Source organism: Ruditapes philippinarum, unplaced genomic scaffold, assembly GCF_026571515.1.
Source record: "Ruditapes philippinarum isolate M1 unplaced genomic scaffold, ASM2657151v2 ctg5948_1_1_1_1, whole genome shotgun sequence".
NCBI classification, from domain to species: domain Eukaryota; kingdom Metazoa; phylum Mollusca; class Bivalvia; order Venerida; family Veneridae; genus Ruditapes; species Ruditapes philippinarum.
In genome coordinates this window covers 1-66247 of record NW_026857656.1, presented here as the reverse complement: position 1 = coordinate 66247, position 66247 = coordinate 1, and the positions used below count along the sequence as shown (strand labels likewise).

The following is a 66247-nucleotide window of genomic DNA, read 5'->3' as shown; positions in this document are numbered from 1 at the left end:
TAACAATACAAAACTTTAAGTTTTAAATCCCAAATACAATGTTGTTTAATTACATTGAACAAAGTTTGTCTTTGTATTATATCGATCGTTTTATAAATAGCCGATGTATTTATGATATCAGATGTCAACGAAACTTCACCCAGTCAGATACAGGAACAATAAAATTTATTTAACTGAAACGTAAAACGGTTATCGTTTGAATTTAAGAGTTTCGGAAATTAATTTTCAATGTTTTTATTGAATAATATCATGTGGTTGCAGAATGGTGGAGCAGAAACTGAAAATATCGACATATCATTTAACATTCTTATGCCCCCTAAGGGAGGCATATTAAAATGGCACCGTCTATCTGTCCGTCCCCCCCCTTCTTCGTCGTGTCCGGGACTGCATTTTTGTCATTTTTTAGGGTTTTTAAAATAACTAGGCCCAAATTTTACATAAAGACATTTTTTCGGCCCGGGAAACCACGTCCCCTACCTAAAACCCACAACCCATTTTGAATTTTCAAAATTATCAAAATTTTAAAATTAAATTTGGGTACACACTGTGTGTCCGGATTGTAATTTTGGTTCCATGCTTTCCCGGGGATTTTAGAATAAATTGGAAATAAATGTTACAACACCAAGACAAATGTGTCCGCCAAAAAATTCACGTCCCTTTACCTCAATGGCCCCGGGGTCACACGGGCCTTTTTTGAATTTCACTTTTTTCCCCCAATTTTAGAGTTTATGGGTTTTACACACTTTTTCGTGTCCGGACTGTAACTTTTTTCATGCATCAGGTTTTTAAAATTTAAAACTGGGCTAAATAAATTCTACCTTTCCCAAGGGACGAATGTGGGCAAACTTAGACCCATGTCCCAAACCTTTAAGGTCAAGGCCCCCACTTATATTTTTGGGGGTTATTTCTTTTTCATTCGAGAAGGTTTAAGATCCCAAAATTTAAATGTCCGGACTGTTATTTTGTCATCCCATGGAAGGTTTTAAAAAAATTTTTTGGCAAAAATGTCTACCACATCAAGACGTTTGTGCCCGGGCAAATGTTTATTTCGAAAAATGTTCCCCACTTAAAAAAAAATTTTTTAGCCTTTAACTTTGCCCAATTGGGGAAACTTTGGCATTTGAGGGATTTTGAAAAAACCCTTAAAGCAAAAAAATTTTCTATTCTCTAACAACTTTCTTCACGCCCCGGGAAACCACGCCCCTTTCTTAAAAGGGAAAAAGGGGAACAATTATTTTTAATTGGGGTTCACGCTAAACTTTTAATTAAAATTAAAAAAGGGAAACAATATTAAGCAATTAGTTACTTTCATTATTCTTTTCTTTTCATAATACCTGCATGCTTAAGAAACCTTTTCGCGGGACATTTGTCACTTGGGTGGCAGCTTTTGTTTCTCATTTGTAAATTTATTCAAGGAATGTTAGCGAGTTTATATCATCAATTTATGATCTGAACTTGACTAAGTTATCCATTATATTCAGAACCTATAACGTTTGATTATATTGATAAAATGCAAATGTCTCTAAAACCATTTAAAGTGATACCAATTTTATTTTTACTTTTTTTTGTATTTCTTATTACAATGCTAAACTGTTTTTGGGGACAGTTTACTGAGATCCGAAAGTTTTGCTTTCTCATGGTATTAAAATTTTAAATTTTGCCTGACGTTTTGTGTTTTCAAAAATCTATACATATTTGAAAATGGCCTTCTCTATTTTCATGTGAATCACATTCTCTAACTCAATGTTTAGAATTACAGAAAATTCCTAACAATTGATATAAATACAAGTCGTAGTAGCATTAAAAATTTAAAATAGAATGCTCAGTAATGATTTTCAAAGCTATATGTTTGCGCTAAAACGGGTCTTATTGCTATGTTATAGTCTTAAAAAGGTTTTGTAGTTTTCTGTTAACACCGAATATTTTTGTTGTTGACGTCTGATGTCGAAAAGATCAGCTTTCTATGTACTTAATGAGCAAGTTACCGTTCGTGTCATGAAAATGGGTACCCTTCGATACATTAAAGGGACGCAAATGTTATATTTTGTAAATTATATATACATTGCAGTTATTTCCCTTGTAGGAAATAACAACGATCACTTACCGCATATATTCTTGTTAAAAATAAGAAAAACAAAGTTCATATTTATATGGTAACAAATAGAAAATTAGAAATATGAAGTTATATTACCAATAACTTCAATGCTATTTCTACGGTGGCACAGAGGTGACATGTGTGTATGTGTTTTATTTGTCTCGTGCCAACGACATAGTGTATCGTGCCCCTGACTTAATTATATTGTGCGAACGACTAAGTAACTCGTTGCCACGACATAGTATCTCGTGCCCAAGATTTAATTATCTCATGCGCACGACTTTGTAACTCGTGGCCACGATAAGCAAAAACACACTGTGCCACAGTATATTTACGTTATCGGATTGAAATATGTATTGTAAAATACCAGTATGTCAGATGAAGGGCGTTTAAGCCTTTCGTTACAGTTGACATAAGTAATGAGAAAATAGTTTTTATAAGTTAACGAATTGTCAAAAAGTTTCATTTTTATTGCAAAAGGCATGACTTTCAAGCGCGTATAACATGAGTTAATTTATGTTATTTTACTTATTCTAGTCCTGTCTATGATTTTCAGAAATGCAGCTGCGACGAGAACTAAATTGTTTTTTTATATCTATACCATAAACTCAATTTCAATCTCATTATCTTGGTATATTTGCGGGTTATGGTATTTTCTTAATAACTTATTAATAAGTTGATAATGCATGTTATTTCTGAGACCACAAAGGTATCTTTTGCCAAAGTGTAAATCAGGGAGAAATAATTATGTAATTTCGATATTTTGACGTACGAAAATGAAAAGCAAGACTACCGCTGAGATCTCTCTATATTTTTAAATGTACAACATTCTATACCGTCAAAAATAATCTACATCGTGGTAATTATGAGAAATGGTAGATTCCTTATCTTCTGAATGTTTTTTGTGTCTCATGCACAACTCACTTACACAGCATAAAATAAAATATATATTATAATTATTATAAATAAAATTACCTTTTTTGTTGGAGTTGCAACTTCACTTACATTATACGTAGATTCTTCTTAAAAAAAAATCTAATTTATAGTTTACATGTAAATTACAGTTTCGTTACATTTTATTATCAGCATCCACTATATTATAATTCTTTAAATGTCGGAAAATCGTACAAAAAGTAGCGGTGAACGTATAAACCTTGATATTTCACAACTGTTGATGAAAACAGAAAGGATCATTTTGACTGCAGTGGCCGCTAGCTAGCGTCCACTGTTTGACTTTAGATTTTATCCCTCATTTGTCTATAAAATGTCGAGGAACAGAAAGAAATCCGCGACATTTTTTGTAAGTGTTTTAGAAATTCTACAAAAGACGAGGGGGAAAGTTATAGGTCGGTTGCGACATTTAGCGACCATTATGTGACATTTAGCGGCAAATGCGACATTTAGCGGCAAGAACGACATATAATGTCGTTGATGTATCGACAAAATCGAACTAAATTGAATTAGTATAAATATAGGTACATAATTATCAGTTAATGCATAAAACCTCTGAAAACCGGAATCCTCTGAAAACCGGACTTTTGATCAAGTCCGGACAGGGTCCGGTTTTCAGAGTTTTTACTGTACATTCATTAAATCACTGTAATTGCAACAAAGAGGAGCTGTAAGCGTTAAAAATATTAAATTATGCCCCAAAGCACGCTATTTCCTTAAAGTCATAGTTTCAATTTCGAACATGACAACTGCGGTCCATGTATAAACTTTAAAGTACTTATAAGGACTCGGCCCGGTGAATTTTCGTACTATTAGTTCTATAGTAAATCAGTCAAATTTGAGGTTTAATTCTGGATTCCAATGTTCTTGATGAATTATATACTGTCTTCAACTTTAAACATTAACACTATCTAAGTCAAATGATGCCCAAAATATAATAGGTTAGCCATCTACTTTTTTCAGAAATCTTCATTCTGTTGTAACACTGTTTAAATTCACCACTTTAAAAACTCCTGACAGCTGGTGGGTAGTACATCTTTAATCCTTCCACCAACAAATGAGTTCCTGGAGAATACACAAAAAACAACTTTTAAAGTCATCATATAACACACAAAAACTACACACATGCAATAAATACACTTTAATTATGAACAATCTAACTAGAGATTACTTAAATTGGGCCATTTCATAATTTTAAAGAACTACTTTCTAGACTACAATGGGCTGGGTCTAATTCCGTACCGGGTTGAGACCATAATAAGATAAGCTTATTCAAACACTCTTGAATCCGTTCGTTGAATAAACCAGTACTAAATATTTAGGAATAAGATGAAATGCAAAGACGTATTCGAAATAAAGTTCTATAATTCTTGAATATTTGCTTGATGGAAGTTAAATCCCAGTTGCTTATTTGTTTATCTTGAGCACAATAGAGTTTGAAACGAAACAAAACTGAGTTGCCATTCTGTTTTTTTTTTAACAAACATTCTAAAAGCGTAGAATATCAGTTTTCGTATTTTAATTTAAAAAATTCAAAGTAGTCAAGAGATTTAAATCTACACTGTATAACCTGAGTTGAAAAAAACCTGATCATTTGACGACAGACATAAAACTATACATTTGATTTTCTTACATAGATCAAGCGGTTCACTTAAAATGGTAAAAAATAATATTTAAAATATAGATTCTGATACAAAAATAAAGTTTTTAAATTAAATTGAAAACTCGATTTTTATCTGGACTATTTGAATAATAGGGAGAGCTATTGTACTTACCCCAGCGTCGGCGTCCGCATCGACTTTGGCGTCACACTTTGGCTAAGTTTTTGAGTGCACGTTGGCATCTCCAAAACTACTGAATAGAATGGGTAGAAACCTCGTCCTGAATTGGTCTCCTTTAAAGAAGGAATATTTTTCAAATAAAACTTTTGATGTTATGAGACATCACACCTTCACACTTGTAAACTAAGACAATAGGCCCATCATAAAGGCACCAGCTGCCTGTCTGTTACATACAAAACTCATGATAAGTGAGCATATGCCCAAACATTTTTTCTAGAGGATGTTTTCAAATACAATGAGATTATATGGAACAGTATGCTACATTTGTAATGTATTATCATTTTAATATCTTAAATAATATAGAAACTATAATAATTCATCGTTTTATATCTGTTGCCATGTTCATACGTTCATTTTTCTCATGAAGAATTTAAAGACTCATTCAAACCGAGTCTACAAATTTCATGCAGTTTTGGTGTGACTGATGCTTCGATCCGAGGGATCACACTTTATCCAGATTTTTATACTTCACAACAGCAGACAGGTGTCGAGTTCTGTGTGGCAGCTGTAGAATGTTGCCCCGTACTTCACTTCAGTGGTATATTTTTCTAGTTCTTCGGAATATTGATCCGGAATATTTTAAGTACCGATCAAGCCGGTGATATGGGGCGAAAGGGATGTTGCACTTTATCATTATCCCTTATGTACAGACTCAATCAAACTGAGCCTGCATTTTTCTTTTAATTTTGTGATGAAATCTGGATAAAGTGTGATCCCCCGAAAGCATTAATGCTTCCGAGGGATCACTTTATCCAGATTTTTAAACAACTAAAACAGTACATGTGATAGACCAAACGTTTATCATAAACTATGTATTCCCTGTCGACATTTTAGATTTATTTCGTATCCTTGCACCCCCTTATTTGTAGTATATTATCTCTACTGGTAACGTTTCATGAAATATTAGAAAAAGAAATGGTTAATTTGTTTAAATAGACTGATTTTGATGATAATAAACTTGAATCTTATTTAAACCATATTCCCGTGTCCATTAAGCTTGAACAAACAGTATGAGTATTTTGCCTGGAAAAATTGTCGTGACCTCAGTTAGACTTAATCCCAGGATCCTTGTGATTAGTGGCAGACAACACCTTAAACAATGGTTGATTTCTCTCCTCATTTTGTTAATTCAAAGTTTTCAGAAGTATATTTAGCGTACTAAGTGTCCAAATGTACCACTGATATGATGAAGAATACAATGTCAAACCGACGAAGTAAGATTTGACAATTGTACGAAACAAACAAACAAACAATCAAACAAACAAACAAAAATCGACAAAAAAGAAAACAAAGCAATAAGAAAACAATTCTTAAAACAAGACGCAAAAATACACAAATAAACAAGCTATCACATACTAAATCATATATATAAAAAAAGATTACAACTATTACAACTAGGTTTATAAGAGAAAGATCTCATCGCTGAGAAACGACAAATGGAATTAAAACTTTTTGTGTAGCATAATTATGTAGCACATTATGCCTCAGAAACGAATATTATTTTCATTTTTTAGAAAGGACAAACATGAGTTTCATAACATTTTAAAAATTGTTTTAGAGCGTGTGCTGAATGATGTAAAATTATCTCTCATAAAAGTAACAAAATATAAACAAAGTAGTATTTTGACTTTCAATCACTATAATCGTACTATTTTTTTTTCAAAAAAGATTGATCAGCTAATTTACCAACGAGTAACTTTCTGGAAACTATAACAGGACATTAAAAGTAAAAACTTTCGTGAAATAAAAATAAAAGCATAACTGACGAATATTGGGTTTTTAATAAAACTGAAAGAAAAAAAACAACAACTCTTTAATGTCTGGTAAAGCACATCTCAAATAAAATAAGTAACCATATGCACAAACAACTCTTAAACAACAAAGAACTACACTTCACTACTTAACACTTATAACATCTTTGTTATAGCAGTGTTTATATAATAGAGGAACATTAAAGGGTAATTACTTCTGTGTCTCCAGTGCTGGTAAATATTTGTTTTCTACTCAAACAATATCAATGTTTCAGACTCTTTATTACTCAATAACAGGAGAATCACTGAGGAATACATCCACACATGTTAGTTTAAACCTATTTATTTCAGCTTGATTTTGATGACAGCTTTGAGAGCGTATTTGTGCAACTCTCGAATCTGCTTCCTGGAACGAACCAGTAATGGTATCTTATCAGCAAACGTCGTTTGACAAAAAATATTTTCTGGCTTATGTTAAAACATTCTGTTTGAACAACTTTAAGCATACTGCATGTTTAGTAATAATGTATGAAGAAAATTTAATGTGCCTTAATTTGGTTTACACATTTGTTTCTCTTTCACCTTGTTATGCATGGATATTTTATTGGCCAAATAGTGAGACTCAACGCAATACGCATGTATATAGAGATCACTATTTTTGATAGATATACAATTAAGATGTTATAAGAAAAGACCGTTCAAGAAAGCCACTCAGAACATTATTACATATTTTGAAAAAAATTGAGGGACAATCTTGAATAGCAGATGGTTCTTCAGTACATTTTTCAGAAAGAAGAAAGCCGGCCAATAGTCTTACTATTTAACATCATGTATTATTTTACTTTCTTTGATCTTATACTCGTACCAGTGATTACTGAACTGAAGGTTGTCATGTTTGTTGAAATAGTTGTATTGTTATCGTGTTCTATTACTTTTAAATATCAAGGTCAAGGTCGTCGAATGCTATACTTACTTATCTTAAAGGTGATCAGATTACCTATATCAGAGTATCTTTACTTTCTAAGTTAATTAAGTCCAAAATACAATATACGCTTGCGAAGTAATTATGACAATTGTCTCCCTTTATCTCTTCTTGTTATACGAAACATGGATCTGTTTGTTTACCATCTAGAATTAACATTTTCTTTAAGTTACAACTTGAAAAACTTGTAAGCCAGAAATAACTCGTTTTGTTGTTCAGTGTTTAAGAAATACAGACATATAAATGATAAATTACCTGTCAGTGTAAACTTCTCATTAACTATCGTAATAGAACTGTCAGTAAACAATTAAAAGAGAATGTTGCTTTTGTATGACATAAATTAATTGTTTTTCCAGTCATCATCTTAAAAGTTCAAAACTTTACAAACATGACTGTCATGATTTTGTCAGATATAATATAAAAGAACAGAAGGAAAGTGATAACAATTAAATAAAGTGTCTATCAAACGTTTCCTGTGTATATATCCTGAAAAAAACATTGTTTGTAGTATGTAGATTTTATTTATTGAAAAGATCTTATTTTGGGATTAAGGTTCTACTAACACTGTCACTGACATATAGCTATTTTTCTGCTTAACTGGTGGAGGAAAACCTTTGAAACATGTTAATTGGACAAACTGTAATTCAATCTTTGTGGTCAGATCCCCTAAAAAGACTTATATTCTTGGCTGTCTGCAAAGCAAATTAAGCTAGTTTTGAAAACATATGCATTATTTGATAACTCAAAGTTAAAATAATATTACTTTATTTCGTGAAATTTGGGGCGTCCTCGCCGAATGATTAAAGTAGTTGATTTAAAACAACTTGATCCTCACGGCTATGGGTTTGAATCACGCCAGGTATTTCTCCACCAGTAAAGCTGAAAAGTCACGAAATGATAGTGTTGGCACGACGTAAATCCCAACTAGAATGACATGAAACTTGAATCATCATTCTTTTGGACATACATTAAGTACAGTATATAATACATATTATTGTGAAAATAAAAATATTGTTTCTGTCCTAGAACAAATCTTATCTGTATAATGAAGCTTTTGTTAGAGCATATAACTTGAAAGCAAATGTTTTTATTATCTCAATAATACGAAGTTAATTTGCAATTCATTGCTCTAAGTGCGCGTATATTATTGCAGTACAATTAAGACTTTGTATACCAACGGAATAAAAATAAGAAGCTAAACTCTTCAATAGATAACAGATAATATCAAATGGTTCACAGCTCTCACCTGAACATATAGTCAAGTGAATTATTTCTACAATTCCTACCTTTTGTAACATAGTATTATATTAATCTTGTTCCAGCCGTTTTACAAGGTTTGGACTCTTAAATATTCCATTATTTGGACCTTGTATGTTAAATGTTGCTGTAGATAACTTTATACGTAATCATGGATGATTTGTGCTTTTAAACATACTCTATGTCAATGGCTGAAATTTCTTAAAAAGGTCTTTTGGTTTAAGATTTATTCGCAATTTATTATAAATGACATTGATAATTTCAAACAATCATGATATTTTTGATGTCTTTTAGTTAATTTGGTCAGTTATACTTTATCGCAGAAGGAGACTTTGTGTTGCCCAACATTTTTAAGCGCCTTCACGTATCAAGCAACAAAAAATTAAAACCGTAAGTGTGTAAATAATTATTTATTGGGTAAATAATAAATATGCACAATACTGAAAAAGAAATGCATCATTTAATATATAGAAATATATAAAGTAACGCCGTTATAAATATCAGGTGGACAAATTATGCCTAAAATATCTCGTGCTTTTGCTTCACATTGATTGTTATAATCATGTAACTTATAGAGATATATCAATTAATTAAATTCGAAACATTATTTTTCGTTGTGTTTTTGCACGACTATGTGAACTTAAAATTTGCAAAATGATAAATTCGTATCTTAAGGATCGATTTTTTTTATTAAACCACGATTAACCGACTTCTTTTTCAAGAACACTTACGACACTGCATGCATTTAATGTAAAATTAAGATAAAGCGACGAAATGTTATATTTCTAACAATAATGTAATAAAATTCTTAGAAACACTATAAAACTGCGGAAATTATAAACAATAACTGACTACAGGTAGACTCTTAATGGACTGTTCTTTCTGTAACGAAACAAAATTGGAAATTATTTAAAAAAACACAAACAAATCATCACGTTTAGCATTTATCTTATGATTTGGCATGTGTTCTTATAAAAGTGTTGAAATTTCAAAGATATTTTATATTTTCAAATTTATTACTTTTTCTTATCACAATCAACAAACTGCGTATCAGAGCACACTTACGGTTTTAAACTTTTTGTTGTTTGATATCTGAAAGTATTTAGATTAAACATTGGAAAGTTATTTTAAGCAAAATGTGAGGAAAACAATTTACTATGAATATCGATATGTGCATTGTTTCGTTTACTTACTTTTTGTCTCAATGTTATATTTGTTCCCAAAATATTCAATAATCTGATATTATAAATTACCTTCTGTGTTCAATCTTAGAATTGGAATGTTAAAATATTTGTTCAATCTTTCCAAAATAAAGATAAATGTGAATCATTATTTTAAAGTTGTGTTCTGGATACATCTAGCAATTTATATTATTGTTGGTGATGCGACTAATTTATTTCCATACAAACAAAAGAAATGCAAGGTTGTTATATTGTTTTAAAAAGCGATGCACTTTATGATTAATACTGTTTCCCTGCACACGAACATTCGGTAACATTTCTTGTCAAGAATAGTAAAATTATGTTAAATTATCTTCAGAACAGACTTACCAGCAACCGTTTACTATATTATCATCTATACATTTAAGATATTTAATATCTCGACATTTTGCTTTTTTAATTTTAATTATAAGACAAATGTTTATATCTTCACGTGCAAACATATCACAAAAGTTATATACTGTGATTCTATTTTTTTGTACCAAGATAAATGTGCAAAAGCATATTTTAATGTGATTTATTAGTTATAAGTACGTCATGCAATGATAAAAGAGATAATAACTATGATCTTAGACAAAAGAATAACGCATTTCAGAGAAGAGTTGTTGTTTTTGCCGCAAAGGTTGATACCATTATTAGGTTATCTCTCTGTTACTTTTCTCTTCGTTAAAACAGTGTAATATTACGATACAATCAAACCTCAAAAGCTTCAGTGTGCTAATTGAGGTAGGTAATAATTAAACATTCGTTTCACTTTACACCAACCTGCAATACGTGCATAAAAAAGTAAAGAAGGGTAAAGAATTCTCTTTAGCTGTCAAGTTGAACTGAAAATATTAGCAATATTTTTCAAAAATTGACCAATAATTGATCATAAAAAATGTTTTGGATGATATAACTGCCAAACTCTTTTATTTAAACGATCGCGATACTTTCCGAAGTCTATTTAAAGACTTTTCCATGAGTCATGTGAGTAACTGGTTAACTTGTGAAATATAATATAAAATTGAAAACAGTTTAAGAAATATGTGAATTATTATGACTTTTACCTATTCAATCACCATTACCCTTTGATGAGCTTATTGTGAATATATGGTATTGAATAATCATGCTTGTTTTTGGGGTACTCATTTGAAAAACAAAATGAACCCTTGTATTGAATATATTAGTGTAGTAATATATTTTGCATTATTTTCTTCTCTTACTTTCCTTATTTATTTCAGTTTGTATGGGTATACTTGTATCTTAGATTACTCCTAATGTTGTTCTGTAAGAATTATGACGGTTTATATCGTACAGTACAGGTATGTTGTTTACCATTCGGAACTTACAATACAAATAAATTTATCTTATTATCATTACCACATGTATTTATTAATAGTTTAGGTAAAAGTAACTGATTCGCGAGCAAATACTGATCTACAAAAAGGACAAAATCATTGAAAATATTGCTAGTAAACTGATGCATGATAAATATTTTATTAGTTTTTGTATTCACTTAAGTACTTAATCTTAGCAGTTTTATTTTCAAGATAAAAAAGTGGTTTAAGGGGCAAAATAATTGCTACTTGTGGTTTATCTCTTTTTCAAATTAATGTTTAGATATTTAGAAGATACTGCACAAAACAAGTTACATATTATTACGGATAAGAGGGATAAGCTCTCTATCTTTGGGTCTGGATAGGGCTGTATTGAGAATATATGTCTGAGCTACTTATAAGTGCTTTTTACTTCTTTTATGTTCTTTGTTTCCAAGATTTAATACAAGGTAAATGTTATTGCGCCTCACAGACGATGATCAAATAAAGCTGAGATACTAGTTGATAAACATTATTAAATGTATCTAAATCGATGAATGTATAGCCATACATCGAAATTTGAAATCCACATTTCTTCAAGCATTTCATGAAAGTTTTTGATTATAGTTTGGTTGCCAAGTTGTCTTGTTAAGCTAACTATATCATTTTAATTATATATAACTACATATAAAGTATTATAACATAATAAGAAATACAGTTCAATAACACACATTTCTTTTCTATCGATATTTTTACTAGGTGCCAGTGTGTGGTGCACGTGTAATTCCAATATGCATGACACTTGTGACGTAAATTTTGTGATGCTATACAGCAAGTAATATAGTTAATTTAATAGTCTAACCACGTAATACTACCAGCTGGCTTGTTCGTTAATAGCGCAAATACAACCAAATTTATTGCGTGATAAAGCAATGTATCGTGTATCTGTAACATGCCTTATTCTTTTCCAACCATTTCACATTTGGATTCTATATCATTTATCATAACATCTTTTTATCAAAACTTTCCCGTTTTCATTTGTTACGATTGGTATTAAAAAGCTTATGACACAACAGCATCCAATATCAGTATATAAAAATTGTAGGTAAGAAATAATACATTTTGATATTTCTTTTGTTGTCCTTTATTTTCACAATTATTAATAGTATTGCCCCTTACCGCATTTTGACATCAATCCTTATGATGTTGACCATTTTACGCACTTACATCATTGCTAGCATGCAAGGTGTTGAATTATTTGATTTACCCATGCCATGTTTGATAACCATAAATGTCTTCTTTTTCTTTTGATCGTGATGCTCTAGCTTTGTATTCTTGGAATTTTTGCAATAAGCGATAAGTTTTGTGTCGCTGTCAAAAAAGATGTATGCGAGATACACTGGATTAGTTGAAAAATGCTAAATATTAAAAATACAGTAAAATGTGTAGTATATTTAACAACTTGCTCGGATTAGTTCAGTTGATCACTGTGTCTAATAGTCATTTGTCTCTAACTGCTAAAACGGAAATCAAGTAGTACTCTTAGTGCTAAATTTTGAGTATAATTTTTTTCAGTATCTTTGTGTAAAATATAATACTGTTCACTGTTTAATGTCTTCAATTATCTTTATGTTTTGTAAGAGAAAAATCATTTCCAACTACTTATTTCTTATTGACTGACACAGTAAAGAAAACAGACATAGAAAAAATGCATATTAATTAGAAAGAAATGTTATGTATTGTTAGGTGTAAAGAAACGCCCTGATAAAATTAAAGATACTGACATATAGCACTCCGTGTCAATATCGCCTATAGCAAATATATTGATTTAGCAACATTTTTTGAAATATATTATTTCTAATAGCAAGGCATAAGATGCTTTACCTTAAGGTTAACTTATAGAATGTGTTTTCAGTAAAATTTTATTGATAAAAGTGTATTTGGATCTGCTTAGGAAAAGAAAACCAGTCGGTAACGAAATCATTCCATACATTGCATCTGAAAAGATGATGGAAAATGCTTATATTGACTGAAACTAAAAAGAAAGTATCGCTATGTTTAAATGTTTTAACCTTTTAACGTGCCAATACATTTGGCTGAAGACTTATGTTTTTGTAAAATGATGTATTTTGATTCTCTTCAAATCGGCAAGTTAGACAGAATTAATTTTAATGTTTGATTTCAAATAAAATTAGAAAGGGATTGATTTCAGAGGACGATAATAAGTAGTATGTTTGACCGCCGCTTTCAATGCTGACTTGGGTAAACTATTCCATACTTTCTATGCGTTAAACAAGTCGTTGTGAATGGCGATGGTAGCAGCAGCTAATATTAGTCGAAACCGATCTTGTCTTTGCTGATGAGTCAAAATATATCAAGAAAATCACACTTGAGAAAAACATACTAAGATTTTGAAATAACTAAAAAGATTCAAGACGCAAGTAATAATTTACATGTAATATGTGATTAATGACTGATGTTGCAGTATTTTTACCATATTTCTACTGCATGGCTGCATATTTTGGTAATTAACGTGGCTTCAAAGTCCCGTACGCAATGTGTAAATAACTTCCTTTGTTCAATTTACAATAGTTGACTTTAAATACGTTTTCAAAATTTTCATGAATTTCCATAAAATTTGGAGGTCATTTTACCACATAAACCTTTTTAAATGAGTGTTTATAAATAACATTGGAACAGTAAACAGTTGTTAGATATTTGTTATACTAGTTAATCTTTTTGCAACCTCGTAATAAAAAACTACCTCGTTCCTTCGTTTTTTCTCTTCAGCACGATTTTGTCTCCCTATTTACATCTATCAATCTTGGCTGTAACAGTGGATCTTTACCATGCTCGATTAACATAATGGTGTTGTCTTGCTTTGAATTTAGAACGATTGACAATGCTGAGGCTTTTTATTTAAAAATGCTTGCATGAAACTTATTTTAGCGAAGTGTTTGGCGTATTTGCAGACTGAGCTGGCATTATTTAAACTGGCGTTAAAGCCATTTTATTACCGCTGCTGTATCTCATAAATTGAAACATACATGAATTTTATGAAGCTAACTATTGGGGGAGATCTGTATAAATTACAGGTAATCTATTCCGTTTGGCAGGAAAAATCGCGTTGCGCGCATCTGCTTCGCGGTAGTACTTAAACTTTCAGATTGGCTCCCTCACATGGAAACTCTTAAGATTTTCTTTAACCTCGATGTCATCAAGCTTACGTGAATTATTGTCCAAGTATAGATTGCACTGTTATAGAAAAAAATGAGACAACAGCAAGGAAAAAGTAGTATGTTAAGTTTTGTAAGTATATATATTGCATATTGTAGCATATCCAGAAATAGAATCACTTGCAAAACTGACGCATTCACTTGCTTACAATTGCACGATAAAAGATTTATGGTACAACTGCCACATTGTTTCGAATATTTTGCCACAACTGTCAAAAATAATGTCCTATCAAGTCCTTTTACACATATGGAAATATTTGTTTGATAATATAATAATTATGACAAAAATGTATCTTTTTCTAGCTTGCATGTCTATTTGCCTTTGTTTTGACAACCATGAGGCTCAGTAGTGAGAGGTTGTATCCGAATGCATTGAAAAAGACTTACATATTCTCAAACTTCTTCATGCTTCTGGCAATTAGAGATGCATGTACATGTATAACTATTAATCATATTATATAATAATGAATACAAGAAGTCTTTCTTATGATTAGTTTTGGTAGTGATGATCAAAGGTTTTCAACATTTTATAAGAAAATCATCTGGTAATTTCAAGCACCTTTTAAAATTAGACCACAATGTCAGTACAGCATCTACAAATCTGAAGTAAGCGAAGGTATTAATGCCGTAGAACATATGTTTATAGAACAAGTTATTCCATATCCTAGTTATCAATGTTCTTTATTTTGACAAAATCAAAATGTAGATTAGTTACCGTATGTTTTGCATCATCTGTAAATAAGATATTCAACCAGTTTTACTGACTATATTGTATTTGCCTGCTTAAGATCGAGTTCCAAATGCATTAACTGTTCATTTTTTTTTGCTATTTGTTTTGAATTTGATTTTCATATTATTAATTGATTTATGTTGATTTACAAGGGTACCTGTCTTCTAGTCTTCTTAAATTAAATATTTATAATATTAACGAGATGTACTAAAACGGGTAAGCAAAATAGTAAAGAACATGACATGCAAGTTGTGTTTAGTCCTGAAAGTTGGACATGTCTTTAACGGTGAATGGCTTGCTTAGTGGTTTGTAAGACTCTTTCTCTCGTTTGACTTTCAACCGTCTACTACTTTTGATCAAAACTATTTATATGATACTACACGTTTGTTATGTCGCTTTTCATCGGGTAATTGTAACTTTTATACAAAATATATCCACGGCTGTTGTCATGTTATGCATTTATTTCATTTAACCTCTTAAATTAGTATAACATCCCATTTTTACATGCTGTTATCAATGCGGTGCACTCTTTTCTGGTGATGTTCGTTAAGTATTTATAGATTCTTCTTCATGAAAATTATCCTACAATTGTTCTAACACAATTTGAAATATTAAATTTTAGACAGCTAATAACAATATTTTCATAATTATGCAAAAGTACAATTCGACATGATATAAGAGCGATCGATTTTGCACATAAGTATTAGTATTACGTAATACAATCAATTTCAATGCTTGCTTTTTGCATCATAAATCATTTGTTATTATCGTAATAGAAATACTTACAGAAGGATATTTAAGAGATGGTCGCAAAAATGTGTCTGACAAATCTTGTTGAAAAGCTAGATGTTAAATATATATTTCTACCATACAATTTGTTAATTCTGTATGTGACTAAAGTAACATAGTTTTTTTTACAAATAATACTTGATAAGTGTCCTGATACTATGTTATTGAACATTAAATATTGTATGCATGTCCGGAAAATCATCCTTTTCTTGACCTTTCATAGCATAACTAATAATGTTAATTTTGTTGGAGTACAGTATCCAGTCTATGCTATACAGAAAAAATGCTGAGAAGAAAACCTGATTTCGAAAAATATTGGCATTCACCACAGCTTATATTGTCATATCTTGTTAAGAGAAATCTAAACAAAAATTATGTTAAAAAGACATTTGCAATATTATTACTCAAAAAATACGTTCAATTAAGCGTTTACACAAACACCTTTTGCCGTTGATATACAACTGATTCTTAAACATTTTTGTGAAAATCAAAAACAATGCAATGCATACCTTATATAATTCCAAAATAAATATATCAGAAAAAAATAATGTCAAAACATTTTTTGTATTTAAGCCAAACAGAACCACTGGAAATCCAGTCGGGCACCAATTTCTGATGAAAACTCAACTTAAATATTTAAATTCGCTATTATTGTGCAGTTTATATTAGATCTATGAAAAGTATACTAAATGATGACAGTAAAAATCATGTTATAAACTTATACCTTTTTATTTAAATCAAAGGTAGGTGATTTCAAAAAATAAGTCAGAGTATACTAGTCATTTCGTAGTACACATCTCAGCAGTGATTATAAAGAAACTTCACCGCATAAGATACAAAATAAGTTTTAGCTTTTCATTGTAAAATCACGACACAGCATATCAAAAGGCAAAACTAGTTTTGAAAATATATTTCGTTCTTTTCATGACTAAATTTTGAAAACTTATATGCAATGCAATGGTTCTTTATCTCGTGAATTTTGTGTGATCATTTTTCTGGACATACACTATATATAATATATATTATTTTAAAACAAAAATCTGTTTTCATCTTGATTGAATGATGCAGCTTTTGTCAGAGCACTTGTTTTGAAAACAAATGTTTAAATCCCCATTTCTTTCATCTTTTCCTAATAATCTTAATGTAATTTGCATTTTATCGCTCAAATACGCCTTTCGTAACGTGCGTATTATATTGCAGGACAATAAAGACTTTGTATACCAAGTGCAATAAAGGTAGATGCTTAAAAACTTCAAATGATAACAGATAATATTTAATTGGTCAAAGTTCTAACCTGTACATATAGTCAAGTGGTTAATTTCTACAATTCCTTTCTAAACATCGTAATATAATGTTACAGTCACTTTACGAGCTTTTGGAATTCCAAATATTTCAATCATTGGACCATTTAAAAAAGTTACATTTTGATGTTTGTATCATGGATGATATTTTTAATTTGTGCCTTGAAACATATTTTATCGCACGCAGTGGCAATCATCATGTTAACTGTAAACATTTTTTTTCATTTTGTTGGTTTTGATTTAACGCAGAGAGTGAGGTTTTCCTCAACCAGTAGAGATGGAAAGTCGCCATAAGACATTTACAGTGTTGGTGCACCGTAAAGCCCAAGCCAAACGAAGGCAATCAGTAAAGTAACACATGAATAAAAGTTAAACTTTTGAGTAAAATATATCGCGCTTTTTCTTACCAGTGATTGTTATAATACATCATATAATTTATAGAGATATATCATCATACTAAACTTACACCATTACTACTCTCGGTTTTAGCGCGACCATGCGTGACTTGCAGCTTTTGAAATTTTTTATTCTAATCTTATGAATCAGCATCACGATTAACCGACGTGTTTTCTAAGAATCCTACATTTAAACGTTAACTATAACGTTAAATATAACGTAGAGATAAATGATATAGGCCTTACATAAATGTAATAAAGTTCTTCAGAAAAACTATTAAACTCAAGAAATGAAATCAAATTAAAAATAGATGTCTGTAGACAGTCTCTTTTATCTGCTGTGTTATCTAGATAAAACAAAGAAAACAGAAACAAAATAAAATAAAAGCTTTGATAATAAATTCCAAAAATACAACATTTCACGTATGGAATTAACGTTACTATGTGGCGTCTTATTAGCCCACAACTTAGTTGCAAGCTCAAAGATATCTTTTAAATTTATTACTTTATGCTATCACAATCAATAAAGTACGTAGCCAAGAAAACTTGCTGTTCTAAATTTCTGTTGTTTAATATCTGAAAGCATTTAGATTAGACTTTAATAATTGATTTATATAGTAATTTGTGAAAGAAACAATCTTTATTGATATTGTTATTTTCCATCAATCTATTTATATTGTCATTGTTTCCATTATTCATTCAGCGCCCCCGGTAAGTTTTTTTGATTAACTTTTGTTTTGCAATGTTTGATATGTTCCTAAAATATTCAATAATCTGATATCTTTATTATTTTTCTCTCTTTAATAAAAAAAGTTTGAATGCTAGATATCAGTTCAATCTTTCAAAATTTTCAAAATAAATGTAAATTTATCGTTTTGTCTAATATGTTGTTAATTATTATTATTCGAAATATCATACAATTTATATCATACCGGGTATGTGATAATAAGCTTATAAAATGCTAGGTTGTTGCATTGCTTAACCTAAAAATGCGCATTTATATTTAACAGCTAAACTTGTGTTATTCTCTTATATTTTCATTTATCGATTCTAAAAACAAATATTGATTTTAATTCACGCCGACGTAGCACGTTGTCATCATTTAAAACGATTAAAACATGATCTGTTGTAACATTTTATTTTCAGTTACATTAAGAAAGTAATTTGTAAGAAATGAATTCTAAAAGGTATACAATGTTTAAAAGTTCTTTGTAAACAAATCAAATGATGTTTTAAATAGTAAATTTGAATAAAAAAAAATATTTACAAGATACATTTTACAACGAAATGAAAACGATATGTTTCATAACTTCTCTCTTTTGATATATTGCAACATGGGAAATGGTTTTATCTTGTCACTTATTTCACTTAATTTGTTTGTGCTTATTTAATTTTAAAAAACCACATGCTCATTGAAATAAAAAACTTAACGTGTCAAGTTCTCTTATCTTTATTCTATTACAAAACTCAATAAAGGTGAAGTATTTATAAAAATATATTTCGATTATTACTTAGGCCTGTCACGTACCAAGATTAAGGTGTACGAGGTGTAAATTGCATTTTGTATGAGATTTATCAGTTATAATTACGTCATGCAATGATAATAGAGATAACATGTGATAATTACTATGATCTTAGACAAAAAGAATAGTGTACTTCAGAGAAGAGTTCGTATTTTGCCTCCAACGTAAATTCTTAAGTCAAGGTTATCTCTCAGTGCGAATATGTAAACTTGTTACTTTTATATTCATTTAAACAGTATTATATTACGATACTATCGATATAAAACCTTGAAAGGTTGACAGTCCTAATTACCTACAGGAGGTAGAAATTGAAACATTCTTTTCATTTTACATCGCCATACAATATGTGCATTATATGTTAAACAGTTAAAGTGATAATATATTTTTTTAATATCTATTCCCGTACAAGTTGACCTGAATATGCTATATATTACAAAAGATTGACTTTAGTCAGAAATAACTGATTATGACCGACTTGCTCTTTTGAATTTGCATGCCCCTTTTCCGGCTTAGAATTTCGGTAAATGTTTTCGTACAACCCTACTTTCATTTTATCTACCATTTGATGTATTGCTTTGAAACTTTAAATACATGCTAAATACTATCATTCCCACTTCTGGGCAAGAGGATATAATTGTGTCATGGAGTTTTACATCATTATGTTTATTTATCAGCTTAAAATGACTATTTGTCTGTTAAGTTTTTTTTGTACAACCCCATTTGTTTCCTATACCATTCGATGTATTTCTTTGAAACTTTAAATACTTGTGAGTGACCATCATCTGTTATTTTAGACAAGTTCTTATGCGCTGCGCTGTCCTACGGACATGTCTTGTTTTAATATGCAGAAGCATGATTTCACGATTACATTGCATTATTTTATATTACTAACATTTACTACATTAAGTCAAGTATCAGTATGTTGTGGTGTCATTTCTTTTTAAACAGATTTTATTGCACCGTCTCCACACGTTTTATGAGGACAAAGTTTTCAAGAACTGACAGGTTTTATATTTGTAATGACATCTAATACTCAGACACACTCAAAAGCAAATGATATTTTTAGAATGACGGTGTGTTTGAGAATTCTTAGGATGAAAGTTTTATGATATAACAAAATAAACGTTTTAGTTGAGGAACTCAGGTATTAATCATGTCGCTTGTTATGTAAAATGCAAACCATCATAGACTATGGTTTCACACATGTAAGGTCGTTTATAACATACTGCGCTTGATAGGTTTTAACAAAAATAATGAAAGAAACATATTCGGCAACGTCTTTTGGACTTTTTTATTAGTGCGATAATACTTGATTTTACGACCGATCTTTTCATCATTGTTGCGCCAATGAAAGATAGACGTGTTATAATATTATATAAACTGTTTAAACGAAACAAAGTAACGAAGAGTATCTTATCTTTACTCGAAGCGATTTAGATATTATTAGAGAGAAAACTACTTTTTTTTTGAAGTTGAAATCAAGTTCATCGACTTCTAAAACAATGCAGTTGATTATTTTTCAGGCTCTTTTACATACATAGGGCTGCCTGAAAAGTGAGTTCAAAACAAAACCTTCAATAATATTTCTCTTGCACCACCATGCATCTGCAACATTTTGTGTTTCTAATTTCCTCAAGGTAATTAAATCGTTATTTGTATAAGTTATAAAACCCTTCGACTTCTTATTACTATTTGTATTACACAGGCAATTTCATATATATTTGATGACTGTTTTGTTTGTATTATCATTTCTAAGAATAATATATCAACCACTATTTCCAATTCCAAAACAGTATCCAATTTTTCTGAAAAAAAAAAACTTTATTTTTTTAAAAACCGAAATAAATCAGTTTTTATATATGACACTGTATAATCTTTTTTGAATACTTTTTTTATCAATTGACTGTGTTAAGATTAAACGTACATAACATTTACGGTAAACAACACTATAGTTTTGTTTGTAAGTTGAAGTCAAGTTCATTGACACCGTGTAAAAGAAGTTCAAAAGCTTCTGGTATAAAACAGTTGATTAATTTTCAGTCTTTCTCACACACTAACAGATGTATGATAGGTAACAAAAACTTCAATGTTATTACTCTTGCACCATAAATTATTGCACCATGCATCTGCAACATTCCTGTGTATTCTGATAATTTTCTCATGGTAATTGTATCGTTATTTATTATAAATTAAATATAAATAATATAAAACCCTTTGACTTATTTATACTGTTATAACTACAATAATCACACATCGAAACAAGGTCAGATTTATCATTATTTGATTTCTCTTTTTAAATGTTATTTTTTAGAAATAATAATATTCAAATATTTTTTTTTGTTTCCAATAGAGTGTAAAGCTATTTTTTTTTTACTAAGTTTATATAACAGGATAAGATGTATTATCATACAGTTACACGAGCACTTTAAATATTATTTTACATATTGTAACTGTTACTACAGTAATTATTACAATAATTTGTTAATATTTAGATACTGAAACACACTATCCAAATACGGTGGCTGAATAGGAACACTTTTGTGCGTCGTGTTGTCGCAAGCGAAACCGCGCGTTGTCGGACTTTCGTATTGTCTTCCTATCGCTAACGATGCACGCCAAACGACAAGACGACAAATCGAAAAGGGGATATCTATATAGGTTGTGTTGTCGCTATCGACAACGCAACGCGCAAAGTGAACCAAATCAGCCACCATATCCAAACTACATTAATGAATTTACATTTGACCGAACACTTTAATAGGTAGTGTTCCGAATTGATTTAATATGAAAACCATGCTAACATGTTAAAGTATTAAAAAACAGATTGTGTCCAATATAATTAAAAAAATAACTCTATTAACTATTTACAAGACTGATTTTTATTTTTATTTCACTATCTTATTGTTTATAAAAATTCAAAATACTAAATTTCTTTCAGACATATCCATTACAATAAATAAAGCCTTAAGAACAAACACAGTAAACTTATTTTCTTGTTATTGTTGTACACACCTGGGTGATGAAATACCTTTTTTTCAAAATATCCAATTTTCTCTCATACTTATTTGTTATCTAAGGTAATTATTAGACTTTGCTGCCACTGTCTGTGTGTTCTATGCGCTTTCTCATATTTTATAAAATGCCAAGACTTGTGTTCTCACTGTAATATTTACGTCAATGACTTCCACGTTTTTATCTTGTGTTTTTAATGCTGTTTATAAACAAAACCAAAGGATTAACATATAAGTTTTTAAACAAGAATATCTCGTAAAGTGCAATCTATCTATATATGTAAAATAAAAACTATTATTATAATACCGTCTTGATCACTCATTCAACATCATTAATAACAAAACAAAGTTTGTTTCCGATAGTATCGACAACTAAACAAGGCCTATTGAAAGTCTAGAATTAAGAAAATATGAAGATGTTCATTCACACGTACCATTGATATAATGACGTATTTTTATCATAGTTGCTGATGTTATTATTTGTAATAAGCGAGTAGAAATTAGTATTGTTTAAATAGTAATTGTACTTGTGCTACTTTCATACATTTCGTTATGGCTGCATGTATGTATAAGCTCACTTCTAAAACTTTGATTGTTTCCTAAGAATTCCTCAAAATCAAGAAAAAACAAATCAAATCATATCAATGATTTTATTCTATAAAAAATGTATAAGTTTAAAGAAATTAAGTTTTGAATAACTCAATAACATTGCATACTGGTGCCATGAGAAAATGCGCAGTATCTCAATGGCACTGAGCTATCATCCATAGACGACATGTAATTATTTATAAAATTAACAATAATTGAAAGAAAATGAAACATTCGGACTTAGAAAAAACATTCATACCGTACAAAACGCAGAAAGTATTACGTTAAACGTATTATCTTTAAAACTTCTGATAAACAAATTTGTTATCAAGATAACTCAATAAAATTTGTTATCATTTTCCAACTCCTACAAAAACACACACATTAGACAAACTAGCAAATGGGTTTTCATAACATCGACTTGCTTATTAGACAAATATGTGCCTGGTTGTATTCAATGCAACTTTACTTACAAATCTATGTAACAAGAGCTGGAACGTGTGATGCTCCCCGAATAGGTTTTGGACACAGAAAAGTACACCTCTTGTAGATTCGGAGTTATGTCCCGGACAATGTTCAAAGTGCAATCATTCCAAAATTAGGCTAGGCAGAGTTAGTGTTCTTTGCACTGCTTTTCTGCTAAATGCGATCTATCTACCGACTTGTTGATACCTCTTGTAGTTTCACAGTAATGTCCCGTCAAAGTGCAAAGTGTAAAATTGAAAAGGGCATTGCATATCTACGCAGTGAGATCTCTTTGCTTACAAAGGTTTATGTCAATATCTCTTATACTTTCAGAGTTATGTCCCGGACAACGTTCAAAGTGAAAAACTAAACAAAGAGCAATCACTGCAAAAATTATGAAAGGCAGAGTTACAGTTCTTTTGCACTGCATATATATGCAAAGAGATCTATCTACCTACAAAGTTTCATATTGTTAAAAGGGCATTAACTCCAAAATAAGACAAAGCAGAGTTATGAATCCTTTGTACTGCGTTTTTACCAAAAAAGCTCTATCTACCTACAAAGTTTCATGTTGATATCTCTTACAGTATTAGAGTAATTTCCCGGACAAAGTTTAAAGTGTAAAAATAAACAAAGAGCAACAACTCCAAAATTAGGAAAGGCAGAGTAATGATCATTTTTGCACTGCATTTACACTCAATGAGATCTATCTACCTACAAAGTTTCATTTTGATATCTCTTATACTTTCAGGGTTATGTCCCGGACAAATTTCAAAGTGTAAAAATGAACAAAGGGCAATTGCAGAGTTAAGGTTCTTTTGCACTGCAGTATTATTTAATGAGATCTATCTACATTCAAAGTTTCTTGTCGATACCTCTTATTGTTTCAGAGCTATGATATTGTCCCGGACAAAGTTCAAAGTGTAAAAAATGAACAAAGGGCATAACTCAAAAATGAGGGAAGGCAGAGTAATGGTTCTTTTGTACTGCACTTTTACCCAATGAGATCTAGCTACATACAAAGTTTCACGTTGATATCTCTTATAGTATTAGAGTTATGTCCCGGACAAAGTTCAAAGTGTAAAATTGAACAAAAAGCAATTACTCCAAATTTGGGCAAGGTAGAGTTATGGTTCTTTGGCACTGCACTCCTCCTCAATGCCCTTTACTACTGTGTGCAGTTTAAACAAATTATGTTCAATGGTTTTCAAGCGGGGCGTCCGTGGCCGAGTGGTTAAGGTCGTTGACTTCAAACCACTTGCCCCTCACCCCTGTGGGTTCGAATCCCAACAGGGACTCTGGATTCTTTCATGTGAGGAAGCTATCCAGCTAGCTTACGGAACGTCGGAGGTTCTACTCAGGTGCCCGTTCGTGCCTGAAATAATGCAAAGGAGGGCACCTGAGGTTTTTCTCCACCAGTAAAGCTGGAACGTCGCCAAATGACATATACTGTGTCGGTGTGACGTAAAACCCAATCAAACAAACGAACTTCAAGTTTTGCTCCCGAAAAACGGACAGATAGACGGACAAGGCGGCGACTATATTCTCTTCTTTTCGGAGAGCATAAAACAATTATTTTATAAAGTTTTCAACAATTAAAACTAACTTGTCAGACTGGATTGTAATGTGTTTACCTCAATGCTCTTTTCAGTTAAGAGTGGCGTCATTCTAGCGCCTTTATTCTTATGATGACGTCATTACGCTGCATTCGCGCCGATTTGTCATGTGAATATTATCAACTGATATAGATCAAACCTGTGGCGGTTGTTTGTGTGAGAATGTTATTTTAGCATTATATGAAAAGAAAACAGTGTAAGGACGAAAAATATCAATAAAAATGGGTTATTATTGTTGTTTTTAAAGTTGTTAAGTTCTATATTATCGAGGGAGAAAAATAATCAGCTGCATATATACATGTAGTCCCTAAGATATGAGTCAGCTTAAAATTCATACACTGTTCCTTTCTGTATTAAACCCACTTTACCATCACGTGACTTACAAGACTTTCTTGTGCGTAAGATTATTACATATATTTTTGCTTATTAAAGTTAAATAAACATAAGACTGGATATCTTTTCAATCAGCCTACTTTAAACTGAGAGAGCTTAATTTCCTTTTAAGTACTTAACCAGATGTACGAAAAAAATACCATGTACGTTGTCATTTTTTACAGTAAATGTAGGCATCCCGCGTATCCAACCGGTCTGCAGTATCAAAACAAATTACTATTAAACAGTTTGCATAAAAAAGAAGTTTGTATGAGAGATCGGTAGTTACAGCCAATCGCTGTTGAAGTTTTATCATGTATAAAAAACATCGTATTTTTGGGGGGCATAGGTGTGAAGGTTATCCTGGATATATACTTGTTTATTATGGTATAAAATGATAGAAATTACTTAGCCGCTAGATATGTGAAGTACAACTATATATTGTCTGCTTAAGAAAGGTGGTCGCTTAAATTATGCGTAAATGAGAAGAAAGTGTAAGTTTTGATATATTTTTACTTTGGGGTTTAAGCCATGATAGGGCTGATACATGTGACCGCTGATTCAGGTTTTACTGTAAATAACCTATCACCAGTTTATCATTTGCAGATTGTATAAGTGTACGTATATGTTAGTGTTTATTACGTGAAATTTTAACAATTAAGAACCCAAAAGGAAACCACCGGTTTGACAAAATAGATAAGTGACAAAATTTGCCTGTGTATACGATTGAGAAGAGCATTACAAAAAATTGGAGCGATATCATTGGTCGGCAAATATGTTGAACACTAGTAACTCAAAACCAACATTATCATTTACCAAATGCTTGTGCAAAGGATGAGCATACTACGTTTCATAATGATGTACATCCATATGTACATAAAAAAAACCGCTAAAACATGTCGTAAACACACTGCGTTAGCAAAAGTTATCAAAAAAACTCAAGGACATCTTCAGAGTTACAAGAAGAACTCTATAGCATTTGAAAAATCGGGCATAAAAATTGTTAGCCGGGGATTTGACTTTGCAACTTTCCATTAATTAGGTAATTAAGTCAGGCAATGGAAAGGATCACAAACGAACAGGTCAATATGTACGAATGAGCAAATAATTTGGAAATTTCACTCGAAACAAACGGATTTAAAACAATATCAAGTTTTTCTGACACATAATATAATATGTAATGAAGTTATCAGAAGAACTCCATCTTCCGTAAAGTACGAAAGACCGGTAGGGCCATTTCAACTTCATGAATTCCCGATTTCATCTTCATGAATTCACAATTTAAACATCGTGCATTCCCGTTTTCAAAATACGGAATTCACGAATTCACGATTCAGCTTCATGAATTCACGACTTCAACTTCACGAATTCACGATTTCAACTTCACGAATTCACGATTTCAACTTCACGAATTCACGATTTCAACTTCATGAATTCACGATTTCAACTTCACGAATTCAACTTCACGAATTCACGATTTCAACTTCACGAATTCACGATTTCAACTTCATGAATTCATGATTTCAACTTCACGAATTCACGATTTCAACTTCACGAATTCACGATTTCAACTTCATGAATTCACGATTTCAACTTCACGAATTCAACTTCGTGAATTCACGATTTCAACTTCACGAATTCACGATTTCAACTTCATGAATTCACGATTTCAACTTCACGAATTCACGATTTCAACTTCACGAATTCACGATTTCAACTTCACGAATTCACGATTTCAACTTCATGAATTCATGATTTCAACTTCACGAATTCACGATTTCAACTTCACGAATTCACGATTTCAACTTCATGAATTCACGATTTCAACTTCACGAATTCAACTTCGTGAATTCACGATTTCAACTTCACGAATTCACGATTTCAACTTCATGAATTCACGATTTCAACTTCACGAATTCACGATTTCAACTTCATGAAGTTGAAATCGTGAATTCGTGAAGTTGAAATCGTGAATTCATGAAGTTGAAATCGTGAGTTCTTGAAGTTGAAATCGAGAATTCATGAAGCTAAAATCAGGAATTCATGAAGTTGAAATGTCCCCACCGGTCTTTCGTAGTAAAGCAAGTCCCCTTCCTACACCCTTGCACAAGGGTACGGCTCATTGAATGTTCACAAAATATAGGTTTTATTACTTTGAAACTTTGTTTTGCAGTCATCCTTCATTTAGATTACAGTAATTAAGACATAGTTTTATAGCCGGTAGTCTATATGTTAGTATAATATTTTAGTAAACTATATTGACATTGTATACATGTAGCAGTTTACAAATATCATGGGGGCGTCCGTGGCCGAGTGGTTAAGGTCGTTGACTTCAAACCACTTGCCCCTCACCTCTGTGGGTTCGAATCCCGACAGGGACTTTGGATTCTTTCATGTGAGGAAGCTATCCAGCTAGCTTACGGAACGTCGGTGGTTCTACTCAGGTACCCGTTCGTGCCTGAAATAATGCACGGAAGGGCACCTGAGGTCTTCCTCCACCATTAAAGCTGGAACGTCGCAATATGACCTATACTGTGTCGATGTGACGTAAAACCCAAAACAAACAAACAAACAAATATCATTGGTATATAATTTAACATTTCAACATGCCAAATGGAACTACATTTATATCACCTATGATAAAAATAGTTAAATATAAGATGAAGCCCCAGTCGAGGGCTTCATCTTATATTTAATACAGAGACCTTCCTTACCCCACTGCACTAGCACCCCCTCTCAAAACATATTGCATCATTCCTTGATACAGTGTTCATGTATGAATATTTCTACTGTTATTTTCGATTGAATCAGCATACACACTAATACATGTATGGTAACATTTGAGGAGAAATTAACAATTTTGCAACATCAGAAATCCACTATCAATTGTACAACATCAGAAATCCACTATCACAAACCATACATAACTTAAATGAATATTTTACGCTTTCTGTCTCTGATAACATTGTCCTATGAAGTCTGACAACAGTTGTTTTGATGAGAACAACTAATAACAATTATCTTTACAGAATTCCGGATGCTATCATAAAGCATTCTGATTTAGATTTATACTTTTACCAGTCGTAAAATAAGTACACAAAGCATCCGTCGCAAAATTCTGAAATGATCAAAAGACAGAAGCATGCAACAGTTGTCTACAAGCTATCAGTACAAAATTGTCACCACTACTTCAAGAGGCCATGGAACTGTAGAATAAACAGATATTTCTTTTCAAAAGAACAAAAAAAAAATTCTGATAATATCGACATGATTTAATTAATAAAAGGATTTTAGATATCCATAAAAAAGCAACAACAAAAATCCAAAAGATCCCCTTCGTACATGACAAATCCTCACCGTACATGACAAAGGCTCACCGTACATGACAGATCCTCAACGTACATGACAAATTCTCACTGTACAAGATAAATCCTCACCGTATATGTCAAATCCTCACCGTACGTGATAAATCCTTTCCGTACAAGACAAATCCTCACCGTACATGACAAATCCTCACCGTACATGATAAATCCTTACCGTACAAGACAAATTCTCACCGTACATGACAAATCCTCACCGTAAATGACAGATCCTCAACGTACATCACAAAGGCTCACCGTACATGACAGATCCTCAACGTACATGACAAATTCTCACTGTACAAGATAAATCCTCACCGTATATGTCAAATCCTCACCGTACGTGATAAATCCTTTCCGTACAAGACAAATCCTCACCGTACATGACAAATCCTCACCGTACATGATAAATCCTTACCGTACAAGACAAATTCTCACCGTACATGACAAATCCTCACCGTAAATGACAGATCCTCAACGTACATCACAAAGCCTCACCGTACATGATAAATCCTCACCTTATATGACAAATCCTCACCGTACATGATAAATCCTCACCTTATATGACAAATCCTCACCGTACATGATAAATCCTCACCTTATATGACAAATCCTCACCGTACATGATTAATCCTAATCATACATGACAGGATCATCTTTTACGTGACAGATCCTCGTCGCAAATGACAGAACCTTACCGTACATGATTAATCCTCACCGTTAATGACAGATCCTCAACGTACATGACAAATCCTCACCGTACATGATAAATCCTCACCGTATATGACAAATCCTCACCGTACATGATTAATCCTTATCATACATGACAGGATCATCGTATACGTGACAGAACCTCATCGTAAATGACAGAACCTCATCGTAGGTTACATAATGTATGATTATTTGAAATGTTCTGGAAGCTTTTTACTCTCCTAGCTTTACAAATGAAACAACTGCTTGAAAATATTTTATCTTCATTGCCACAATCGTTCTTTCAAACTGTTGTTTTCAAACAATGAATCAGAATCAAGCTAATGAATCAAATCGTTTGTTGTATTATCAGTAGATTTGGCTTTTGAAATGTAACAATATGTTACAAGACAAACAGTATAAATTCAGCACCGAATATGCTACAGAATACAGGAAATTACGACTTAGAAGTCCAATCAGTGAAACATGTGAGTACAGAATATTATTATTTAATTTTTACTTTTCTTCTTTAACATTAACTTTATTTGTTATATTTTATTAACGTACTTTAAGTTATCACTTACTTGGATATTTTCGTGCTCTCTAAATGTGAATTGAATCACTGTTTTTTCTTCATTTTTTGTCAAAGAAACATTACTAATACGGCATATGTGTTCGTGCGTCTTCCGTTTGGTACCCATATCTTAGTAGTTGGGCGTCATGACATTTTGGGATTAATAATTGACACAATATAATTATGCAAAATACATATGTAAAATGCATTGACTTATGCCAGTATTTATAAAATAGAACTGTTCAACTGAAATTACATTTCTTGGACCATATTCTTGGACAATTATTAAAATATGTTCACGGTTCTCGTATGTTGACTGACAAGTATACTTTAGTACAGATGTCGGATTAACAAGTTTATCAAAATAACTATCAATGATGGCATTAATCATGTAGCCATAGAAATATATTTGTAGAAACGATATGGTTTTCAATTGTGCTAGTATGATTTTATCGAACATCACTTTGATTTAATATGGTTATATTTATAAACTCACTCATTTACTTTATGATATGTCTATTCATTTCTTAGAGTTTTAGTTATACATGTACATGTTTACTGGAACATGGATACGTTGGGGCTTTTACTGTTCGCGTTTTCGTAAATGATTCGTCATTAAAGGAACTCCACTGAGTTTTTGACATGACGTGACTGGAAATAAGTTTTCGTGATTAACATTCAATTTAATGTAGGTCTATATCAATAACGTGTGTAAAATTTTAGATCATTTGCTCACTCCGTTTTTACAGAATAACTATTGTAATTGTGACAAATGACTGAAAATTGAAATTCATTGCAAAACTTTTCACTCAGATCGGATTAGAATTGCGCAAAAATATGCATTTCAATTATATCTGAGCATATTTATCATCTTTTAAGTGCCCAAATTGATCTCTGTAAGAAATTCAAATTTTGAGGGGTTTTTTTATTACTTTTTTTGGAACCCAGTGAAGCTCTTTTAACGCACGGAAATTCACTTATATCATAATCATAATCATTTATTGTCAAATTGAAAACCAAATTTTATAATCTATTCACGGATCAAAAACAAATATAGGAATCATTACGTGGACACTGGGTACTTAAACATTTTGATCATATCGACAAATGGTCAAATAAGTCTGTGTCATGAAGCTTTTACTTTCTTCTTAACGTTGATTTATAACATATCGTAATTTTTGTTATCAAGTAGCCATACATTTTTTGTACCATATCAGCTTTAAAAAATTAAATGTCAGTACACGTGCATATGAAGTTATCTCAAGGGATGCATGATGATAATTATGCTTCAAAGTTATTAACCAAGTATATATCATTGATTAATTCTACATAATATATATACAGTATGAATAAAGAAATAAGAAGCACCATATATACAACTAAGTCATATTTAACCATTTGGTGTTGCCGTTGAATAATCATATTTTTCCTTAATTTCAGTAGCGCATACTCTTTGATTACGCTCTTGCCTTCTGGAAAATTGCCAATCCGTAAAGCATGAGGATATTAATATTTCCTATCTCGGTATGACGTTTAATTTATTTATCCTTTACATGTATTAAATGACAATCATAACTTCATTGTATGTTTAATAGAATTTAAAAATATTGAGTGCAACATTTAGCGAAGACAAATCCTGAAATAATATTTCTTACTTATCCTTTTCTACAGAATTAATGCTATAATTCATTTTTAAAATGCCAACAGTATCGCTAAAGAGTACAAGTTAATTATCTATAAAACAACCGTAACAAAGTTATTAAATATTCATTTTTTATAATAATACTATATATATGTCTGATATTTCAGATATGTTTGTTGCTGTTGGTTGGTTTCGCAACAGTAGAATCACAGGAGTCAGGTAAATTCAGCTTTTACACTAAATAACGTTTTGAGCTTTAATAAGTTGTTTTACATTATTTAAAGCAATTAAAGATTTTATTTATTCAGATTTAGAAAGTAAGAGCTATTTGCTCACAATACAAGCACATGTAAAAAGTGATGTCATAAATTACATTTTTGCTTCAGACGTCGTTAACCTTTCCGTTAATAAGCCGTCAAATCAAATAAGTATTTGGAATAACAAAAGGAGATGGCCATCTAACTTGGGCAATGATGGCGACGCAAATAGTAACATATATCAGGACCATTGTTTCCATACGCAAAAACACATGAGCCCGTGGTGGGAAGTCGATCTTTTGGATGTTTATAGCATTAACACGGTTAAAATGACCAATAGGGCGGACTGCTGTGGTAAGTAGTTTTCATCTGTTTATTCTGTATATTATTGACATTCATATTTTTATATATATTTACATAATGATGAGTCAATTGAGAATAAACGTACTTGCTAAATGTCACGTAAGGTAATGCATTTATCTTTACAATTTGACAATTCGGCATATCTCGTGAATTTCTAAAGTCTATATACTAGATGGTGATATGATTAAAGAAAGCCAGCTTAATCCAGTATTCCACAAGTCACAGGTGCCGAAGCTCCACCACGTACAACACTTGTGGTCTTCAAACCAAGGTCAAATCTATCAGCGTCACTACTATAACTGGACAACTGCTGTACATTTACTTCCTCCGAAAGGAATGAAAAACACCAAGTGAATCTATGTATGGACAACAGAAATGCGAAAGTAAATAAATTTTAAAAAAAAAACTTTTGTATAAGAGCAACCGTCTAAAGCTATTGTTTTCACGTATTGTTTTCATTGCCGGTGTTTTCAATGCAATATACTCTCGTTATTTTAGCCGACAGGGCGGGGAATATGGAGGTCTCTGTAGCAGTAGAAAACGGTAAATGGAAGGTTGTAGCCAGCAAGGAAGGTCCATTAGGTGCTTCCGCAACCCTTACATTTGATGCTGTTGAAGCTCGTTATGTTAGACTTACGTTGAAGGACAAAGAAACATGGTTTCATTTATGTGAAGTGGAAGTCTATGGATCGGGTAAACTATTATTTATGCAAAAACATGTATATGCCAAGAATAGGTCTCAACTCTTGTACATTATGTACAAGAATGATTTTACTTCATATTTTCATATTTTACTTTTGAATGTTTTAACAAAAGAATTGACATGTTGTGTAATGGCTCCAACACCTATTACAGTATATGCACCATTTGAATAGAAATAAAAATGTAGGTTACAAGTACATGTAGTTTTATTATAATGTATGACTTACTTTTATTCAAAGTGTAACATTAAAAGCGTTGCCTCTTTTTTGCTTCAGCTTCTGATAATCTTGCTCTTGATAAGCCGTCTAATATGATCAGCATTTGGGGCGAAGTAGATTATTGGGATGCTGACAAAGGCAATGATGGCGACGCGGACAGTGATATTTATAACAATCATTGTTTCCATACTGATAAGCATGTGAGTCCCTGGTGGGAAGTCGATCTTCAGGATGTTTATTACATAAGTCAAGTAAACATCACCAATAGGGCGGACTGCTGTAGTATGTAACTCCACATTTTCACTTTATATTAACGATAATACTACTTAACATAAATCAATATGTTTTATGGTGACAACTTCGAGTGAAAAGAGAAAAGTTATAATTTCAAACCGCATGCAGTCATTAAACAATTGTGAAGCTTATATTTACTAGTTTTACAAGGATTACACAATACAATGTTTTTGAGCCTATACAAATTTTTCATTTTGATTATTTCTTTACATTAAAATACTTTTCTTGCCTAGAAATATCACTTACTAGTAGTTGATTAAACAGTTGTCTATATAAAAAACTGAAGCTGATCTTTCAAGATATACCAAAGACAATCCGATATTTTCAACAAAATGATTGTTAACATAATGTGCAGCCTCTTAGCCCACACATTTTTTGTACTTGTGTTGAGGAATATTATTTTAATTTTAGCCGACAGAGCAGAGAATGTCGAGGTTTCTGTAGCATCAGAGTTTGGGGAATGGACAGTGGTAGCGTATCAGGAAGGTGCTATGGGTCTGTTTACATCACTTACATTTGACACTGTGGAAGCTCGTTACGTCAGAGTTACATTAAGGGACATAGAAACCTGGCTGCATTTTTGTGAAGTGGATGTCTATGGACTAAGTAAGTTATTATTTTGAATGATATAAACTGGCCAATGGTGCCCTACTCTTTCTCCCCTTTTCCTGTGGTCTTGTGTGACTGTGCCTTCTGGGTGTCCTACTTGGGTGTGTCCGGGGGCGGCGTCCTGTGAACGTTGCCTTTGCCTTGTTGATCTTTATTCTTGTTATTAATGCTGCCGGGACTGCGTTCTGTGTACATAACTTTGCTTTGTTGATCCTTATATTCACATTTCAGTAAACATATTATGATTGTGATATTTTCTTATTATGTGATCCTCTTCTTCGCGTTTTTTTTAAACATGTTACTATGTATGATAACCTTAAAGTGAAAAATGATTTCGAAACCAGACAGGTTTTTATTTACATTTCTATTAAGTGTGTATTCTCGAAGTATTTACTTGGTCTAACCTAGCTTTTCAGAAAAAAAACTATACTTTCTTGTTGCATTTATTTTTATGTCATCTTTATTAAGGTTTACCTGTCGACGACTGTGCTGATAGTCCATGTTTGAACGGCGGCGTGTGCATTGATGGGATCAATAGCTACACATGTAATTGTGCTCCAGGGTTTAGTGGATACAACTGTGAAAAAGGTAAATTCATTTCCTTACACTGATTTTATAGTTTACTTTGAAAATCACGACTTCATAAAATTCATATATTCATCGAGGCAATATATTACTTTTGATAAACATTGGTTTTTTACACATGATATTTTTAATAACATATTGTTCTACAGTCTAACATCAGAACCTTTATGTGGCAACGTTTACCAAAATGAACTTCACTTCAGTGTTGTTATATTTTTTGGTCCTTCTGGATCATGGATGCCAGCACTTTTAAGTTTTGAGAAATGAGTACCGCTCAAGTCGGTGCTAGGGGTCGTGAGGGATGTTGCACATATTCGTTATCCCTCATGTACAGACTCAATCAAACCGAGTCTGCAATTCTCTTGTAAATTTGTTGTGATTAATGCTTCCGAGGGATCACTTTGTTTCCAGATTGTTAATCAGTCTCTGCATTGATCGTTTATCGATTTTAACCAGTTAAAAGATACAAATCTCACTGTTTTAATATATACACCACATTACCATAAACGTTTCGCTCATTATCACAACATGACTTCATGGTGACCATGACGTATCACTTGTTTAAATATTGAATTGTCGTTGTAATTAACTGTTTACCACTGCCGCCCAGAAACAGTTTCAGTGAAACTGAGCCTGTGCATTTTTTAATTTTGTTGTTTTGGGCGTTCCATAAGGCTTCCGTTTTTCTTTTTGCTATAATTTTAAAAAAAAATATCAAAATTATTTATAATTCCAATCCCAGTAGTAAATGTTTCTCAGGTTAATAATCATTAATAAGTTTTTAGCGATATGTAATATTTTAACCGATATGTAAGTTTTTAAAGTTATGTCGTACTTAAACGATACCTTTACTTTATTGACAATGATGATAAGGAAGGTGGCCTAAATTGCACAACGGCCGATACTTTAAAGACGCCAGATTTCGTTACTGTTTATAGTAACATGGCTATTAATTTACTCTCTGCTAAACAGTCTGATACGTTTATTATTAGCTTGCAGTTATACTCATAGGAGACTGTATTTGTAACTATATACACAATGGATTTATACAGATGAATACAATTATGGCTGTAGACAGAAACAGTAAAACATATTGTTTTATACTCATAGTATGAAATAATTCTTTGTGGAAATGATAGAAAGATAAACAAAAAATGTTCATATAACTACGAATGAAGTTTAGCATATTAAACAGTCAAAATTACAAGCATGACATTTTTGTGTGTTATTTTTGTTCCAGTTCTAGAAAACCTGGCTGTTCAAAAGCCTTCAAGTCAAATTAGCATTTGGAATAACAAAGGAACGAGTTGGGAATCTGACAAAGGCAATGATGGCGACGCTAATAGTGATATTTATCAAAACCATTGTTTCCATACTGATAAACATATGAGTCCATGGTGGGAAGTTGATCTGCAGGATGTTAATACCATTAGTAAAGTCGTCATTACCAATAGGGCGGACTGTTGTGGTATGTCGCTGTTTATTCCATTTAACTTTGGTTGTCAGATAACGACATATAAAATATATTCCGTGTTTTTTATAACGTTTCTAATTTCGTATAGGCAGCTATGAATTTACCCATGCCATCTACAAGATGCTCGATTTATTCGTAGTTAGGTGTTGTTTCAAACAAATTCATCCCCGATGATTAAGTCATCATTTTACCTTTGTTTCTAATGTAACGTATTTATTGTCAATTTAGCCGACAGAGCCGAAAATGTGGAGATCTCTGTAGCAGTAGAATACGGTGAATGGACGGTGGTAGCGAGCAAGGAAGGTCCAATGGGTGCTTCTGCAACCCTTACATTTGATCCAGTGGAAGCTCGTTATGTTAGAACTACCTTGAGGGACAAAGAAACGTGGTTGCATCTCTGCGAAGTGGAAATCTATGGATCTGGTAAATCATGAGTTATGCTAGAAAATGAGTTAAATATCAGACTACTGTAATAATTCATATCATTTCTTTAATGGCTTGTGGAAGTTTGCATACATATGAAAAGAAAATGAATATATCTAACAATAGACATGATAAGGCAGTATCTATAAGATTATTTAGTGGCCCCTTTTTTCTTTCAGCTTCTGATAATCTTGCTCTTGGAAAGCCATCCAAACAGATAAGCCTTTTTCAGGACATAGATTATTGGGATGCTGACAAAGGCAATGATGGCGACGCTAATAGTGATATTTATCAAAACCATTGTTTCCATACTGATCAAAATACAAGCCCCTGGTGGGAAGTCGACCTTCAAGACGTATATGAGATATTTCAAGTGAATATCACCAACAGGGCTGACTGTTGTGGTAAGTGACTTTATGGAGGTAGTTTCATATTAAAATAAACAGTTCACTATTGAGTCATTATTAAAATTAAAGCTTATGAAGATCTTATAAAAGTGATCCCTCGGAAGATATATTTAAGAAGTCAAGAAGTCAAGAATAGTTACCTATAGACTATAAACATTGACATGACACATTCTGGAATTTGAAAAATAAATCGTTAGGTATATCAAAAGTGGCTAAGGGATGTCATTCAATTCGTTTCTTTTAAGTTTATTTTTTCATCTTAAGATCGGGATAATTGTATGTTACAAAATATTTGAGATTTACAGTAATGCTATATTATACCTACTCAGTTTAAAAACAACTTGCTGTTCTTATTATAACGTTGTTGCCAGTGTTGTTGAGCTTATTTATTTTCGTTTATCTTAGTTGATAGAGCAGAGAATGTCGAGATTTCAGTAGCAACAGTGTATGGGGAATGGACAGTGGTTGCGTATCAGGAAGGTGCTATGGGTCTGTTTACATCACTTACATTTGACACTGTGGAAGCTCGTTACGTCAGAGTAACATTAAGAGACAAAGAAACTTGGATGCATTTTTGTGAAGTGGAAGTCTATGGATACAGTTAGTTAGATATTTAATAAAATCTACTCTATTTTTATTTGTTTTTATGATTAAAATACATTTATCACAAGTATTCATATGATAATCAACAAAAGACAAAATTTCAGGTAAATGAAAAATTATTGCTGATTATGCTAATGTTGTCATCCTTCATTTTGTTAACAGTGTATATCTTAACATTGTATTATATACATGTATATTTTGATACAGACTGAGACGAGGGGATATGGATGAAAATGAAAGCAGCGATATGATAAAAACAACTATTTAAAACCAAGACCACTTCGATTGCTTCCCTTTAATTATGAAAACGTTGAATAAATATTATTAGACTAAGCTGATTGTTGTTATAATTGTTCAGTGTAACAAAGAAAGCCGTCCAAATTATACATACGCTAGTAGACGTACTAAACACACGCATATGTCAGTGTAATATTAGAATGTTCATTATAAACATTCACAAATTAGTAAGCAGAATGAAAGTAAGGTGATTATCAACACAAATTGGTTCACACAAAAATATAGATTTATCAAAATTGTTACAATGTAGCCAATGAACTTAACAACATATTACAGATTTATCGTGCATAAATGGGAAAAAAATTGGAAAGGGGAGTTCCCTCACACTCACTTGCTAGCAAAATGCAAATAAGTTATAATTACAGACTCTGTTCATAAGATAAAATGGAAATGGCAGCTTTCCTCACGTTTCCTAGTTAGCACCAGCTTAAGCGGTATTCAATCCTAAACACTAACAGCATAGGAATCACGAAATTCCAGAACTATATCACAATACTTACATGCAGAAGGGGGCAAGTTTAAAGTAAAACATGTGAATATATGAGCTACACTTATTGGCTTTTTGAAAAATGAATGATTTTAAACATCGGGTTTTTTCTTTAATAGTGTTTTAAACGTATATCTACTATGATGTTGGAAATTTGAAGAAAAAAAATCAGTGTACATGCATAGTGAAAAAATGATTCTGCCTTAACCTCAAATTATTTACCAAATTGATTGCTGATAGCTTTTAATATCCCTTTGTTGGAATTTAAGATATAATCTTCTCAAATTTGATGTCGGCATACGTTATAAACATTATACAGTGCTCCATGCAATAGTTGTAAACAAGTTGTTTACGGCAGTCTGCAAGTGAAGATAGCACTAATAGCACTATTTTGGAGGATAATGCCGCATCACATATACATTTTATACAAGCTATTAATCATGGAAGTTAACATGATGTAACATTGGCCTACCCAAGGGGGTACTTGATTTATATAGGCTTGTATATGATTTGTCACTATTCCAATACTAATTTGCCTGTTACAGTTAATTAAACTTCATATTCGGAGACACCTGGATGAGTTCTACCACATACATTTTATGTCAAGGCCACTGGGACTTGATATATCAAAAATTTAACGGGCCATAAAGGGAAGGTGAGTATACGTGGGGACTTCAAGACAAATGCTGCAAAAGGAACAAAACGAAGCGTTAAGATAATCTGTATACGTATTTTACTTGCAGTTTGCCATTACAACGGGCGTGTGTGATTTTTATTATCCCACAAAGTTACCTTTTGCCCTTTAAAAACGTTCTTTTGATATCAAAACATTGAATGAAGTTAAACTTCTTGCATCATTAAAATAGAAATAGCTTGCGGATCATGTTTATTATTTACTCGTTAAACATTTTCTGTCACATTTTAAGGATTTGCTGACATACTAGAATGTCTATAAGAAATAATCATAAACTTTATGCGCAGGGTTTACGGGAAAAGGAACAAGAAGATCGTAAACTTACAAAAAAATACATAACTACTTATACTAGTGACGAAATGTGAACACAAAATATGTTTTTATATAACTCATCTTGACAAAAATAAAAGCATAAATATCTTCTGAACATATTTTAGAGGGAAACAACGCACTTACACCTTCCTGATATACGCGTTATTTTTTTTAAATTTATTAAACAAATAACACACTGTGATTGGCCAATCAGTATATGGCGAGGTTGCCGAGATTTTAACGCGTTTGATCGAAACGCTTTACACTAATGTCTTAGTTCTTGTTTGTCAAATGAACTGATTTGAGAGTCTTTCCATTCCCTTACGGTTCCCACACTATCGAACAAACATAACATTTGTATTAACCGAGTACGTTTCCTGTAGGTCGTGAAATTGTTCCAGCACATTGGTTCCACCTTAATACCTTTGATTTGACGATTTGTCTACAAATAACATATTTAAACTTAAGAAAAGCTGGAGGCCCCTTTAAATAAGGAAATATTAAGAGAGCAACATAAACGCATGTTTATGCAAAGTTGACACGTTTTGACATGAACATACATAAACATACTGTTTAAGTTTCATCTTGTGTCCTCAATTTTTATAAGTTTAAGTTGGGTACTTTCCATGACTAGACAAATAACAGTGAATTTTACAAATGTATATGCTTATCTTCATATTATGATTCATGCTTTTGATTGCAGTCAGAAGAAAACTTATTTTTGAAAACCGAAATATATCAGTTTTATATATATGACGCTGATCTGCCAGCTTGTATAACCTATTCAAAGAATCCTTGCATACTTTTTTAACAATTGACTGTCTTAAAATTAAACGAACATAACATTAACGGAAACAAAACTTTCTATTTTTGTCTTTAAGTTGAATTCAAGTTCAATGACACCGTGTAAAAGAAGTGTGCCACAAGACTTCTGGTATAAAACAGTTGATTAATTTTCAGTCTTTCTCACACACTAACAGATGTATGATAGGTAACAAAAACTTCAATGTTGTTAGTCTTGCACCATAAATTATTGCACCATGCATCGTCAACATTCTTGTGTGTTCTAATAATTTTCTTAAGGTAATTGCATCGTTATTCATATTGATATAGATAATATAATAATATAAAACCCTTATTTATACTCTTATATTGATTGGTTATTTTACCCGAGCCACCAGGCAACAAAATCTATTAGGAATCTTTAATAAAAAATGTCCTTTATTGATGAAATTACTGCATACAGTGACAGCAGCTGGGTATACAATTCATATAAACGTCACGATTATCGAATTACAAATGTGCGATTTATTTAAAAGTATTTAGCAAAAGCTCAAGGCAGTTGAAATTCATATTAGGAAACCTTAGAATGGTACACACTTTTAAATAAAAAAAAATACTGACTAAGGTTTGTGCAACTTTTAGAACTAAACATAACTTAAATGTTATGTTCTTAACAATTTTGCTCACCTGTTTAAGTGCATTTAGCATAATAAATTTCCACTGAAAAAGATGAGTAGACAGAAAACAGAAACCCATTGCTAATAAAAATGAAATGTCTGCATCCACATAAATAAATAAATAATATTAATAATTGTTTGTGTATTTTGTAAGCAGGTAAATACAATATAGTCTGTAAGTCTGGTTGAATATCTTATTTATATATTATGCAAAACAAACATACGGTAACTAATCTACATTTTGCTTTTGTCAAAATGAAGGAAATTGATTACTAGGATATGGAATTACTTGTTCTATAAGCATATGTTCTACGCATTAATACTTCAGCTAAGATCCGACTTCTATCTGCTGCTGTACTGACATTGTGGTCTAATCTAAAGCGACAGTCTTGAACTTACCTGATAATTGTCTTATTAAACGTTGAAAACCTTTTTTACAACATGAAGTTTAGGAAAACCTTAACGTAGAAAAAATCTTGAATTTATCACAGTTGGGTCTCATTGTGGTTGCTGAAAAATCTTAGAGAATAATATAAAAGGAGCGGGACGGTATACAATGATACATTGTATGGTCATATTTTATAATATGCGAGGATTGATTTAGGTCAATCAGTAATATTTATTAAAGTTCATATACCGAACACTATATTCATGCATAATATACAACCAGACTTTTGTGAAATAAAACCTTATGAAAATTTCGGCCAGTCTTTACACGGAAGGTCTTGTTTCAAGCACCTCAACATCGATCGGCATTTTCTATCCCACAAACGACCTAGATCACATTCAAAATTTGCCCAAACTTTCTGAAAAAGTCCATACTTCCTGGAAACTTTTTGAATAACTATTTTTTGTATGGGGTTTCTTTTATCATTTTAAAAGTTTAAATGTTAGGAGATTTTCCAAACTGACAAATTTTTTACATAGTTTCGGGTTTAACATCCAGTTCCCTCAAATTTTTGTTTCTATCAGGCACACTTTAGTACAAAAATTCAACATACGATACATTTTATAAGTTGTGCAGTATCGCGTAACTATGGTTATTAAAGGCGGACTAAAACAATGCTGGACCAATGGTGATAATTTATAAAATAATATTTTACGGTTAAATAGATGAGACATTGAATTTTTACTTTAATAAGATTTTTTGAATAAGATATAATGATACCAATATAACAAACAGTTATCAGACTTATAAATATATATACATATTACTTATTGATAAAAAGTGAGGAAATCGTTTTTGACAGTTGTGGCAAATAGTTCCTAGAAAATATGACAATAGTACCATTCAATCTGTCATTGTGCAATTGTCTGCATTTGAATGCGTTGATTTTGCAAGCAATGCACTTCGCGGAAATGCAGAAATATGCAAGAAATATATGCTTAAATATGCTATAATTTCCTATTTTTTTCCGGTGCTGTTATATTCGTATTTTCCCCATTACTTTGCGATTTCTACATAAACAATCATTTACGTGAGCTTGATAAAACCAACATAGATGGGTTACTCAAGTCAGAAAAAATAAATAACTACTCTATTCTCCTCCTAATAAAATCACTACATGTTTGATCCTTTACAGAACGATAAACATATTTAAGTTCAACTAAATGTATGTCATTTGGAAGAATATGATGTAAAGCCAGTTTTTGTTACGGTAAGGGTTTATATCTTTTTAAATTAAACATAACAACAAAGGTGGCAACCAGTGCTCTGATAGGCTTTTATGTTTAACACCACTTTCTCATATTTATCTTTTGATGAAATACCCCATTCTAGTACCAATCCATGCGGATTAAGAGACAACGCTTGCAGGTAATGGTCTCTTCGGACACAATGAATATTTCGAAATAAAAAAAATAAAGTATTTTTACGTACAAATAGTGTACACTGAATTAGTTGCTGCATAAACTAAATACACATACTAAATTGACAGCAGATAAAGCATAATACTTCAACATTGATAGAAGATTAAAATGTATGTGTTTGTTAACACTTGCAGTGGTAAAATAAATTATCGCAATATCTAATATAATACCTATAATTACTTTTTCAGCCCCGTATAAACACACTCATTGCTGAACAACTTCTGTGTAATTTGTCGAACTCTGTCGTATTAACTGGAACAATGATTGCACATAGCACCTGCAACATTCTTCAATATGCTAAAATCGTTTCATTTCTTTTAACTGTAACTTGCATCATTTATCAGGTGTATTTAACAAGATCTTCATACCTTGAGTTAGGAACCTATTGTTGTAAAAATTCGTAGTTTTATTATAATGACAATGAAAATAAGTAAGAAATATAATTGTTTTACCATGAAAATAAACACTTGTCATAAATGTATTCCAATATTTTCAAAAATGCTTTGAATCGCCGTTCAGCCATGAATATAGAACAAATTTCATTTTGTGCCCAATGCCTTTATTGTATGTGGTCAACACATAAAGCAAACAAAAGTTCTTGCTTTACTCTACCATTCCATTCTTATCAAAATATGTTGACGTGTTAAGCCAGATTCTGATATATTTTCTTTCTTTGTCAGAATCTGTGAGATGACTGCCACAAGGACTGTACGCGTAATACAATTTGCTTAATTAGTACATCAATCGGGAGCTTAATTAGTGCATCAATCGGGAAAAAAATAAATTAACAACATTAAAACTGATGTCTGCGAAATATGGAATTTACGTTTACATGTTTACTCCGTCGACTGCTTTGATAATTCTTTTTTAAACGGACTATAACTGACCTGCTATCTTATAGGTGTGACGCAATAAAAACTCTCATATCAATCTCGCCCGGATGAAAACATTTATTTAAGTGCAAGTTTTGGAAAGGAACAAAATATACTCTTATTTAGACTGCATTATATTATTAGAAATGACATGTAGCAAAAAATATTGCAATTTGCTATGTTTATCATTCATAAGTCTACATACTTGTACTGAGTTCGTAAATTGATAATGGTATTTTTAGTTGTACGGATAAGTAACCCGACAAACATGGCGATTGGGCGAGTCCATTAACGCATCCCTTGTTGAAATTTTTTGACGTCGATAAAAATGAAACACACATCTTAATTATGTTTCAATGGAAAAAACTTATTATTATCATGATCCTTAAACAATTGAAATAGACAGCAGTTTCATATGATCCATATTTAAAGTTTATGTCAATGTGATGTGTATGACTATTATTATCTTGTAGTTCGGTTTTAACTTATTTGAAGAGCTTCGATAGTTTAAATAAATGACTTTGTCGTTTTGGTTGTTATTCTGAATGCACATTAGATATGCGATATGATGAAAATATTCTTCTGAACCTACAAGGAGTCTTCTATAATTCAAGATTGAAAAATACAGGTAATGCAAAAATATTATATAAAAGTCAACGAACTATTACTTTTCTGCAGTAAAACTGTTTTTGATGAATGATTAGTGTAAAATAAATGTTACACTCGATGCAATAATGCGTATATAACTACTTTGCCTTTTTAAAATGAATATTGATTTGTAAAAAATACAGATCTTGTCAAATGACAAGATTATTAAATAAATTTATTTTCAAATTAATGAGTAATTACTTGTCTGTCCTAGCATCATTAAGCAAAGTAAGTATGCATGCTTATGCAATCTCACCAAACACCTCTACTAAAGCATGTTACATTCAAGTATTTTTTAACATTAACAATGATTCAAAATTCAGAGCAGGACAACACCATTTCATTTTATGCTTTTCAGTGGATTACTGATTTATTCGTGAAAATTATATTTGATAATTTCACAGTGAAAATTATCAAAATATAATTTCACACTTTTCAATGACGAAACTACTTTTTAGGATTTTCCCCATGTGATACCTCAATTTTATTTTTGCTGATAATTCTGACAATGTCAGGCTGTGTAAAGAAAAAGGAAAGCTGAAATTGATAAATAACTTAAATGTCAAAAGTAATAAAAAGAAGAAAACTGACTTCTATTCATTCAAATTCCAAACACAAAATTTCGTCTCTATTTTTTGTTTCATTTTTACGGTCTGAAAAATACATTCCTTCCCCATGCAAAACTGGTCTTGATGACATTTGGGCATATTAAAGTATCCTACGAGCAATAACTGCCGTATGCTTTATGAAAAATTGAAAAGCAATGACAGCCATCACTCGAAAAATAAGTAGAAAAACCATGTGTTCCTGAGCAAGTTTCCAAGTTTTCCATATTCCTAGCTCCTTTTTTGAATGTTTTCACATCTGTCAACACTTATTTTTTGTCTGTTGCAATCTTCAAATAAGTTTTCTTTCTTTTAAAAAGGTGTATGACTAACAAATGCAAATTATATCCCTCTGAATCTTACACAATTATTTTCCTCCCATGAAATACACTACTTTAAAAGATGGCTGCCGCTTAGATTTTGCAAGCAAGGTCTAATATGAATTCGCAGTAAGTAACAGAAATATGGATGGACGTTGGACTTTTTCTCATACAAGAATTGTTTGTTTTTATTATTAAAACAAGCGATCATTCATATTTTTTTATAAATGAATAAATATCATCGTCATTTAACGTTGATTTGCGGACTTATTTTTCAGCTCAAGACTTTTTGTTTTTAATGAGAAATTTCGACTAAATAGGGCTCTCAATGGGGAAAACAGATTTTAATATTTCTCGTGAACTTTAAAAACAGTATTCTCACTCGTGGCTACACCACTCGTGAGAATACTGTTTTTAAAGCTCACTCGATGAAATTAAATTTCATCTTACACACAAACAAACAAATATCCTCTATATGTTAATTGAGCGAATGAACATCCACAGTTACCGTCAATTTGAGATTGATAGACGAAAATAAGGAGAGAAAAAAACGTGCTAATAAGAAAAACAAAGAAACGCAGTTGTTTTATTGACAAGGTTGAAATAAAGATTATTTATATGTTTGAAATATCTTGCAACTGTTACAATTTATTGTTTCAATGTTATTTTGAGATAATCAGTTATATTTTTACGGCAAACGAACACATATACATTCAGGTTAAGCCAAATGATGAGTTAGGAAAAACCTACACCAAGTTATATAAATTAGGTTGAATATTATAACATACTTAGACTTAAATTTTTCTTTTTGGGTTATGACAAGCGCACCCAGTAAGAGATAAGATAACTAAATTTAATATGATTTCAAAACTTTGATAGGAAATACAAATATTGCCAGGATCAAGCTTCCTTACAACAATATTCAACAAAAGGAGCGACTTAATTTTATAGTCTGTACTGTAAACGTGCAACATCTCTCATACCCCTAGTACCGGCTAAAGCAGATAAATACCCAATACATTCGTGCACGAACTATAAGAAAAATGCCTTATAGAATTCATTCTTTTATAGCATTCAGAACAACATAACAATTCTATTGTTGAAAAGAATCCTTGCATCTGCCTTTGTCGCAATCCAAAATGTTTCTATGTAAATTTTTAATGCAGAATGCTGCTATGATAGTTACTATTCATTTTCATTTTTGAAATCACGAACCTGGATGGGTAATTACAACACACGCAGATGGTGCAGATGCTTTGGTACATTATCTTAAATTTCTCGCAGGTTTTATTTTAATTTTCATTTGAAATTTTTTATTCTTTTTATATATTGGTTTTATCTATATTCAAATGTAATTATAGAATATAAGGTGCTGGTACAAACATTATTTATTTTTATAGGAAAAGTTTCAAAACAATTTTTTAGCTAGGTATCAAAGTGGAATAACGCTGTTTTCGTATGTTTTAACCTGTCAATATATCTACTTATGCTTTGGCATTTATTATATTCTGCAAAACGTGGAAGCATTCAATATGTAAAAAAAGTGCCCAATTTAGTGGTAATTTTTACCGGTAAAGCAAATTGTTTCATTACAATTTTTTTTAATGGGAAACTGATTTTTCTTCTATGTAAAGGGTTCTGATTTTTATTTAGCATGAAATATATTGCAATAGCAAGATAAATATCTCCATGAAAATATTTCAGTTATACAAATTTAAGGCCGACATATTTAGGAGAGGTTGCTCTTATTGTTTAAAACATTTTATTAATAACTAAACAATATATGAGCAAAACACGCACATATGAACGTAACGTTTATCAGAATCCTAAGTTTTAACAAACATGTGCTTCAATGCACTTCAAGCCATTAATCTTTAGTTTGTAATTGTGAAAAGAATATTCTTGACTTATAATTTATTTTTTTTTAAAATATTATATATTTTAGCCTTTCATATTACAATCATTTTGCTAAAACATGTTTAAACTTTCATCTTTCAACTAAGAGAACCACATGACTAAACGTTTTAAAGTTATGTCAACAATTCTTGCACGATGCAGATTTTATTTGAAAGTTTCTAGCTCTCGGTATATGTGTTAATCGGAAAGAATTACTTCATTTCCTGGTAATCAGTTTTCTTTATTTTGAAAGGAATGAACAGAGATAATTTTAAGGCAGCATATGTTTTACATCACCAGTAAATCGAATAGATATCCGACCAGACTGTACGACTATCGTCTTTTCGTTTATCTTCAGATAAATATTAATTTGCCTTCGCAAATGAAACAGTTATCAACCTATACGAGCATTATAGACCATCTTTTATTATTTTGGAAAAATTGCAAGATCAAACGATTCAGATATTTCAAAAACTTTCAATTATCTACATAAGCGGATATTTAAAGTACTAATTTCAAACTTTACTAAAACAGCAACAAACAACAACAACAGCAAACAAAAACCTTTAAATTGTTAAAGACAACAGCATTCATTAATATAACGATAAACGGAAATATAAAGTTATTGATTTAAAACCTTACTTTTTAATTGAATAATTCAAACTATCAAAAGTTTATCGTCGAAAAAGACTTTTATAATATGAAATAATAAAAAAGCGTTATTTGCTTTTTATATATTAGATTGGCATTCTTTACATAAATTCTTGAGTAACTCTCAAAAAAAAATTTCTCAGACAAGAGAAACAATAAGAACAGTTTGTTTTGACGGGAACACACAATAACTCTCTTACCACATGATGTGATAAGAATGGAACTGTTAGCTTCATTCTTCTGATTTTACTTCTTATTTTTTGCTTTTTTCCTTGATAATATCTAGGTGGGTTCAATCAAAACTGACATGTTAATTACCTGGTACCTAGTGTAGGGCAGTCTGTTCATATCTGACATTATAATACTGATAGTATAAAAATGAAAACCAAGTATTTCTTATTTTGAATCAACAATTTTACGACCTACAGGAAGCGTACTTGGTTTATACAAAATTAGATTTTGTTCGATACTGTAGGAACATTAAGTTAACACTCTCGACTTAAACCACCCAGTACTAAGAAATAGGCTTAAAGTATTTTGTTCAAACGCGTTAACTTCTCGGGCACATGCTGATCACCATGCTCTTTTTGTATTATAAATTATAACAAAACAAACATGTTTGTCAAATAATAGTTAGGAAATGTGTAAGAGCGCTTTTTCTGTAAAATATGTTTAGTGGATATCAATTTTTGTCAAAATAGTTTCTTATTTAAAAAGGCTTTCTGTTTAAATTTCGACTATGGTATAAATATTTATGCATCTTCTGTAACTCTATGATTTTCTTGCTACTTTTCCCCGTAAACCATGTGCATGACGTTAATACTTATTTCTTATAGACATTCCAATATTTCAGCATATCTGTCAAATGTGACTGATAATGCTATACGAGTAAATAATAAACATGAAAACTATTTCTGTTTTAGTGATGCAAGAAGTTTCACTTCCTTCAATGTTTTCGTTTTATAGGGCAAAAGGTAACGTTGTGGGATAAAACTAATCCACACACGCTCGTTATAATGGCAAACTGTAAGTAAAATACGAATAAAGATTTATTTTAACGCTTCCTTTTTGCAGCATTAATCTTTTTTTGCCGTGACAGCTATGTTAACAACTTTATTTACTATGTCAGCCATGTTAAATTTGTTCATTGATTGCAGGAAAACAATCTTTAAATTTAAAAATGTTGATAAACAGTTATGTTGGAAAAAATGTTTTGTTATATGACTTGTGTTAAAATATTTTTGTTCGGTTGCTTGTGTGATAAGGAAGTTGTATATCGCAGAAATCTCTTTAAAGACAAATGTGAAAAGTAAGGATACAGAACACAAATCAAGTAGTTTTTTTTTTCAATAAAACATCCCAGACTGAGCTGAATTTAGAATTTCAAAGAGAAAATAACATTTGAGGCACAGCTGACTTTGATTTTTGCTGATAAAATGGAAAATTGTCTTCTTTAGGGATTCTAATGTTCACTATTTTAGCTAGAAATACGACATTATCAGCAAATTATCATCAACGAAATCCAAATATGTGTAAACATAGATGACATATGTTTTTACGTTTGTATCAGATTTCTGTTTGCCTAACAGAATATTCACGACATGTGTTATTTGCAAAGATACTAGTAGTTGACATGTCATTGACAGTTGGTAAAAGAGAACTAAACTAACTATTTTACTATAGCAGCTACGCACTATTGTCACACAAGAACTAAGTGGCTTCTATTCAACATTAGTTGTCTGTCCTTTTGATGATTATTTCCCTCCACAAAAAACAGAATTTGAAAGTGTTTATAGTAAATATTTACTACTTACTGTTTGTGACGACAGTAATTATTTCCCATGCTGAAATTCACATCATGAATTTATTTGTAGACTACCTAAAATGATGATACGCCTATGCGATGATAGAAATGCATTAAACGTTTCTCCTTTTGTACCACCGTTAAACAAATTCATTTTATTATTCGACGATAGACGATGAATATAAATTGAGTTTAAAAAATATTTTCATGCCCCATCCCCCGCCAAAAAATATGCAATATGCAAATTGCAAAAGGTAAAACACTGAATTTTTTCATGGCCCTGAACTTTGTATAAAAATGGTTTGATTTAACATTGAAAAGAACCCTTTCGGCTTAGAATAGACAAATAGATTGTGCAAAAGATTTGGAACTAAATATTATCATATCATTTCAAATTATGGCTTCATGGGGAAATTCGTGACGTGACGACACATTTCTAGTTTCTTCAACCATCTTATCTGGGTAGAACAATCTGACTGCCTGTTTCAAAGTTGATCAAATAAATCAATGATTAGGTTTGTCACTTAAAGACAACGATGTCTTTCGGCTATGGTCTTGCCCTCTAATAGTGCAGCTGACACTATTTAATTCTGTAGTTGGCCAGTGATAACCACAATAATAAAAAACATAATTCCAATTCAGTAATATTATGTTTGTGAAACGAAATAAGTGACGAGCATCATTGTGATGTTAGTAATACATACACTATTTAGATTGCATAGCTTATTGCTTTTTGGAGGAAATCACCAAAGCTTCATTATAAACCATGCATTATTTCAGATACTGGTTATCATAAAAAATACATTCCATTCACTGTCCTATTTTCGAATTTCTTATAGCTATATATCAATTGAAACAGAAAGATAACGTACGATTGTATAAACATTTGAGACTTTTCTTCCCAACTACAATAACGTACAACACGTTTATGTAGTCAAAGGCTTACAAAAACACATAGTGTTTATTTTATAAAAGGAAGTGTTACATCCATTTTTGATTGGTCATATTTCGAGTTCTCAAGACACACAGTATCAATAACAATGATGAACAAAAAAATAATGAAAACTTTATGGTTTCGTTTTTAAACTCAAGATATGTTTAGCAAAGTTATTTTCTATCAGTCTTGTCTAGTTTGACAGAAGCAGCATAGCGTATATACTGCATATGTTTAAAATCATCGTGTATCTATGGTATAAAAAGCCAAGTTTCCGTACAATTTAGCTGCTATCATTTTCGAATAAATCTCAGTTCAAATTTAGCATGATTTTGAAATAATTAATAGTGCTTATATCATTTTAGCTTTGAACTTTATAACACTTTGTTATTGTCTATGTGTATCTTTCTAAACTTTGATTTTAATTATATGTTGTCAAACGAGATATTCCGAATGAAATGGTTGTCTTAGAAATTTAAAAGTTTATTCCTAAAAGCCAACACATTTTATCTTTTATATTATATTGACTTATGTCACTTCTTAAACCAAATAAACATTTACTTTCGAATGTATATGTTCATCGATTTCCCACAAAAACACGAATGACTTTGGGATTTTTTGTGTGTTTTGTTTCTTAATATCATGTTTTTTCTTTCATTTATTTACTTTTTATTGTTGTTTTTTTTTCGTCTTTTTTAAAATCTGAATCTTCATATCTTTCTGTATATATACAGGCAATAATAGCATCGCACAAAGTAACACTCTGTTATTAATTCAACTTATTATCCATTTGCAACTCTGTAATTTTAAGGTAATTGATTTATTTGAATTATGATATTAACGAAAACATCAAAAATCATAACGAGTTAATGTTCCCCAAATAAATAAAATAGACATATCAGCGATTTTCCAATAATTTAATGTTTTCCACTGTGTTTATGTCTGAAACATGTTAAAGTTCCAGAATAGGGAAGCACTTTTTCTTGTACTGTCTAAGCCTTCATCATTTATTTAGAATTATGTTCCAACAAAAATAAATTTGAAATAGCAAAAGTGTAACACACTTTTAAAAGATATTTGATACATAAATCTTTATATTAATCATCTCATCGGTATAAAACAAATAGAGGATATTTGTTTGTTTGTGTGTAAGATGAAATTTTATTTCATCGAGTGAGCTTTAAAAACAGTATTCTCACGAGTGGCGTAGCCACGAGTGAGAATACTGTTTTTAAAGTTCACGAGATGAAATAAAATTACATCTTACACAACAAACAGACAAATTTTCTTTTTATTTTATGCTTAATAACAAGTTAAAACGAAATTTCCATAATTTTAACGTTAATATTAAAATCTGTTTCCCCCATTGAGAGCCCCATTTAGACGGAATTTCTCATTTAAAACAAGAAGTCTTGAGCTGAAAAATAAGTCCGCCAATCAAGGTTAAATGACGGTGATATTTATTCATTTTATTGAAAAAATATGAATGATCGCTTGTTTTAATCATAAAAACAAACAATTCTTTTGCAGGAGAAAATTCCAACCATCCATCCATATTTCTGTTACTTACTGCGAATTTATATTAGACCTGGCTTTCTAAAATGTAAACGGCAGCCATTTTTTAAAGTTGTGTATTTCATGGGAGGAAAATAATTGTGTAAGATTCAGAAGGATATAATTTGGATTTGTTAGTCATACACCTTTTTAAAAGAAAGAAAACTTATTTGAGGATTGTAACAGACAAAAAATAAGTGTTGACAGAAGTGAAAACATTCAGAAAAGGAGCTAGGAAAATGGAAAAATTGGAAGCTTGCTGAAGGAACGCGGGGTTTGTTTTAACTTTTTTTTTACGGGTGAGGGTCAAGGGCTTTTAAAATTTTTCTAAAGAAATTACGGCAGAAATTTGCTCGTAGGAAAACTTTAATATCCCCAAATTTTTAAAAAGAACCCCTTTTTTCTTTGGGGAAGGAATGTTTTTTTTCAAAACTGAAAAAAACAAAAAAAAAAAAATTTAAAAGAAAAAATTTGGTGTTTGGGAAATTTTTGAAGGAATAAAATTTTAATTTTTTTCCCCTTCGTGTTATTTTTGACATTTAATTTGTTTTTAAAAATTTTCAGCTTTGTTTTTTCTTTTAACAGCCTACATTGCAGAATTGCCCGGTAAAAAAAAAATTTTGAGGAAACCACAGGGGGAAAAATCTTAAAAAAAGTATTTTTCGCATTAAAAAAAGTAAAATTTAAATTTTTTTGGTTTAATTTTCACTGTGAAATTATAAAAATTAATTACGGAAAAATTTCAGAAAAATCCACTGAAAAGCATAAAAATAAGGGGGTTGTTTCATAAACGTAAAATATTTCCCTTTTTTTATGTTTTTTTCACCCTTTCTCTTTTTTAAACAGCTTCTTTCCCGCGCAATTATAGGGGCCATACAAATGCCCTTTTTTTTTTGGGCCCATTTAAACCCGGGGGAAAAAACAAATTGCCCTTTTTAACAGCCAGAAAATATGTCCACCCCCAGGGCATGCTTTTAAAAAACATTTTTGCTCTAAGCAAGGAAATTTGTTCTTTTTGCGGGTTATGCTTTTTACTGATTCTAAAAGTTCATTTTTTTCCTTATTTTTTTTTTTTTTTTTGTTTTTAAAAAAAGGGATTTTAACCCCGGGATTTCGTAAACGGAAAAAATTAACTCCCCCCAAGGATCGAACAAGCAACCAAACCTTGGATTACAAAACCGATGTTCTCAATCTTGAGTTAAGCGGGTGGAATCATTTTCAAGTAAGAAAAGTTGTATTCAGTGCAACCAGGCACATATTTGTCTTAATAACATGTTGATATTTAGATACGCCATTTGCTGGTTTGTCTAATGTGTGTGTTTTTGTAGGAGTTGGAAAATGATAAGAATTTTATTGAGTTATTTCGTATACAAATTTGTTTATCTAAGGTTATTAAAGATAATACGTTTTACGTAATACTTTCTGCGTTTTTACGATATGAATGTTTTTCTAAGTCTGCATGTTTCATTTTCTTTCAATTATTGTTAATTTTATAAATGATCTCATGTCGTCTATGTAAGATGGCTCATTGCCACCGCGATACTGCGCATTTTCTCCTGAAACAATATACAATCTTATAGAGTTAAAACAGAAATATATAATTGAAGCACACACTGTCAGAAGTAATGATTTGAATAAGGGCCTGACCTAGCCAACAGTATCCTAATAACATCATTAACTCTACTTGATTTAATCATATAGATTTGTCTCATTTTACGTTAAAATTACTCCCTTCTAAAACCATATAGAAACCATTTAAACCATCTACTATACCATTATTAGCAATTACATTGGAAAGAACAGGTTGGTGTTTTTTATCTTTCTGTTAGAGTACCATGAATGTTAGAATTAGCGTTTCTAGTTGTTTTCTTGTTTGAATGAAACAAATTTATAAATCTTAGTTATGTCTATATTTAGATTTCATAGGTTTTGTTTTATATTAATAATTGGAAATTTAAAGTGCATATGTTGAGAGAACAGAACAAAGTCAAAATATCATCTACGTAATTGAAAACTTCTTCACATTTGGTCACTTGCTTCATTTAAAAAATGAAAATAATTCTGAAAAATATATTTTAATAGAGAATCAATTCCTCAATAGATGTAACGAAATTTTGGATATAACACAAACTACAAATCAAATCTAAAAAAAATGTGAAGTACAATTAATTTAGAATTTCCTGGTTTCTAAATGGAGAAATCACTTTCTTATGTGATAACAACTTGCGTCTGCTAACTGGTTCGTTTTATTTCTTGGCAAAAAGCCGATTTAGTCAGACATCAATGAGACTTTTCTGAAATCGCAATGAATGGGAAATCGAATTAGTTCTAATATACATTACATTATGTATGGGGAATATGTTATAATACGTTGAACTTTTTGCATTTCAATTAATTAATATACATAATGATATAAAATTTCATATATGCTTCTCAAAGAAAGACAATCTTAAAGTATTGGAGAGGTGTGAAATGCACCAATATTTAAAACAAGTCACCAAAGTGTTACCACTGTATCGTAAATAAAGTGAAGACAATCCACTCCTTTCAAAAGAAATGGACGCGAGTTAAAACGATGGTGTTTAATTAAATTATCATAAAATGATATTCTAATAAAAAAATTAAGTTTTTATAAACATTTCTCGTGCATTAAACTGATACTTGCGTCGCTGTTCGTTAACTGGACTTTAAAGTTATCCATCCTTTGTCCATCCGTCAAAGAATCAAAGTTTCCATTTGCAGCTCTGTTATTTCATGATATTGACATTAATACTTTTATAATATTGATAAAAGAAAATCATTACAAGTAAATATCATCTTAAAGCTTCATAGAAATATCAAAAAATTATAAGGTTCTTTTGCATGCAATAATAGAATGTTTGCAGTTTTTTGTTTGAATAAATAAACTATTGCAGATAAAGTAAAAACCTATTTCATAACGCCTATTTTTGTCCTCTTTTATAACATAGTTACTTAGCCTTCACCCCTCTTCATGCTTTCCAAGAATTCAGAGCAAGGTTCTATAAATAAACGTAAAATAATAAAAGTAAAGCAATCTTTATTTTAATCACCTTGTCGGTATATAACAGGGCGGAATTTTGCGTATCTCTTCTAAACGATTGATCTTTCACTATTTTTATTTTCAATCATTTTTCTTTCAAAACAGCTGTTTTCCCTTAAAAATAATAACATTGCTTATAAACCCCTCATATCAAAGGGAATCTGTACAGCTATCCAAAAGATTTAATAACATTATACGATGTACAATTAATTATTTATGATAATTATACATGTAATTGAGTTGTTGTTTTTGTTGTTGTTGTTGATGTTGTTGATGATGATGATGATGATCTTGTTGCTGTTGTTTGTTATTATATAAAATTGTTAGGAAATAAGAGTAATTGACAAACGATTAAAGTACAAAAGTTTTATGGATAAAATTAAAAATTAAAATGGATAAAGAAATAATCTCGTTCGTAAAATTGCTTGATCATACTTTCAGAAGAGAATCATAACTTTTACAAACACAACAACAAAAACATTGTTAAGTTATAATAAGTTCATTGTTCTTATTTGGCGACATTTGTTGATAGTTAGAATATTTTCAAAAAAACATGGAATCATGTTTTAGAAATGGAAACTATGATTTAATTATGATATAATATATGTTTCAACAAGATAATATTTTAAAATAGTCATCAAATATATATGTAAATGTCTTTGTTTTCATTGTAATAACTATTATATGAGGAAATCGAAGGGTTTTATGTTAATATTAATAACGATACAATTACCATGAGAAAAGTATTAGAACACACAAGAATGTTGCACATGCATGGTGCAATAATTTATGGTGCAAGAGTAATAACATTGAAGTTTTTGTTACCTGTCATACAGCTGTTATTGTGTGAGAAAGACTGAAAATTAATCAACTGTTTTATACCTGATGTTATTAATTGTGGCACACTTCTTTTACACGGTGTCAATGCACATTATCCGTAAATATTATGTTCGTTTAATTTAAAAGGCAGTTAATTGTTTAAAAAATATGCATGAATCTTTGAATAAATTAAACAAGCTAGTAGACCAACGTTATATATATAACGCTGGTATAATTTTTATTATAAAACTTTAGTATTTCGGTTGACAAGAATAAAGTTTTTTCTAAATGTTATCAAATCATTGATCATAATATGTAAGATAAGCAAATATATTTGTTAAATGCACTGTTATTTATCTAAAGTTCACAGCTTAAACTTATAAATATTGAGGACACATGATGAAACACAAACAGTATGTTTATGTATGCACATGTCAAAACGTGTCAACATTTCATCAACATGCGTTTATGTTTACTCTTAATACTTCCTTACTTAAAGCGGTCTTCAGCTTTTCTAAAGTTGAAATATTTTAATTGTACATAAATCGTCTAATTTAAATGTCAAATCAAAAGAACAATTAAGGTGTAAAATGAAATTTTTCGACGATAAAATACACAAACATTAAGGAAATCCTCGATACGTCTAACTTACGGTTCGCTCTCTATATTTAAATTAGTATAGCTCCCGATCATACAAAGTCACTGCCGCGAAAGAAATATGTGCTATAATCGACAAGTTGGAAGAAAAGTAGAACATTTATTATGCTAATATTAGACACAATTATATTATTGTATAGTATACGGATTGCTTTGTAACTATGACATTACTTAGTTATTGTTTTCTTTCACATTTTGTTTTGATTACGATTCATCTACACTTAAACTTAAGTTATTTCTACTCTATACACATATTATATAAAAATTAGAAGTAACAACAGTACTACATTCATTGTTGTCTTTTAGATTTTTTTCGGGAAAATTGGATACTGTTTTGGAATAGGAAATATTGGCTGATATATTATTTTTAGAAATGATAATACAAACAAAACAGTCATCAGATATATATATATAAAATTACCTGTTTGATACAAATAGAAGAAAGAAGACGAAGGGTTTAATAACTAATATAAATAACGATTCCATTACCTTGAGAAAATTAGAAACACAAAAAGTTGCAGATGCATGGTGCAATTATTTATGGTGCAAGAGAAATAATATTAAAGGTTTTGTTTTGAACTTACCTTTCAGGCAGCCCTAGGTATGTAAAAGAGCCTGAAAATTAATCAACTGCATTATTTTAGAAGTCGATAAACTTGATTTCAACTTCCAAAAAAGTAGTTTTCTTCCTAATGATATCTAAATCGCTTCGAGTAAAGATAAGATACTTTTCGTTACTTTGTATCGTTTAAACAGTTCAAACAGTTTATAAAATATAATAACACGATTATCTTTGAAAAGATCGGTCGTAAAATCAAGTAGTATCACACTAATAAAAATGTCCAAAAGACGTTGCCGAATATGTTTCTTACAATATTTTAGTAAAAATCATGCGCAATATGTTATAAACGACCTTTCATGTGTGAAACCATGGTCTATGATAGTTTGCATAACAAACGACATGATTAATACCTGAGTTACTTACATAGAAGGTTTATTTTGTTATATCATAAAACTTTCATCCTAAGAATTCTCAAGCACAACGTTATTCTAAAAATATCATTTGATTTTAAGTGTGTCTGAGTATTAGATGTAATTGCAATTATAAAACCTGTCAGTTCTTGAAAACTATGTCCTCATAAATCGTGTTGAGATGGTGCAATAAAATCTGTTAAAAAGAAATGATTCACCACACATACTGATACTTGACTTAATGATGCAGTAAATGTTAGTCATATAAAACAATGCACTGTAATCGTGAAATCATGCTTCTGCATATTAAAACAAGACCTGTTCGTAGGACAGCGCAGCGCATAAAAACTTGCCTAAAAGAACAGATGATGGTCACTCACAAGTAATTAAAGTTTCAAAGCAATACCTCAAAGGGTATAGGAAATAAGTGGGGTGGTACGAAAAACTTAACAGACATTCGATGATGAAAAAGGACATAATAATGTAACAACGCTTGCGACAACACGACGCACAGGTGTTACAAATCAGCCACCATATTTGGATAATGTGTAGTTTCTAAATATTAGCACATTTATTGTAAAAATTACTGTAGTAACAGTAACAATATGTAAAATAGTATTTGAAGTGATCGTGCAACTGTTTGATAATATCTTATATTGTTATATACATTTACTAAAAAATATAGCTTTACACTCTATTGGAAACGGAAAAAAGTATTATTTAAATATTATTATTTCGAAAAGATAACATTTAAAAAGAGACATAAAAATGATAATCTTTTTACAGGTCCATTTTAAAGTCCATCTTTATAAAAATAAAACTACAATCGTAATGACAAAATTGGAATAAATAAATTTGAAACAAAAACAAAGAAAACAACAAAGAACAAAAGTTCCATATAAAACATAGTGTTAGCACGATTTGGCATGCGAGTATAACATTTTACAAACAATTACATTGCTTGTTTTTTTTGCATCATTAATCATTGTTTTTATCGTAATAGAATTGTTAACAGAAAAGTAGATTAAAATAGCATTTTCCAAATGAAACATCGAATATATTTTATATGACTGTATTTTCTTTCTTTTCTTTGCAAAAATGTTTCTGACAGACCTTGTTAAAAAGCCATTTATAAGATATATATTACTTCCAAATAATATGCTAATTGTATATTTTTATTACAATATTAATTTGTTTAGACAGTTTCACTCATCATAAGTCATTACCCGGCTGTTGCTTTATCATATTAAATAACGTTCAGAAGTTTCGGAAGTTTGATTTGAGTAAAAATATTTGAGAAAATGCATTGAAATAGTGTTCGGGTGTTTTTTTACTTTTCCATTTTATTTTGTAATTCTTTAATATATTGTTATTTGTTTACCAATTTGTTTTTATAAAATAATTATAAGTATATATACGTTTATACGAGGTATGATAAAAAAGTTCTCGGCCCGAGAATTGGAGATGATGAGCGGCCTGGGCGGCCAAAAGAGGCCACCAACGATGAAACTGCCGAAGCGGTGCACGGTCTGGTCATGTGCAACAGAAGGCGAGACCAACCTGCTTAGCATTGCTAGGGAAGTGTGTATAAGCTTTGGTTCAGTTTAGGCAATTCTGACTGACGTCTATGGCATGTCAAAGGTTTCCGCTAAATGGGTCCCCAGACAGTTTACTGACGACCAGAAACGGACCAGGCTTGACATCTCAAGATATCTTTTGTCTAGCTACGAGAATGAACCTGATTTTATCTACAGGATCATAACCCAGGATGAAATATGGGTCCATCAATACGATCCAGAATAAAAAAAACCAGAACATGCAGTGGAAGCACCCTGGCCCATCCCCTCCGAATAAATTCAAGAGGGTGCCATTAGCAGGGAAGATGATGGCTTCAATTTTTTGGGATAGTCAGGGGATAATCATGATTTACTATCTTGAGCAAGGTCGTACCATAAACGGTATTACTATGCAGACGAATTGAGACACTTAAGAAAGTGCATTGATGTAGAGGGAGATAATATTGAAAAGTAAGACCATTAGTTGGGTTCTCTGACTACCGAAAATACATCGGGCCAAGAACTTTTTTATTCATCCTTCTATATGCGTGATACGGTATGTAATTTAGCGTGCAGCATTGTAAACTTATCCGGAAAACAATTATTTTCATCACATTACCCAATATTACGTAACGTTTACTTATTATGTTACCTTGGTCAGGATGCAGTGTACGGAAAATAAGAATTAAAAAAATCTGATTTAACAAAACATCGGTATACATCATAGTTCTTAACAGCCACTTACTTATTAGGTCATATTCCATCTCTCCAATCAGAGCAAGAGAAATGTTAAATGGCAGAATTCTGAGAAAATGTAGCATTTTTACATCGGCTGCACGTGAAACGTGAAATGAAATTTACGTCTGATTAAAACTGATATTGATATAGATTATATAAACTGACAGATAAGAGGTCGTTCACTTTCAGATATGTTCTACATTTCTGTTGTATTTTTATCTGACTAAATGACAAATAGATGATGCAGACGATGCCTGTCACTCGTACATCAGATCTGATGTGATCCATAACTAGACTGATTATGTACAGTCAGGAGAAACAATTCAGTTTGCAATACTGTTACACTACATATCTTTTGTTTATTTCCGTTTAAAATGCTACGTTTGATATACGTATCTTAATTAAAACAGAAAAAGAAAATTGTACAAAATATGAAAAACAAGATCAACAAAGAAGGGCGGCATTCAATGAACGCATCCCTCAAAACAGAACCAATGGCAATGAGCCCAGCAGTACAGCAAACAGGACAATGCACATTGACAAAAAAACGGACGGGATGCAATCATAAACCATCCAAAATAGGAAACCAAAAAAAACTTACAAGGTAATTAAAGGACTTACGAAAGAACAAAGATGTAGGGGAAGGGGGCAGACACACGGTATAGGGGTAAAAATGAAAAAAATCTTGTAGGACATTCACTATTTACCTCATTTAGTTCTGCATATATAATTGAGATAATATCCGAGAAGAAAAGTTTTTGTAAAGAATAATTTCATATCATTTTGAATAAAACTATAGATTACACTTTATTTTACAATGTCATATTTTACGTATCTATCTTACAGTAAAGATTATATTTATTAATTTATAAAAAATCTCCGTCTACAGTAAGTAAAATAGCTTGATAAGTCTTACTTGATTTCATAAAGTCATATATAAATGGTAAAAAATATTTAATCAAAACTGTTTCCTTCTGCTCTTTTGTTTTCTTTTACAAAAGTAAGTCTAAATACATATATGTATTATTGTTGATTAAAAAAAGGTATATGTGTGCTCCAATTGTCTTGTAGTAATAATATTTATTAAAGTATGTATATCACACACCATCGCAGGGTGAATTTTATCTCTCACAATATTAACACAAAATTCACGGCATATGATACAAAAATAATCGTTAATAGGTTTTCATTGTAAAATCATGATACAGCATGGTGCATTTGTTACACATCTGTTCTCAGAGATGTGTCTGCCACAGATAATTGATAGATAAGAGCTCTTCTCCAAAATTTTGTTTATATCACTTTATTGAATTAGTCGATCCGTATTGTATTGTTTCAAAGATTATTTTTAGTCATTAGAATATAAAGTCATTTTACATCATGTTTTATAAAGTAATTCCAAAACGGTTTTTTTGCTGCATCAGATCTGTTGCTTAACGTTTGTAAAACCAAAAGCATCTATATAACCTAAACAGTTAGGCAAAACAAAACAAAACAAATACATTAAATGAGCTTCACAAGCATTAATCTTACTGGTGTTTTTACTTTCTTTTTAAAATGACATAATTAAACACCAGAAAAGAAAAGGTCTCCTTAGCCAATCAACATAACTAAAATTATTTCATTGTGCAAAAACAGAATTGTTTTGACAGCAGGAATGGTTTTGTAGCATAAAGTTTGATGATTTTATCTGTGCATTTATGACGTGCATTCATTAAATATTTTTGTTTGTATGTACAGCACCTGTCGACATAAAAATGAAACCATTAACGTTTTATCATTTTCATTATTTTTTCATTGTTTTCATTTTTATCATACAATCTTTCTCTATTTTTACTACATTCGAGTTTTATTACAATACAAAACAGAACAATCTTTTTTATTTACAAAAAGCCCAAAACAAAACAAAACACTACAAGTACTATGTTTACATTATAATATATGTCATAAATACTAATAGATACACAACTTAATGCACATCCACAGTAAAATATTTGATTAATGGGCTGTTATGCAGAATAGAATTTCTGAATTAAGAGAGTCCATCGATATAATCATTTGGAACATCTTGAAAATTGGATTCGTATCTCGACACGTAAAACAACAGAAAATTAGAGAGAAATAAAGAATCCCTAAAGAATATTCAAAACGGCAAAACTGAAAATGTTGCAGATTTGGTAGATTGAGCCTGTTCATGGGTGATACTGCAATCTACTTCCACGTACATAATACCGGCTTAAATAGAATTCAACAATTACCAAATTCGATAAAGTTTTTGACTAGTTATTTTTCTTCTTATAATTATACAATACATAAGATAAATCATACATACACAAATATATTGGTTAAACTTGGCCACTTTTAACAGTTTCCTCTTTTCTAATCTGATTTCTATTTTGTTATTTTTAGAAAACATTAATCTGTTGAATTTTGATAGATTTGGCCACGATATATTTTGGCAGATACTAGATTTTTTAACTTAAAATTATTTTACACAAAGTTATGAGATAAGAGGCAGATAATCCTAAAAACCATCCTCTTTTGCTGAATCATTTCCTTTTCTTGACTATTTCTCAAAATAGAGAAATCCCTAAAGAAAGTCCAAAACGACAAAATTTAAAATGGAGCAGGTTCGGTTTGATTGAGCCTGTTCATGAACGGTACTGGCAAGTGCAAACTACCGTCCATTTAAGAAAGATACTCAATTCAAACTTGATATATTTGTTGATATGCCTGCAGAATTATGTTCCCCTTTATGTCTGTTTTAACTAAGCAGCGCTGAAATATGTAGCTTGCTGGCCACGGAAAAGTCCTATTTTATTTTTCGCATTATTGAAAAGAAATGTATCTTAATATCAATATTAAATGATCGAGTATAAATTTTTGATTTAAGTAAACTTTATTGATTACTCTGTGGCATTTTCCAATGTCATAGAGGTGAAAATCTTTATAAGCGCATCTGTAAAACACAAGCAAGACGTAAATACAATACAGCACATTGCATAACTGACGGAACAGGGAGCAAAATATAATTTAACTATCACAATCTGTAAAATGCGATACGTTCGAATCTGTTAACGTCATACGCCAATCATGATGTCTTAGTTATGTGTTTCTTTTGATAGTATCTAGGCGGGTTCGACTAAAATTGACAATTTAATTACCTAGAACGTGGCGAACAGTTCCGTTTTAACATTTCTGACATATTAACCTTATTTTTTCTACCAATAGATATGCCAAGGTGGTGAAGTATTGCTATACCAATTTTCTAATTTTGGACGACGCGTTTTTCTATATTATAATATAAAACAATTTACAGAGAGCTCGAGACTGTGTAGCAATGATCAATATTTTCTAATATCAAATTTGAGAGAAGTATATATTTAATGTTTTTCAACGATTCATTTCAGCGTGTTTTGCTGTGAAACACCATGCGCTCTTCTTCATGATGTAATCAAATCATGACGTAAAATGTTGATGTTAAGTTTCTCGAATTTGTTACAATTTAACACAAAGTATGCTATTGTTGAACGCAAATTCACAGTAAGCATGAACAGTTTACGGACTATATTAAATATTTCTCCTTAAATTTCCATTCTTTAATGATTTATGCTTGTCATTTGCATCTTAATACATATCGGCTAAAATAAATTAGACTTTGATAATTTTAAGAGCCTACTTAATATCTAATTCGTTTTCTTCGTATACTCTGTCATCTTTATGGCATATTAAGACAGAGAAGGCTAATCGAATGTAACATTATGTTTAATAATAACTTTCATATGTCTATATTTCAACATGATGCCTATTTTTAAATGTTTTAATGGTCTTCAATATAGTTTGATTTTTTTACTTCATTTTTGTATTTAATACGTATTATATATTCGTTAGATTTTTCGTGGAGATAAATTGGAGGCAGTTTCACTAGTTTCTTTGAATACAGTCAGCTTATTATGATAAGAACCTAATTAGTCGCCGGTAGAAACCGGCGACTATATTTGTAACAGTTTAATATTATACCTATGGTAGGAGAAGGCCTTAAAATCTGTAAATAAAAGCATAACAATTACTGAACAATTAAATACTACAATTGTTTTCAGTAATCTCAAAAATTCAAACATACAATAACGTTGCTCAATGAAATGAAATATACAAATATTGACATCTTCAAAAGCAACATTACAATTTTTATAAAATGAATAATACTGTATCCCTATGGATAAGTCATTGCATTTAGGAATATTTTAACGTTTTCTCTAAGTGTCAAGCATTGCTATTTTAATGTTTTATGATAAATAAATCATAAATGATATTTGTAATGACTCTTTTAAATTATTCGATTGTTTATATCTTGTGGGACCTTTTCTATTTTATTATTTTATTTAATTATGAACAATTTCTCCCTGTTCTTTGTAAGAATCACGTGACTACACATCGTAAGTTATTGTTATGAATTCTATTAATAGTAACAAATGTCTGATAAGACAGACATACAGGTAACACAAGGTATAGAAGCTGATAAAGTGCAAATCAAAGTAATTCTGTATGAATAATTACAAAATCTCGGTATGACGGTAGGGGGCCGGAATCGTATTGGATATAGAGAGAAAACTAATAAACTATCTTTTTGTTAAACCATATGGATTTCAATGTAATATTTTGTATGGTACAACGGTATATGTATAAAGTAGAATTACAAGTACAATTACAAGCATATCACTTGCTTTACAACCCTCGATGACAAGGTGTTAGATTTTCAGTTAGTTTCAAATTGAAGACTGTATGTTCGATAAAGTAATATTTATTGTTTTTTTTATGAAATTTTTTGTATTTTGCAAAACTTGACCATTTATCAAAATTATGAAATAAAAAAGTGCTTGAAATGAAACACACGATTTATCAACTTATGTTTCATATAGTTAAAATATATTATGAAAACTACAAACAGGATTGGTCCAAGATTCGAACTTGCGCCTACTAGGTTACAACTTCGTCATACTTACCACTAGGCCATCGAGCAGTATTAATTGATATAGTATAATTACATGTATATGTAATTATACTTACAATAAAATCGTTAACATTTATCATAATAAGTTATGAAAACTAACGAAACAACTCCCGAAAATTAATGAGTCTCGGGTAAATATTGCCAAACAATACTTGCTTATTTAATAATGATAACATTTTTTTGACAAAATTTGCTTCAAATATGATGTTTTATTATAAAATAACACACATTTATTGCATAAAACTCTTTTACAAAGTTTATAGCAAGAAAGATATACATTTAATTGTGACAAGAACATGAAAACGTGCTTATGAATAAACATTACTCAACTTATTGTTCCTCTTTTCTTTATACTCGAATCATTAAACTGATATTTTCTTTTATTTATAATAATACAATCATATTTATATCCGGCGACTTGATGCTTTAGCATCAAAAACTCTACTTGTTCATATATATGTAAAGGAAATAGTGAAACAAATGTTGTAAGATAAGATATATCACCAAGCGCAAATAATGTAAGAAAATAGCCATATGTTTACAGCCAGACAAGTTGATCTAGTTTAACAAGTATTTTCCATTTTCTATATTAGTTTGGTCAACTTTTGATTTACATAATCAGTGCCATTGGCGTAGGACTGTATATACTTCTTCTAAATGGAAATCAGTAAAAAAAATTATTTGAGTCTTTTAATAATATTTTCAAAAACTTTCTAAAATATGTATAAATACTAACTGTTTTATTGTCGATACTTTAGTTAAACAATTATAAAATGATATTTAAAAGTTACTTCATATTAAGTAGCATGCACGTACTTGACAAATTTAAGTAAAGCAGCACAAAAACCAAATAATAGTACCTCTGTTCTGCACATTAATATTGATGTCTTCATTGTGGCATTTATTGTATCATAACTTCAAAAATGCACTACGTTTTTCAATTATTTATCGCTATCGCTCGAGTATCTTACTGTTGTCATTTAAAAGCAATAAAAAAAAAATAACACTGACACATTTATATCATATTCCATTTTTCTTCTTTTTTAATATGCCTTCCGTTTAGTTAACTTAAAGTAAATACATGAAAGTTATTTAACTATTTAACTTAGTTATCAATATTTGATCGTTGTCTTAGTTTGATATGCAAATAAGATTTTTTCCGAAGCACGCACTGACCATCTGTTTCTACACTTTATTTTGTAATACTATACAACAACAACACTTTATTTGTAAATTAAGGCCTCCGACCCAAAATACAAGGAATTTGATATTACATACATTTAAGGTTGTGTCATGTTATTATACATTTTATCTTTCATAATGGCATATACAAAAAGCAATCGATTTTATTTGATCATCATTAGAAACGACTACTTATACTACTTTGTTTACATCTCAAATCCTTTTGC

The 66247-nt window shown here is 30.9% G+C and overlaps 1 protein-coding gene across 1 annotated transcript; it reads left to right on the top strand.

The window, feature by feature from the left end:
* The first annotated feature begins 29931 nt into the window (after window positions 1-29931).
* LOC132750510 (uncharacterized) lies at window positions 29932-37952 on the top strand. Its single transcript, XM_060740507.1, has 11 exons — window positions 29932-29958; window positions 31485-31568; window positions 31854-31905; window positions 32073-32297; window positions 32805-32999; window positions 33284-33508; window positions 33932-34126; window positions 34598-34717; window positions 36791-37015; window positions 37424-37618; window positions 37829-37952. The coding sequence occupies exons 2-11, from the start codon at window positions 31542-31544 to the stop codon at window positions 37831-37833; spliced, it is 1464 nt and encodes a 487-aa protein (XP_060596490.1). The 5' UTR covers window positions 29932-29958; window positions 31485-31541; the 3' UTR covers window positions 37834-37952.
* Window positions 37953-66247: the final 28295 nt, after the last annotated feature.

Bases quoted from the DNA above. Each gene is read 5' to 3' on its own strand.
- LOC132750510 (XM_060740507.1), top strand. From the start codon at position 31,542: ATGAGGATATTAATATTTCCTATCTCG. The intron at 33,000-33,283 runs GTAAACTATTAT...TTTTTGCTTCAG, and splicing joins AGTGGAAGTCTATGGATCGG to CTTCTGATAATCTTGCTCTT. The intron at 33,509-33,931 runs GTATGTAACTCC...TTTTAATTTTAG, and splicing joins CAATAGGGCGGACTGCTGTA to CCGACAGAGCAGAGAATGTC.